The sequence below is a fragment of the Ochotona princeps genome, chromosome 25 (genome assembly GCF_030435755.1).
Source record: "Ochotona princeps isolate mOchPri1 chromosome 25, mOchPri1.hap1, whole genome shotgun sequence".
Taxonomy (NCBI): Eukaryota; Metazoa; Chordata; class Mammalia; order Lagomorpha; family Ochotonidae; genus Ochotona; species Ochotona princeps.
In genome coordinates this window covers 18,652,558-18,724,324 of record NC_080856.1, presented here as the reverse complement: position 1 = coordinate 18,724,324, position 71,767 = coordinate 18,652,558, and the positions used below count along the sequence as shown (strand labels likewise).

At 44.1% G+C, this 71,767-nt stretch overlaps 1 protein-coding gene and 5 gene segments (V, D, J or C); all 6 read left to right on the top strand.

Moving 5' to 3' along the window:
• Window positions 1-3,591: 3,591 nt before the first annotated feature.
• LOC131483330 (T cell receptor beta variable 6-6-like) lies at window positions 3,592-4,222 on the top strand. The segment is given in 2 exon segments: window positions 3,592-3,666; window positions 3,807-4,222. Coding segments are annotated over 2 exon segments (465 nt in total).
• A 9,909-nt stretch (window positions 4,223-14,131) lies between these two features.
• LOC131483329 (T cell receptor beta variable 27-like) lies at window positions 14,132-16,540 on the top strand. The segment is given in 3 exon segments: window positions 14,132-14,259; window positions 14,376-14,669; window positions 16,473-16,540. Coding segments are annotated over 3 exon segments (477 nt in total).
• A 1,566-nt stretch (window positions 16,541-18,106) lies between these two features.
• LOC131483381 (T cell receptor beta constant 2-like) lies at window positions 18,107-59,198 on the top strand. The segment is given in 8 exon segments: window positions 18,107-18,259; window positions 18,379-18,666; window positions 34,089-34,098; window positions 53,826-53,881; window positions 57,565-57,951; window positions 58,362-58,379; window positions 58,521-58,627; window positions 58,936-59,198. Coding segments are annotated over 8 exon segments (1,026 nt in total).
• On the top strand, window positions 27,467-28,615 carry LOC131483373 (T cell receptor beta variable 29-1-like). The segment is given in 2 exon segments: window positions 27,467-27,604; window positions 27,919-28,615. Coding segments are annotated over 2 exon segments (414 nt in total).
• On the top strand, window positions 42,651-47,034 carry LOC101523712 (anionic trypsin). 2 transcript variants are annotated; one of them, XM_012929590.2, is made up of 6 exons: window positions 42,651-42,690; window positions 43,973-44,129; window positions 44,507-44,551; window positions 45,186-45,439; window positions 46,134-46,270; window positions 46,885-47,034. In XM_012929590.2, the coding sequence occupies exons 1-6, from the start codon at window positions 42,651-42,653 to the stop codon at window positions 47,032-47,034; spliced, it is 783 nt and encodes a 260-aa protein (XP_012785044.2). The 2 variants fall into 2 exon arrangements, with proteins under 2 accessions (XP_012785044.2, XP_004594399.2); XM_004594342.2 differs by lacking the exon at window positions 44,507-44,551 and having other exon boundaries at window positions 43,973-44,132.
• A 2,437-nt stretch (window positions 59,199-61,635) lies between the features above and the next one.
• LOC101529227 (T cell receptor beta constant 2-like) lies at window positions 61,636-68,277 on the top strand. The segment is given in 6 exon segments: window positions 61,636-61,644; window positions 62,603-62,705; window positions 66,251-66,637; window positions 67,502-67,519; window positions 67,668-67,774; window positions 68,074-68,277. Coding segments are annotated over 6 exon segments (645 nt in total).
• Window positions 68,278-71,767: the final 3,490 nt, after the last annotated feature.

The window sequence follows — 71,767 nt, the reverse complement described above, 5'->3', positions numbered from 1 at the left end:
TCATTGCCAGACTCCGCATTCCTGAAAGAACAGGTCAGCTTTGAGAAACAGTCTGAATCAAAACTGTGGCTCAGTCTCCACAAAGCTTGGCAGGTGCCCAGCTCCACAGACGAGGCTAACTCCTCCGTGACTCCAGCTGCCACTAAATCGGGTTACTATTTGACAATTGCCTCCAGCTTGCCTATGGAACAGTCTTTGTCTACTGAGAAGCAGAGAAAAGTTGCTGTGACAGTCCACACAGGCTGTCTTTTGTTCTGGTTCTTAATTCCTTCTGCAGGTTAAATGAATGATCTTCCATGCAGCCTCTCAAAGTCACTGCCCATTTCCAACAGCAATCTCTTTTCCCACTAGATGATTTTTTCATCATTGTTTTAATCCTTTGGCCATGTACATTTCTTAAAAATGAATTAACTTGGGATGGTGGCACAGCATAGTAGGCCAAGCCACCTCCTGCAGCTCTGATATCCCACAGGAGTGTTTTTGTCATATCCTAGCTATTCCACTTCAGATCCAGTTTCCTGCATAAGGCCTGGGAAAGCCTCAGTCCTCACCTTGTGTGCTGGGATCCTATATGGGGACCGGTTCCTGTCCCAGCTGTTCCACTTCCCATCCAGCTCCTTGTTTGTGGCCTGGGAAAGCAGTTGAGGATGGCTCAAAGCCTTGGGACCCTACACACACTTGGGAGACCCAGAAGAAGCTCCTGGCTCCTGGCTTCAGATTGGCTCAACTCCAGCTGTTGCAGCCACTTGGGGAGTGAACCAGTGAACAGATCTTTCTGTCTCTATCTCTCCTTCTCTCTGTATAGCTGCCTTTCCAATAAAAATAAATAAATCTTTTTTTAAAAAATGGATTAACTTTAAATGGGTGAGTATCTTTGGACTTCGATTCCCTGAATCCACAAGTACCTGTTATATTAATACCATGCTCTCTTAATTACGCTGACTTTTCACCATTATAACAACATATCTGAAACAAATTACTTTTGAAGAATGGGTTTATCTTGGCTCATGGTGTTGGAGGCTCATGGCCCAAGTTCAGGCAAACCACAGTGGTTCTGCTGCTGGTGCAGGCTGTCGTACAGTGCTCAAGGCAGGGGCGAACATATGTGTCTGCCTGTGTCTCTTTTTATGAAGCCACCATGATTCCATCAGGGGAACTCCAGCCTAACCACTTCACTCTTATCTTCCTCCAAGGATGGTATATTTTGATATATTTTAAATATCAAAATGTATTTTAAATATATTTTAAATAACATGACTGAATTAAGCTTTAAATATCATGACTGGATTAAGCTTCTACCCTGTTAATGCATATTCCTTCAAGTATTTAAATCATGGTTAATACAATGAGAAAAGAAAATCTTTATAACAAATGTCATATGAATAGACTTATGCAAAACTAAGACTTGCATCATCTACCAATGAAGTCAATTGGTCCTGAGAATTCCCTGTGATACATCTTGTCAATGTATGGCCATACGCAAAGCCTAGCCCATGATCTGTAACTGTGTGTGCCAAAAGCTAAGAATGGAGCTTATATTTGTTCATTAGGAGCATGAGAGAAGACAGTAGTCCACCAAGAATAAACTATTTAGTGTCTAATCACTGATATAAAGTTTGCTGGTGTCTATATTTTAACAAAGTAATACTACTAATTTGTTTATGTGCTTGTTATAAATCTATCCAGGCATTTTGTCTTTTAAAAAAATCATTTAATTTGTATCTTTCTAGAAATATTTCTATTTTATCTAGATTAAAGCTCAGTTGCATAGCTTTACCCTTTTTATTCCAAGTCTTACACACACACACCACACACACACAAACATATACACACATTTGAAAGTGTTTATAGAACTAGTTCTAATAGTCTCTCCTTTCATTCTTGCTTTTAGTAATTTCTGTCTTCTCTATTTTTATATTGGTCAGTATAACTAAAATTTTATGAAAGCTATAGTCTTTTCAAATAATCAACTTTCAGTTTCTTTAATTTTATCTGTTTTCTATTATCTATTAAAGAAGCAATCTATTATCTATTAGGGAAGCAATTGCTGCTCCGCACCTGAGTTGGAAAGCACAGTACCATGTTTATAGGTGCTCTGTGTAAGAAGATTGTCTCTACATGCTCTGGGAAGACAGCGACACCACAGGTAAACTCCCTGCAAGCAGACAAGACCTGGAAAGAGACCACTCCTTTCTCCAACCACCTCTGAGGGCTCCTCTTGGGAAAAGCATTTTTGTTCTAAAGTCCTGAAGCTAAAGGAAAAAAAAAAAACCTATAGATCCTTGATTTCTAGATTCCAGCACAGGTTTTTCCATAACTCCTTCCCCACGAGCAAACATTGCAAACTAGCACTGGTTTGTAACTTCAATACCCTCTGCAGGCCACCTGCATGTCAGAAGAAAACATAAACAACGCTTGCGGGCCCAGCATGGTAGCCTAGCAGCTAAAGTCCTCATCCCACACTCGCCAGGATCTCATATAGGCACCAGTTCTAATCCAGACAGCTCCACTTCCCACCCAGCTCCCTGCTCGTCATCTGGGAGAACAGTTGAGGACAGCCCAAAGCTTTGGGACCCTGAACCCACATGGGAGACCCAGAAGAAGCTCTTGGCTCCTGGCTTTGGATCGGCATAGCTCCAGCTGTTGCGGCTGCTTAGGAAGCGAATCATCAGACAGAAGATCTTCCTCTCTGTCTCTCCTCCTCTCTGTATATCTGCCTTTCCAATGAAAATAACAATAAATCTAAAATTAAAAAAAACTTGCATGAAAGGTCAATAGAAGTTTACAAATGACAGACTAATCCTGCGGTACCCAAAGCTGTGTTTGGGTTGGGCTTCAATGAATCCAATACTCACTTATTACTGATAGAACAAAAACCGATGTCTCTAATGAAGATAGTATTTGCAGAACAGCATTTCTTCTTAGCTTCAGAGACATGTGTCCACCCTTTATTAAACCGCATCTACAGTAATTCACAGGCACATCTTCAATGGACTAGAACTTGAGAAAACAACCCTCCTAGAAACAATGTTATGTAGCAGTTATATTGATAGCAGTTTATCTCTGGTGAGTCTGTGAAGACTGGTGCCTTATAATTTCTCCAAAATGCCTTTTTCTCAGAATGGTTACTAGAACAACCAAAACAGACAGCTGCTACAAGTTCCTTCATCAGCAACTATCTATAACAAATATTTTCTGGTTGGAACCTCTGGTAAGGCAAGTTACTCCATAGTTGGACACATCCTAGCTTTTTGTTCCATTCCCCTACCAATACTGTATATTCCTTTAAGATCCGAAAAAGAGAGAGAGAGACTAAAAAGGAAACAGTGTTTCCATGGAGAGCATGCAAAGTTGACATGGAAGGTGCATCAGCTGGAATTAGGAGAACTGGAACTTGGACTCAGGCCTTCTCTACAAGAGATGTGGGTATTCCAAGCTATGTCTTCATCCTTAGGTCAGATATCATCATTCTCTGGGTCTAGGAGCCTGTTGACTCTTCTGAAGCACTGAGGGAAGTGGGTGTGGCTTTTGTGACCAGGAGGTAGTTGACAAGCATTAACATCAGAAACTAAATTAACTGCCATACTAGGCAGTATTCTGCCCCTGTTGCTAACACCATGAACAACAGGTTCCTGTGCTGTGTGGCCATTTGCCTCTTGAGAGCCGGTGAGTCCTGGAACCCGGAAAGCATTCTTGTCACTTCCGAGATTCCAACTATAACATGTTTATTTATGACCTGTGCTTCATTCCCCAGATCTGCAGGCCCAGGCTCTATCTCTATTTGATCTCCTTTTGTTCCCTCTTAGACCTCAAAGATGCTGTGGTCACACAGTCCCCAAGACACAGAGTCTTGGGGATAGGAAAGAAGTTAACTCTACAATGTTCCCAGGACATGAATCATGTTGGAATGTATTGGTATCTACAGAATCCAGGATTTGGACTGCAGCTGATCTATTACTCGCTTGGTGCTAAGAGCACTGAAAAAGGAGATGTCTCTGAGGGATTTAAGGTATCTCGTGATGAAATAGCACATTTTCCTCTGACCCTGGAGTTTACCAGTATCAAGCAAACATCTACATACATCTGTGCCAGCAGTCAAGCCACAGTACTAGACAGCCACATCCTGTTTGCACAAAAACAACTAAAGCAAGGAATAAGGAGGACCCCACACTCAAAATGCTTTACCCCAACCAACAGAAGTCTCCTCTCAAGTTTACACTAAAGTCTCACATTGAATTTGATGTTCCTCACTTCCTTTTCCCATTCTCATTCTTGAAGAGATCCTGTCTAATTGTAATCAAAGTTTTTGCCCCTCATCAGTATTCTTTCTGGACCATAGCGTATTGACATAATGTGAACACTTTTGCCTTAGTCTCTTTGTGCTGCCACAACAAAATACTTGACACTGGGTCATCACAGCAGAAATTTAGTTCTGACAGTGCTAGAGGCTGAGAAGTTCAGGATCAAGGCATCAGTTTGATCTCAGGTAAGAACCCCTTTCACTGCTTCTGATCTGACACTTGAACATTGTATCTTAATGAAGGAAAGGCAGGACTCAAGGGCCTACAATAATTCCATCCATTCATGAGTGCTCCACCTCATGATTTAATTACTGCTCTCAAAATCCCAACTCTTACTCTATCTCAATGCAGATTGAGTTTGAACATGAATTTCAGAAGGCACATATTCAAACCATAGAAACTTTCTAAGATTAGCTTCACTTAACAGATGAAGACACAAAAAAAATTTCATGAAACTCAATTCTGTCCAATCAAGATAAGTAACACTCAGATTTACAGAGACACTTCAAAGATCTTTAAAAGGCTCACTTGGTGTTCAATCATGCTAATGAGGGAATAAGAATAGCAGAACTTTTTCAATGTGCAATGGTCTAATAGCACAAGACGTTGAAGAGATGAGAGAACCACTTATAGGTCATATGTAAACTCAGGATTGCATTGAGAGGAAATGCTATATTGTGTGCCAATGTGTGTGTTTACGATAAATAAAAAGCGTTTGTTTACAGCAGTTATTGAGGAGCAGGGCCTCACTTGAGTAAAAACTGATACAATTTTTAAATAAAAACACTTGGCCCTGAATAGACCAGAAACGGAATGGCTTGCTGAGTAGTTCCCCCAATGGAAGCTGTTGAATGACAATGAACTATATGGGCTTTCGATGACCATGTAAATACATCACAAGGAGTTTACAGGTTAAAACACCAACACACTGTCTCACAGCTCTGTGTGATAGAAGATTGGGATAGTGTGGGTGAATTCCTCTCAGGTAACAGACTCAATGTGGTTTGTAGATACAGTTGTAAGAACATAGTGATATTCCCTTCCTCTTCCCTGTGTTGCCCCTGTGGTCCTTCCTTTTCCCTTTCTAATGTCTGTTTTTAGTTTTTGAGATAAAATATTTTTTATTTGCATTACAGTAATAAAGCTTAATACTTCACTGAGTAAGGAGTTTAGCAAGTAAAATTAAAAAAAAAAAACAAGCTTAGCAGGAGTATAGAAAATGGCTACAAACAACAATTGAATGGAAAATGGCCATTTTATCCCACATACAATAAACTTCACAGTAATCACAGTTCATTTAAACTATAGTAGTTAGCCATTGATTTAATGTTCTGGATGTTTTTTAGATGTTGAATGTTTCCCCCAAATGCCCATGTATTAAAGACATGGTCCTCAGAGTGGGATTGTGGGGCATGCTCTGGAAGGTAATTCTCACACAGGATGGAGGTTATGATAGTCCAGTGTAGGCCTACCGTCCCTCTCCGCTTCCTGTCTTACCCATGAACCTTTTCTCTATACATACTCCACCATCAGCCATGGGCCCTCACTCAGAGCTAAAGCATGGATGGTGTCCTTTGAGCTCTAAGTCTCCAAAATTATGAGCTAAATAAACCTTTCTCTTTTATAACTTAAGTTTCTTAAAGTATTTCAGTAGAGTAATGAAAAGCTAAATAATGTACTACTCAACTATAATCTTCCAAATTGCAAAAAAGTGCTTCCAGCACTCCCTACTGAAGCAATTTTCAATGGTTCTTCTTGGTTTATGACACATAAAATCTAAATTTATTAGAATAGAAGGATTTTATGACTACCCTCTCAAAATTTTGAAAGGGAGGAAAATTACAGTAGTTTATCAGAAAAATACCATTGTATTACAATGTGAAGTTCTCAGTAGAGTTTAAGATAGTATCAAAAAGCACCTAGTTGTTCCTCTTTAGCCACTGATACCCTTTCATATTAAAACCAACAGAATTGGACCCTGAGGAGAACATATTTACTGTGCCGGTCATTCCTTTTAGCTTTCATATTTTGTTGTTCGCTATGCTGACCCTTGCTGGTACTGGGGGCCCTCTTCCAATGTTAACTGGTTTCTAGAGATAGTGAATGTCTTTCTCCGAAGTGTGCTCTTAACCTTATCAAACCAATTGATCTGCCACGCAATGTTTTTCCTTGGCCTTACATTCTGATTCACTATTCTACCTAATCATCCCTGGACCAGGTACCAGACATCTTGGGACAATCTTGTTTTCCCAAAAACATGCAGACTCCTTCCTCAGTGCTCCTTCCACATCTTTAAAATCCTCCATTTTAGCTAGCACCAAACTATAGTATTTGTTGGCATGATGAGCTTCCCATTGGCCTGCAAAACATCTGCAGTCAGAAGACATCCCTTTATATTATTACTTGCCCAGAATCTTCCACTAAGCATAATATACATATTTACTGAGTGATCAAACATAAGCAACATGGAGGACTGACATTAATTTTGTGTTCACATACATATTTTCAAGGTCTAAAATGTACCTCTCACTTAGCAGGTATTAATCACATGTCTGTTTAATGAGTAAATTAAAATTTCAGAAAATTTACAGGGACCAACTGCTTGGCCTGCTTCTTGCTTGTCCTCTCCCTAAAATTGTATTTCTTAAATTTAACCAGTTTTCAACATTACCTTTATTTATATCTAAGTGATTCTGATGGGTAGAACAATAACTCCCAAACTTATGCATGTCCTAATCATCAGTGCCTGTGAATATATCACCTTACGTAACAAAGAAAGTTAGGTTTATAGATGCAATTAAGTATATTAATGAGTTGACCTTGAGGTAGGGAGAACATTTTGGATTATTCATGTTGGACTCTGTCTAAATATGTGAGTTATTTAAAAATGACCATGATCAAATGGAGCAGAATATAAAGCTAAAATTAAACCATGTATCTACAGCCAAACAAATTTTTGACAAAGTTATCATCACTGTATCATGGAGAAAGGACAAACTTTTGTAATAAATGTTGAAAAAGCTGGATATACACGTACCGAACAATGAAACTAAGTCCCAGTCTCTTACCATCTGCACAACTCAACTCAAGATGCATTGAAAACTTCAATGTAAGGGCTAAAATTATTTTTAAAAACCTTATAGGGGAAATACTTCAAAATATTGATACAGCAAAGACTAAAATAGGACTCCCAAAATTGCAGGCACAATTTAAAAAAAACCTGAGAAAATGTCAAATTAAAACCTCTTTCATGCCAAATAAAACAATCAACAGAGTGAAGAGATAATCTATAGTATGGAAGAAAATATTTGCATACTAACCAGTGGTTGGATTACTATCCGATATATGAAAGAACCTCAAAATCTCAATAACAAATAATAGTGATCTGCTTTTTAAATGGACAAATTATCTAAATAGATATTTCTCAAGATACGCAGTTTACAAATACATGAAAATTTTCTCAACATGACTAATCATCAAGGAAACATAACTCAAAACCACAATGAAATATGACCTAAACCCAATTATAATGGCTATAATTTTAAAAAAAAGTAACAAATGCTGGAGATCAGGTAGAGAAGGTAGAAGAAAGGGAATTTTTATATGCTGTTAGTAAATCTAAATGAGCACAGCTACTATGGAAATACCTTGAGATACTAAAAATACAACTACCATATGACCAAGCAATCCCACTACTAGGCAATATCCAAAGGAAATGAACATGTTATGTTAAAGAGATCCCTGCACTTCCATGGTCATTGCATGACAATACACAATAGCCAAGCAATGGAATCAGCCAAGGTATCCATCAAAGAATGAATAGATAAAGAAATGTAGCACATATGCACAATTAAACATTATTCAGTCATAAAAAACAATGAAATCCTGCCATTGGTGTCAGCATGGACAGACCTAAAAACATAATTTTGAAAGTTAAAACATATAGGTTTCAGAGAAGAAAAGAATGGAATCATGGACTAAATATAGTGGAGGAAGGAGACAACTGCTAGATAATGGTTACTAAAACACAATCCGACTAAGCAAATTAATTCTGCTATTGCATAGTGCAGAAACATAATTATAGTTGACAACTATTTATGGATACACCGAAAATAACTAGAAGAGACTGAAATTTCCCAACACATAGGAATTATACATGTTTGAGTAAGTAGAAATGCATCATACACGCTTTACACACTACTCAAAGGCACTGAAATGGCATACTGCATACACACGTGCACACACATACACAAATATTATCTATTAACTAACTTCTGAAAAATAAACTGCAAAAGGAGTGGCAATGGTCACAGTGATGTGATGTGAGAACTCAACCGGCTCAGACAAGCTCTGCAGATGGAGAAAGCAGGTCAAACAGTGATGATGGTCTCTAGGAGATGGGAATAAACTCTCCCCCAAAGCCTCTGGCAAGGAACACAACCCTGCTGCTCTTTGGCTTCAACACATATGACCTGTGTTTAACTTCTAATGCATAAAACAGTGTGATAGCATGCAGTGCTGATTTAAATCACTTGGTTTGTGGCAATTTGCTGACAGTGGCAAAGGAAATGGTTACAGTACTCTGTTTCCAAGCAGCTGAATATAGAAGGCTGATACTGAAAGTCGCTCAGGGAAATAGCCTAGAATGAGGCCAAGGGATATGTCCAGGAGTTTGGTTCAGATGCTGGCAATGACTGCTTTCAGCATGCTCCATTTTTGTAAATGCCTCATCTTCTTGGAGTGTCCCAGCAGAGAACTCCAAAGGCCTCTCCAGCTCCTGGAGGGACTGTGCCCCTAGGGGAAAGGTTAGTCAGGCTTGGCATCAGGGCCAACATAGCATACACCCACCTCTGCTAAGTAGGTTGGTGCCCTGAAGGTGCTGCTGCCAAGGCAGGCAAAGTGGTTGTGACGAAGGACACAGGAAAACAACCCTCTGAATAGCAGATGAGAGTCTGTCCTTGTTGCTGTGCACGGCAGAGAGGAAGCCCACGCACTCTCCAGCTTCCCACCCACCAAAGGAAGCACACTCATTGAAGGCGTCTGGCACAAGCCATGAACACAATGTCCTCAGGTGAATTGCCTCATGGCAGCTCTGTTTCTGCATAAAGCGTTTAGGAAAAGACACAGCTTAAACATGGGCAGTTCACAAAGCATATCCATTGAGGATGAAAGCTTAGAAAATGAGAATATGGAGAATAGTATTTGCTGTAGTTTAAGAAGCCAATCTGAGGGGCCCGGCGGCGTGGCCTAGCGGCTAAAGTCCTCGCCTTGAAAGCCCCGGGATCCCATATGGGCACCAGTTCTAATCCCGGCAGCTCCACTTCCCATCCAGCTCCCTGCTTGTGGCCTGGGAAAGCAGTCGAGGACGGCCCAATGCATTGGGACCCTGCACCCGTGTGGGAGACCTGGAAGAGGTTCCTGGTTCCCGGCATCGGATTGGCGCGCACCGGCCCGTTGTGGCTCACTTGGGGAGTGAATCATCGGATGGAAGATCTTCCTCTCTGTCTCTCCTCCTCTCTGTATATCCGGCTTTCCAATAATAATAAATCTTAAAAAAAAAGAAGCCAATCTGAGTACAAATATACATTCAGTTTGGCAGAAATTGCTGTAATCATGCATAAGCAACAGGAAAAAAAAGGATAAAACTCTGAAACACAGCAGAAAAAATTTGTAACAGCTCCTGCTGTTAACATCAGAGTCATACAACTAACCTACAAATACAGCCAGTCTTGCTGGGGAGATTCACCCACAGCACACGGGGGCAATAGGAGAAGAGGGTACTGGAGAATAACAGGGCAAAGAGGATGCAAAGTCTGCCCTAGGTATGGAAATTAGAGCCGTCAGGAAGAGAGTGTCTGTAAAAAAATGTCAAGATGTCAAATTGTGAAAACAGAAGATTCATCTTCATGTCTAACACCAGCATACAAAGCAATCTGAAGTGGTGTTTGAGCGTGCGGAATTCACAATGAGAGATGGAGAGTCACTTAATAGCTTTCAGGTTTCACATTTACAGACTGAAGTATTAAAAACAGCTCTTAGAACTGAGGTGAGGTTTTAATGAAATAATGTGTGAACAGTTCAACACACGGACTAGCCCTGAAATAACACTCCAAACAGATTGTAATTGAAGCAGTAGTAGAGACTTGCTACATGCCTAGAAATGGTTTAATTGCTTCAGTCTCATAATGGTCATAACAGATCTGCAAAGGTAAGTCCTTTCATTATTCCTGTTACACACTGAATTAGGGACAAACTCATACGATGAAGTCCTACACTGCTTTTGGCTATATTTAGATAACGTATTTGGAGATGGCATATTTAAACAGGAGATTGAGCTGAGATCATGGCAGTGGGCTCTATTCCAATAGAACTCATGTCCTTATGAGAAGAACAGACCGCAGACCAGCACAGAGGGAAGATCACATGAACTTGCTAGGAGCAATAACCATCTATAAGCCAAGGACAGAGTGAGACCTCAGAAGAAATTATCATTGTTGAATTTATCTTCCTAACAATTAAGAGTCGTCTCTTTAGGAAATCAAACTATATCAAAAACATGTCAAAATACAAAAGAACAAACTCTTTTTGCACCTTCTTCCAAATCCAAATCAGCATATAAAACTTGCTTTAACTAAACCTGAGACTTTAACCTGTTTGTGGCCACTGGCTTTTCAGGCAGATGTTTAGAGAACTCAGGGGAAACCAGTTTGCTGTTTCCTGGCTCAGGGAACAAGATCCTTGTGGCTTTCACAACAGCTTCCTGGTAGACTCTGTCATCAATTTCTGCATCCTGCTGGAAAGAACTAATCCAAGTCCCAGTAACATAGTGTCTGCTCAGGGAGACAGAGAGGAAGCTGTGCTGGGGTGTTTTCAAACTATTAATCTGATGGACCATTCTGGAATCTGTAAAATCTAGGGTTTGGGGCAGAGTTGACTGGTAATTCCCCTGAAATTGGCAGCTGTGAAGACAGGGTTCTAGATGGGTACAGTCTAACAATAAAATAGGAGATTGTCCCTGCCCACTCTTGGATTTTCCAGCATTAGCCAAATGTCTGAATCCCCTGTGTCTGCAATTTGAATGCAGCTACATCCTCTCTGAACAAATGAAAAAAATGTAAGATGTGCAGGGACCCTGCCCCCTGGGCCTTTTGAGCCACTCCAACTCTCCAACTGAAGGAAGACACACACACACACACACACACACACACACACACACACACACACACGATGCAAAAAGTGGCTGTGTTTTTCATTACTACCCCTACCTTTACAACTCTTAGCCCAGTAATTCTCTTGGCACATCTTGCCATGCACTTTTGCTCTTGGTCATTGTATTAATTTTCTTTAACTATCTTGCAAATTAGCACGTGTGTGTTGACTTGAAACTGACTTTTACATACTAAAAGCTCAACACAGGTCTCACCTGACTAAATTCAAGATATTGGCAGGATTATATTTCTTTCTGATGGTTCTACTAGAGAATTAATTTCCTTGTCCTGTGTCTTCCCTATCTTAAAAGTTTGGAATGTCCCATCTCTCTGATCCTTCTATATCCTTCTTCTCTACTCATATTCTTTAAAAACATATCTGGAAAGACTGATATTGTGGTACATCAGATTAGGCCATTGCTTGCAAAGCCACATCCCTTATTAGAGCACTGCTTTGAGTCTTGGCCGCTCTACTTCTAATCCAGCTTGCTGCTAATACTTGTTCCAAGGCAACAGAAGATGACTCAGGCATGTGGGACCCCGCTACCCAGGTGGGAGACCCAAATAAGAGTTTTAGCTTCCTAGCTAAGCCTGGACCAGCCCTGAACCCTTGAGGCTATGCAGGGAGTGAAATAATAAATGGAAGATCTCTTTCATTCTATCTATCTCTCTAATTGTCCCTGTCTTTCAAATGAATAAATAGTTCTTTTTTAACAAATATGGCTAAGAAAGTTTCACTTTTAAAGACCTATATGAACAGATCATCAGAACCCATAAGCCCCAGATAACCCAGGTTTCTCTGTCTCAAAGCCAGTTGATTAGCAGCCTCAAGGGTACCTGCGGCCTCAATTTTATTTACTATCTCATTAAACAGGCTCAGAAGGTAGGGCTTAGGGCTTGTACATCTCTAAGGGAATCACCATTCTGTCTGTCACTGTAATATTCCACTAGAGGGCAGTAACACATTCTTTAATAGAAACATCAACTTTCAGCTAACGATATGAGGGGGGAAATGATAAGATCAAATACTGTATTATCAACCAGAAAACTCAATATATAAACATCTATCATTTGAGTTCTTCTATGATTACGAATAGCACATAGGAAAACACATATGTGAATTCCTTTGAGCTGAGTGACCTAAACATAAAAAGTAATAAAAATTCTACAGTCTATACGTTGGGTCAAAACTAAAAAGAAACTAAGATTGCTGTATATTTAAATGACTTGAATGTGTACCATCCTACAGGCATTTTAAATAAATGTTTCCTAGTTATATGGATGAAGGCATAATTACTGTTGTCATTCCTGTTGCCTAAGATGTGGCTGAGATGTAGAAATTCTACTAAGCAGTATCTGAAGAGGAGAAGAGAGAAAAGGTCAAGAAGTGTAGAGAAAAAGAGGTAGGGATGGGCTAGGGACGCATAAATGAATTGTTTCACAACAATATGCCAAAGATCAAAGGAGATACAGAGGGGTAAAAAGGGGCCAAAGAAACCTCACAGGCAAAGAGGCGGGGCAAGAGCAAGTCACTTGCTTGAGTGTGAATTGACTCATGGGAATGTAGACCCAGTTACCTGTTAAATAACCCGCATCTTGAAGTAAGCTTCAGGAAAAAGATAATATTTTGAACTGTAACTATCAGTCTCCACAATGTTGGATGTGTTCTGGAACCATGTGTATAATGAAAAACCTATGCATGATTTCAATATAAATTTACCTTTTAATCCAACCTTCTGAAGTACCGAGTAATATTCATATTTTAAATTCTGCCACTATAATTTAAAATGTTTTAAATTAAGAATTAAAGAATTTGCAATTTTAATTTTAAAAATAAAATTAATTAGATATTCTGTTTCATAAAACTCAGGAACTGATGCTATGGCACAGTAGTTAATCTGCTACTTGAGACGCCAGCATGACAAGTCAGAGTGCCAATTGAAGATTCTATGATATGGAGCCAGAATACAGAAAACGCTTCCTAGCGGCAACAGAATCCAGGCTGAAACCATCTATGCACATTAACCTGCGAGGACAGCAGGCAAGCAAAGTGTTTGACAAAAGCAGGTGAAGATGCTGAAACAGCTGAGAGCAGCGTGACACTGTTGTCTCTGCTTTTCCCCAGCTTCTTCTGGAGGAGAACGAGAAGACATACCCAGTGGCATCCTTAGGAACATCTGGCTCTCAGATCGTCTGCCACAGAGCAGAGAGACTGTGTGCCAGGGACTTTTAAGCAGAAATCAGAAGAGGAAATTAATCCAAGATGTGAATTTGACTGATGTTTTATACATCAGACTCTTAAAAAGGTGGCAACTAAAAAGGGAGAAAGAGGAAGAGAAGGGGATAGCAGAGAAGCAGGAGGAGGAGAAGACAACATACCCTATGTCAGGAAGACACTATCCAATCTGTTATACTAACTTACATCATGGAAATTCAAAACACATGAATATTTGACAATGTTTACAAGAGTGCATTTGCAGGAAAATATGGTGTATGAATCAACAGTAGCAGTTTCTAAAAGCCTAAGGAGCAGACACTGAACCCAAATGTCGTTGCAGAGTTGGGCCATCCCTGCCTGTGCACACATCAGCTTTCTGAGAATAGGGGTGTGACTACCTGGAGGTGTCCCAGTTCTATGAAGTTATTACAGAAACTAACCAGAGCCTCCAGGGCTGACAGGCACGTGCCCACTGCTGCCATGGGCCCCCAACTCTTCAGTTTTGGGGTCTTTTGTCTCCTCGGAGTATTAGGTGAGTCTCAGAGCACATGGGCATTCCTGGGTCTGGCTTCAGTGCTCTCCCCAAGGAGTGCCATTTCAGGTGCAGCATCAGCACTGCCTTTAGCTCTCTGTTTCTTTCCCTCACAGGTTCCATGGAGGCTAAAGTGACACAGACCCCAAAATACATCATCACGGGCACCGGAAAGAAGTTGACAATGACCTGCTCTCAGAGCATGGACCATGATGCTATGTTTTGGTATCGACAAGACCCAAGGTCGAGTCTAAAGCTGATCTACTATTCGATTAATGTGAATATTATAAATGATGGAGATGTCCCTGATGGGTACACAGTCTCTAGAAAAGAGAAAGCTAATTTCCCCCTGACCCTGGAGTCAACTAACATCAACCAGACCTCCTTGTATTTCTGTGCTAGCAGTTATGGCACAGCACTTCACAGCCAGCTGCTCTCTACACAAAAAAAAGCAACCACTAAGACAAAGAGATGTCTCCCTCAGGAAGCCCCACCCCAAGCCATAGGAAAATCTCAACTCTTCCTGCCCACAGAAGCACATCTTCAGTCTCATGCTTTGGGTACTTATATACAATGCAGCCCCTTTGTTGTGGGTAACTCCCACGGGCTAGCCCTGATCCCACATGCACATCTAGGAATTTTTCAAAGTTTGGGTAAGACAAAGCTAACTGTATTAAGTCTAGCACTGGGGAGAGCACCATTCAACTTCAACTATGCTGTTGCCCAGACAAAACATTCCAATCATTCTCAAAAGAATATGCTTCCATATTCTATGTGCTATTCCTGGATGTTTCGTCACATAGGGAGAAACCATGCTCTGCGTTATTCTCTTGGTCGCCTAGCTCCTTTCTTCCTCTTTGCAATGGATGGTATGCCATCCACCCAAATACTCAAACTGAGTAAGCACTAAATTTCCTGCAAATTTTGCTAACTTTTCTAGTCTCCATGATAACACTGTGTTCCAGCAAATATTATCTCATGTCTGGATTCCTCAAAAAGTTAGTCTGTCTGCCAGCTCTCTACCCACAAACATACCCACAAAACTTTACTCAAAAAATCACCCTCTGCAGCTGAATACCCTTCAGTGTCCCTTCATTATTAAGATAATGTATCCAGTGTACACTGACCCACATATCTCTCTACTCCCTCTGCTATGTAGGATACATGCCTTCTTCCTGCTACCAAGGCTACCTCCATCCTATCCAGAAATTTCACACTTCTCTCAGGTCCGTAGAAGTGGCCTGTGCTGAGTCGAGTCTAAAGCTGTGATGTACATCCCATAAGGAACTAATGGTTCCTCTGTAAATCATGTTAGAAGTCATGTCCACCAAGGTTTCTGTGGGTTGCTGTTTGGATCAGTTCTCGTATCCTATAGTCTTGTAACAGCACTAACACTAACACAGAGCTAACACGAACATCCAGAGATCACTATGAATTCTGCCTTCAGATGAATAAGGCTTCTTTGTTGTGTCATCCTTTCTCTCCTTGTAATGAGTGCATTGTGGGCACAGATAGGATCCCCTTGAACTCGATTTGCCCGTCCCTAGTGTTTTTATACACTTAAACCATTCCTCGGTTCTCTCCATTTAACTTCAAAAGTATCCATAGATAATATTACTAGGACCCCGGTTCTTCAGGTTTTAGGGTTAGAAAAGAAAAGCTTTGGCAGTGCAATTGGAAAACAGACTACAAACTAGATGCGTGGATCCAGACAAGTGTCCGGAAGTCCCTGGGAGACTGGTGTTTCTCGAAATACAATGAGCATTTCTCCCCACCTTCAGATGCCCAGCTACTCATACCCTGCTGGCAGTTAAGCCACAACACTGCCCAGCCACTTCCTCTCTGTACAAAAAGACTTGCCACAGATAGGCAGCTCTGTCTTCTAGATCCCAGCTATGACAACAGAAGAACTAAGCACTCTTCTCCTTTCCTGCGCTGTAGTTGGCATCCAACCCTGGGTAGTGGGGAACGGCAGCACCTGCAACAGAGCCGTCACCATCCTTGTTCTCGTACTTGCCTTTGCAGTCTCAATGGAGCTTTCCCAGCCTTGGCCCTTGCACAGACTAAACTGATGTTAATGCAGCCTCCCATATACCACCTTCCTTCTGTGCCAAGGGCTACAGAGACTCCCTCCTCAACCCTGGAAGCCCTTCCTTTTATTTACCTTTATATGCCAAAAGCAATTTAAATCTCAGTTGATTATCTCATTTTAGGATGTAAGACTATCACATACATTTATACAACTCAGATTTCATCAACAATAGTAGCTTTTAGTATCTAAAGGTCTTGTGAAAAAACATTGAAAAGAAAACCCATTCTAATAGTGACATAAATGACTGGTTTGAAATCCCTGTTTAAGCAAATCATCCAGTGAAACTGAAATGCACAGAGCTTTTGCATTGAGTAGCTGCGTCAATATTACTTGATTTATGGTAAGCTTGAGTATACTGGATTAGATATTTGCATTTACAGTTATGTCAAAAGTAAGTAATGTAATCAAAACCAAAATGACCGTTGTATACTATTGAAGAACATGCCAACTGTTGTGACTATAATTGATTTTTTGTTGGATATAGTAAAATTTTCAAAAATGCACATACCATTAGGAAATTTTAATTGATGATTTAAGTTCAAAAACTACAAGTGAACTTTAATTTCAAAATGTAAGCATCATGGGAACCTGATCATTTTGTTGTGATCAATGGTCCTGAACTGGCACCCAAATAACCCTGATGAGATATTTTGATATGAACACTTAACATGAGATTTGTCCTTTCAACAGTTTTCTAGGTGTACAATACACAATGGTAAACTACAGGTACAACACTGTGTGGCATACTTCTGGAAGTTAATCACCTTGCAAAACTGGAATTTCATAGAGCTTAACAACAACTACCCTTTTCTCCTCTCTGTCTCACTCAGTACAACTTTTAGTTTCTATGCATTTTACCTTACACCAAATGAAATAAATGAGCATTTATCATGTGATTTGTTCAGAAACTGGCACATAATGATAACAAAAGCAGAATCACTGTAACAAAGTTTTTTTTTAATGTTTATTTTATTTTTATTGCAAAGTCAGATATACAGAGAGAAGAAGAGACAGAGAAGAATATCTTCCATCCAATAATTCAGTCCCCAAGCAACCACAACAGCTGGAGCTGAGCCAATCTGAAGCCAGGAGCCAGCAGCTTCCGCTGGTTCTCCCACATGGGTGCAGGGTTTCAAGACTTTGGGCCATCCTCGACAGCCTTCCCAGGCTACATGCAGGAGCTGGATGTGAAGTGCGACTGTCAGGATTAGAACCGACGCCCAAATAGGATCCTGGCACATCCAAGGAGAGGACTTTAGCCATTAGGCTACTGCGCTGGGCCCTGTAACAAAGCCTCATTATGTTTAAATTCCTTGCATATAATGCACCTTTTACAGTTAATATCTGCAGCTAACCATATCCACACCCTCATGGTTCATGTACTTTTTCATCCCATCAACCAGGTAAATCTGAGTGTGGGCATTTTCGCATCACCATCAACAATACAGTAACATGAAAAAGAAATTTCTTTGTTAAAAAAAAGAGAGAGACTATTATCCTCTGGGAAAACTAATCACTCCATCTCTCTCTCTCTCTCTCTCTCTCTCTCTCTCTCTCTCTCTCTCTCTCTCTCTCCCTGTTTCTCTTTCTCTCTCTGTTTCTCTCTCTCTGTTCCCCCCTTTCTCTGTGTGTTTCTCTCTCCCTGTTTCTGTGTGTGTGTGTGTTCCTCTCTCTCTCTCTCTCACACACACACACACACTGATACCCCCTTTCCTGTATAGCACACTCATACGCTCAGGCTCTGTATGCTAGATAATAGCTGATGTATCATGACCGTGGGCAGAGATGATGACATCACGGGCAGTCAACCAGCAGCGTGGGGCTGGAAGAAGACTCCGCTTTCTTTCCTCATTACTGCCATGACAATCCGATTCCTCTGTGGCATAGCCCTTTGTTTCCTGGCAGTAGGTGAGTACAAAGAGTTGTTGGTCAATTCTTTCCTTTTATTACTAAGTTTTGGACACCAGCTTCTTCTCTCAGCAGGCTCCCTCATCTCTTCATTTATCTCCTCTACCTTTCTCCGACAGATCTTATGAATGCAGAAGTAATTCAGATCGCACGATACATGGTCAAGCGGAGGGGAGAAAAGGTTTTGCTGGAATGTTTCCAGGACATGAACCATGAACGGATGTACTGGTATCGACAAGACCCAGGTTTGGGGTTACAGCTGATTTATTTCTCCTACGATGTTGATAATAATGAGGAAGGAGAGGTCTCTGAGGGGTACAGTGTCTCCAGAAAGAAGAGAGAGAATTTCTTCCTGACCCTGGAGTCTGCAAGCACCAACCAGACATCTGTGTACCACTGTGCCAGCAGTTCAGCCACAGCATTGCACAGCCACATCCTCTCTGCACAAAAAGAGCAGATTTGAGAGGAAACTGACCCTAACTCAGAGCTGATGCTGGCTCCTATGGCACATGTGTGCCTATGGGGGAAATGGCCACTATGGAGTAAGCACCTCCATAAGCATGCATCTCAACAGGAGGCTAAGAGGTGACCTCCTCTTTCCAAGTCAGGGACCATCGTAAGCTCACGCCACCTCCTTTGTTGTCTGCAGCTAAATTTCTTTTTTTTTTTTTTTTTTTTTTTTAATTATTTATTATTTAACTTCAGTAATTACATTGTATTATGTGACACAGTTACATAGATACTTGGGTTCTCCCCACCCCTCCCCAAACCCTCCCACCATGGTGGATTCCTCCACCTTATTGCATAACCACAGCTCAAGTTCAGTTGAGATTTCCCCATTGCAAGCATATACCAAACATAGAGTCCAGCATCTTATTGTCCCGTCAAGTTCAACGGCTTCTTAGGTATACCCTCTCTGGTCTGATGACAGAGCCAGCAGAGTATAATCCCAGTCAATTGAAAGCTCCAACATACCATCAGCAAAAATTTACATCATTATGGAATTAATTGACATAGTAATGAGTAACCAATATGTTAAAAGTAAATGCGGGTTCCCAGCCACCTTCTGTGACCACCTCACCTATACTTCAATTTAGTTTATACACAACATGTAACATTCAAAACATAACATGTAAATGAGGATGAAAAAAAAAAAAAAAAAAAGAAAGCTATGGTTCATCTACTCCATGGAATACTACTCAGCTATTAAAAAAAACAAAATGCAGTTCTTTGTGGCCAAATGGGCCAAACTGGAAACCATAATGCTAAGGGAAATGAGCCAATCCCAAAAGGTTAAATACCACATGTTTGCCTTAATTTAAGATGATATGATGTTATGCAGCTAAATTTCTAACACCTTGTCCCAACAGGAAGCAGAAACCCTCTCGTATCTTCACAATGAAGCCCTGCTCTGCCATTCACGATGAATGTTTGCTTTTCTGGGTCCTACTCTATTTCCATTCTCTACTTAACCTTTTTTTGCTTTGTGATACAACACTAGAGGGCGTTAATGCATTCTAAACCCTGGATAAACCATGTCCATGTGCTGATTCAAGACAATGGACCTTTTCACATTTTTTATTCATTTTAAAAAAGGAAAAAAAATTAATTAAAAACAAGCATTTCTCTAGGACCTCTGTTTATCACGCATTGTTGTAAAAATTCTGAGCAGAGGAGGAATAATGTATGACTCAGCAGGTGGTAAACATTAGGCTACGCTTGTAACTTAGAAAACATTTGGAAGAAATGTCTGTCTTTTTAAAGACTGAAACATATTGGGGCTGGCATTGTGTCATAATGAGTAAAGCAGCCACCTGAGATGTTGCCTATGCGAGCACCCGTTCAGGTCCTAGCTGTTCAATTTCTGATGCAGCTCCCTGCTAATATCCTGGTGGAAGCTACAGAAGATGATCCAAGTGCTTGGGCTGCTGCCACCCACATGGGAGACCTGGATGAAACTCGCCTTATCAGCCCTGTCTAGGCAGCCGTCTGAGGACTAAACCAGCAGGTGGAAGATCTCTGCGTGCTTGTGTGTGCATGCTTCTCTCTCTGTAAATCTTTCAAATGAATGTCTTTAAACAAAAAGCAGCAGCAGAAGAAATGAAGCATACTACCCTGCCAATAAATATGAACAATCTTTTATTTTGGAAGTGAAAAGGAAATATGAGGGTTGTAAAAATACCAAGCTGCATAGAATTTGCAAACAGGTTAACAAGATGAAATCGGTATATGAAAATACATTGTTCCCAGCTATAGGTAACTGCCTAAGTTGCATTGTACCTAGGCGAGTGTTAAGCATTGCTGGGAGAAAAGCACTTATTAGCTGGCAGGCATCCTGGGCCTGATTAATGCCAAATTTGTGTTAACTATACCAGTGTGCTAGCATAATTGCCTATTTTTTTTTAGATAGGCAGGGGGCAGACACTGGCACACTGCAACAAAATCTGGGGACCTATGTGCAAGCATTTGTGGGTTCTGGGAAGGCCAGGCTGGCATGGCACACCACAAGAGGAACCGGCTTGGGGATCTGCATACTTGTAGGCATGGGGGACTATGGATTGCTCAGGGAAATGGGCCTAGAGGTGTTCTGGTGATGAGGAAGCACATGACAGGTGAGGAGTGACTTCTCAGGGACTTCCACCAACCTGGCTATTACACTTGCAGGTAAAACTATGGAGCTGAGACAAGGGCTTATAGGAAGGAAACTGGAGGGCCTTTCAGCTCCAAACAGATACACCTGCCACGTGGGAAAGTTAAGCTGGGTTTTTAGCATCAACTGCCACTCGCCAGCACACATGAAAGCCATGGATGGAGGCAGGCCGGGGAGCACTAGGCTGCAGCACTCACCAGCAAGAGTTGGGACTTGGAGGGGGCCAAGTCAGGCAAGGTCGCAGCTTCTAATGGCAACGGTCAAACAGGGAGATGGATTCAGAGCAACCACTGGCACATAGAAGATCTATGACTGAGAATTGGCCTGGTTGGGAAGCTAAGGGAACACCTCGACTGGTCTGAGGTTCCCACTGGTAATGGTGACGACTGGGATGGGAGTAATGATGTGGGCTGGACATGGTTGCAGTATCCTTTGGCCTGGGTGTGGAGTGATCTGGGGCGTGCCAGATTGGGCTAGGCTCCAGCAGCAACTGGTGCTCACAAGATCCGGAGTGGGTATAGGATAGGCTGGGCTAGGTCTCAGTACCTGCTGAATCATGTGAGAGGTGGGTCTTGGGGTTGGCCAGGCAGGGCTGGGCTGGGCTGCAGCACCCAATGATAAGAGCTGGAATAGATGTGGGTTGATTGTGTATTACAATATTCAAGAGTAAACTCCTATGAGACATCAGATTTGCATTGATTTCAGAAAAAAGGTTAACAAGAAAAAAAAAAGAGCTATGAAAAGAAATACCCTGCAAACACTTCATGAGAGATTCTTCCCAAAATGAATGAAAAGGCAGATTCATTCTCTGAGAAAAAGCAAAAATCACAGACCTCCTGGCTAAGATCAACCTCCACAGTGGAAAAAAATACATCTTCACAGAGTAGTGTTAAATAACAGAATGATGAACCTCAAACTTTCATGTTCAGCATGTCCTCAATGAGCCTGGGGATCTAACAATAACTCCTAAGTTATTTCCCCCACCAAGCATTGCCCAGACTCAGAGTATCAGTTGAAAGAGCAGGCAACAGGCACCTGGATGTTGTGTTCATTCCCAGTGTCATCTGAAACTGCTCCCATTGTAACTATTGCCACCAGAACTTTGTTGCTGGTAGAAACGGAGCTATACTGGATTCAGCACCTCTCCCAGGATTGCCACCTGCCCCCTCCAACACACCCTCACCTTGCAACGCAGGAGACAGTGAGAATTGATAGATTAACTGGAAAGAATGCAGGGATGGGTTATATCAAAACAAATAACAAGACATCAAAAGAAGTGGAAAGGCTTTAACTTGGGAGAAGAGGGTTGAGCTGAACAAAAAAACTGAGAAAGCGTTCTAAGAGGAGCTCCCAAACTGACACTTGAAAGCACATAAAATATCTTTAGTACTTACCATAAAGTAGAGATGGGTAGTACACAAACTATTTGCTATTATTTGAATTAGATATACCACATTAGGTGATTGAGATATTACATGACCAAAGAATTGCTCTCCAAGTATCCAAGAAAGCAATTGCTTTTAAACACATGATTTGAGTTAATATCAAAAATCTTTTAATGTTAAATAGGCATATGACTGGAGTTCTACTCTAGGTTAGGGTGGAAAGAGTTTAAGAATTCTTATTTTGGGTAAAAAGGACAGCATAGTAAAAAAAAAGACTTTTTTTTCTCTCTAAAAATCCCATGTTGTTTATTTTAGTCTGACATACTAGCAATATTCTCTACTAATTACAATATTCTCTACTATCCTACATTTAGTAACTTCTTTCTATATAACAACTGCAAATATAGTAGAAGAAACGGTGCTTCTATGTTACTTTTTAAATGATCAGGTAGTTGAATCCAAGGTAGGTAAACTTCCATCCTAGGTTGAATGGATCTCAAACCCAGTGAATAAAGTGAAGCTCTAAGTCACACAGCCAAAAACTGGGCTTCTGCTACTGTACCAGCAACAGAACCAAAGTGTCAAAGACAAATTTTCCACACCCACATTCTGAAGTAGAGTTATGAAGGACTGTGAACAGAATGTGAATCTTGCCAATGATGAGCAAGAGGACATAGCCGCATTAGTTATGGGAGTTTTGCAGCATTCTTTAATCATCATGACTAATTCCGCTATAGATGCATTGCAACTTCATTTATCTCTCATGTTATCATCTTAGTCATGTCATTAATGCAGAAAATGTGTTGCTGAAATAAAATGAACTCTGTCTTTCAGCATCCTCCTAATTTGATCCAGCTAGACTTTTTTTTTTTTTAAGAATTTTGAAATGTCTTCTTGCCTGGGCAAGACATTATTCAATTCATTTCAGCAGAAATAGTGATGTAGGTATTGCCGCACAGTGAGTCAGGCCACCATATGAGATACTTGCATGTCACGTTGGAGTGCCAACTGAAATCCTGGATACTCCATTTCTGGTCTAGCTTCTTGGAGACGATGGCCTGAGAAATCCAGGCGACGTTCCTGGCTCTTGGTTTTACCTGACCATTGTAAATCTTTAGGGGGTAAATAAACAGATGGAAGATTCTCTCTCTCTCAAATAAAAAATAAGTGACCATTCTGAAAAAATAAAAACAAATTATAGAAAATCAAATCACAGGATTTATTAATTTAATTATCCCCTACAAATAGCAGTGACAAACACCCAACTACAACCCAGGTTTCACTTGTCCTCTGTTGAGTCCTCAGTGCTGGCTCAATTGAATCAGACTTAGGTGAAAGCTGGTAGAGAAGAGATCTCATCACTTATACACCAACTTTATTGTAGAACACACAAGTACCTGTCCTATGCAATTTACACTAAGTTGTATCATCAAAGGCATAGCATTCAATAATGAAAACATTAAAAATAAAACCATAAAAATGAAAGTAACCTTATTGCAAAAGGCACAAGTTTTCATATATGATTTTGTGAAAATGTCTAGTCAACCTTGGGTGGCATACACACCACCATGCAATAACTCACCTAAGGAAAGACAACAGTCACAGTCCACTAGGAGGGCAGCAGAAGGAGAGAAGGATTCACAATCCCGTACAAGAATGTTCACTGCTCATGTAACACTTCCTTGTCTAACAAAGATAGCAGATGCTCATAAATCCATGCCCGTCATGAAAACATGATTCTCCCTAGCAATAGTAAGTCTACCCTGCTCTATGATCACTGAGAATTCAGTTACAGATCCTGCTTTCTGAGTCTGCGTTGTGGTAGATAAGAAGATGAGTTGATGTTAAACTCACAAATTTCTGATTCTTACAGCTGGAATTATTGCCTGGCCACAGTTGAAAATGGAAATATATGGTTCCTTTGAATTTCAGTATATGCTCTCTGCCATTTGTTTATTTTAAAATACTACCAGAGAGAACTTGTGAAGAAACTTGGGTTACAGCAGTATAATTTATAAACTAGACAAAAATCTCTTATTCTTTTCACAAATCATCCAGACCATGCATAAAACATTAGCAGCCAGACACTCTCCTCTCTGAAAGGAGATGAAAAATGACTTCTAAGACACTAAATGAGAAGACCTTGAGCCTTGGAATTACATGACACATTAAGAATCAAGATGAGACCTAGGCTGAAAGCAAAAAGAATACCTGATTTAGATAATCTGATTCAGGCAATTATTCAATTCCTCCTGTTAAGACCTGTGAACATTATAAAACGCTACCATGTTCACTAGAAAGATAGCCTACTGCCATTTCACATATGCTAGTAAAAGGCAGGAGACTAATGAGTCAGAGACAAAGTACTTTGGTTCTCTCAACACAGCAGGTAGCAGGAGGCTCAGGTTTCCGTAAATTCTCTTTGCCCGTCATCTCAGGTTTCACAACAGTGATGCTACTCAGTTCCTGCAAGAGACACTGGTGGTCACAACCAGAGACATGAGAGTCACTACTGAATCAAGAGCTTCAGAAATTCCAGTCTCCTAAAGGGACAGCTGCCAAATCTGATTGAATTTTCCAGATGTGGGGAAAGTTCTTTGAAGCATGTTGCTATCGAAGATCTCCATTCTAATTTCTTGTTGTTCTACAGATTAACATTTCATGCTCAGACCCTTCATTTTATCTCTTTGTCTGAAGATTTTAATGGAAGTCTACTTCCGGTACCTCTTCCAAGGCATCCTGCTAGTGGAAGGCAGGGGAGGCTTGAAGGTACTTACCTCCACTCTAACCAGCACTCAGGGTGCTTTTACTCCTACTGCTTGCCCCTCCCTGGGCTCCTCAACAGCAAAACCATGCAATGTCTACTATGGGGCATCTGGACCTCAATCTGTGTGCCTGTTTCACAGAGGAAAATTGCACAAAGAGAATTGATATTTTCTCATTCTTTATGCTTTTGCCTATACTGTCAAAGAATGTGATTAAAGTTTACCTCTCCTCTATAATATTTATTCATTCATTCATTCTGACTTCCTTATTTGAACAGAGAATCATTAGGAAAGGCAAAAAGACAGAAAGGAGGAAAAAGAGATTCCATATACTGATTCGATTCCCAACAATGTCCGTTGTATTCAGACCAGGGCAAACCAAAGCTAGGAGCTGGGTCTCCCAGGTGAGTGGTGGTAACTTACACTATCACCTGCTGCCTCTCAGGCACAAGGTGATAGACCTGGAACAGGTGGGTTATGTGGGAATCAAGCTGGAACTCCAATACAGGATGTGGAAGCCCAGAGTGGCAGCTTAATGTGCTGTGTTACTGCGCTAACCCCAGGCTCTAAAATACCCCAAATTATATTTTAAACGAATATAGTTGGAGCACTTTAGCTACCCAGCTTCAAGATTTAGAACACAGCTAAATAATTAACACAGTATGGAGCTGACATAATAGTAGACATGTTGAACTAGGGAATGGAATAAGAATCCTAGAAATGAGAGTGTTTTGAGGCCATGGTTTAGTTACAATTTGCAAGGCCCTCATCCAAATCAGAGAAAATGGCTCTCATTCTGCTTCCTTCACTTTCAATCTATCTGGCTAATGTACCTAGGAGGCTGCAGACTGTGCCCCTACCACTTCAATACCAGTATCCACCTGGGAGCCCAGATGAAATTCTGATCTCCTGGCTTCAGCCTGGCCCATCTCTGGCTATTACAAACATTAGAGGAGTGAATCAACAAAAGATAGATTCTCCATTTCCCTCTAAAATATAACTAAAATAAGTAAATAATCTTTAAAAATAATACAAGAGGGGCCTGCACTGTGCTGTAATAGGCTAGCCCTCTGCCTGTGGTGTTGGCATGCTATATGGGTGCCAGTTCCTGTCTGGCTGCTACACTTCAGCTCTAGCTCTCTGCTTAGGGTCTCAGAAAGCAGTGGAAGATGGTTCAAGTCCTTGGGCCCCTGCACTCATGTGGGAGACCTGGAGGAAGCTCCTGGCTCCTAGCTCTAGTTTTGTCCAGTTCCAGACACTGTGGCCATTTGGGGAGTGAACCAGCAGATAGGAGAGATACCTATTTCTGTATCTCTCCTTCTCTTTCTGCCTTTCATGTATAAATAAATAAACCTTAAAAAAAATAGAATCTAAGAAACTGACCCACATTTATATCATCATTTTTGGGCACAAGTTTCATAGTCATACAATGAGAAAATAATGTCATTTGTAAGCAGATGGTACTGGAATAACTTGGTATCTATAAAATAAAAACAAAATAAATATGAACAGGCCTAAGAACCCTGAGTCATCCACATACAAAATTAATATGAGAAGGAGAAAAGACCTAAACATAAAAGACCTAATCATATTAAAAAAATCAACATTCTGTTACTTATTTTTTGTTCATACCAATTTGAACATATATTGAAATCAGGCCTTACCTATTAATTTTAATCTTTCTTTCAGATTTATTGACAATAACAATCTGCACAGTCTAACAAGCAGACTGGAATAATGTAGGAAAATGATAGAATAAGTGCTCAAAATGTAGATCTTATGCAAGTATACACTATTTCAGGTAATTACATGATAAATTGCTTGGATAACAGAGAAAGCTCACAGCATTGTGATCAAATTCTATTTATAGATTATATCATGCTCAATTAGAGCAGAGGGAATCAAAATAGTTATTATCGTGATGACTGAAATATGGAAATAAATATGAGAGATAATACATGTACCCAATGCATTTAGTTTGTGAACTGGTAAATGAGGTAGGGGAGGAGAAACATTAACTTCTGGTCCTAAAGGGAAAAGAAGAGTAGAGATAAAAATTCACTCTTGAAGTTGTGTGTGTGTGTGTGTGTGTGTGTAATAACAAGTTCAGTTTGAACAACCTTGATCAAGACCCAACAAACAGCTAAAATTCAGCTATAAAAGTCCCTCACCCTCTGAAATTCTTTCAAAATTGGTCCTCCAAAGTTAATAATGTATACTGGTCCTGCTTGTATACCCAAAGAGTAGCAAATATGTGGAGCTCAACAATGGGGATGGGGTGGAAAGTGGTAGATAGATGGGTCGGGGGAGGTGGTAATGCATGCTGGGTCACATTGGAAACCACTGTAATTGAAAGCTCCACTAGGGTACAGACTAAAACGCTTCGTACTCTGCACCTCATAGGCAGGACCCTGCTAGAGGAGAACAGAGCAGGCAGGGCCAAGAGGAGGAAAGACAAACCCAAGCTTGACTTCTCAGCGACTTCACACAGGGTGAAGGGCATCACGTAAGATGCTGGCTTTCATGCTGCTTCTGCAGGGAGGAGGTAGGAATCTTGTCCCATGGGAAGCATGCGATTCCATTAATGCTTAGTAGAGAAATGGAAACCTTCTCTACAGAGGGTCTGAATTTACTGAGCAGAAGATGATGGGGGCAATCTCAGATGACAGAGTCCTAATAGAATATCCGTTGGCAAAACAAACGAAAACCCAACATTGCTGTGAGGTCATCTCAGAGCCCAGGGGACATTAAGACATCCCCCTAGCCCAGGGAGCTACTTAACTCCATGCTTGTCAATCCTGATGGCCTTTTCTTCTTCTCTCCCTCTCTTTCTCTCCTATTCTGTGTCTCTGCAACCAGGCTTTGTGTTTAGTGTTCTTGTCTCTCAGAAGCCAATCAGAGCCATTTGTCAGCATGGAAGCTCCATGATGGTCCAGTGTCAGGCTGACAGCCCAGCCTCCGTGATGTTCTGGTACCGTCAGCTCCCAGGACAAAGCTTGATACTGATTGCAGCTGCAAATGAGGGCTCTGAGGCCACGTATGAGAGTGGATTCACCAAAGACAAGTTTCCCATCAGTCGTCCCAACCTGACATTTTCAACCCTCGTTGTGAACACCTTGAGACCTGAAGACAGCAGCTTCTACTTCTGCAGCTTTGAAGACACAGTGCTGGACACAGATCAAAGATCTGAGCAAGAACCCCAGCTCTCTCCTATCTGGCTCCCACCCACATGCAACTGAGGACCCTGCCAGAGTGGCACAGAGGGAGAAAACCACGGTTCCTGGGCAGAGACAGCTGTTGGGACTCTGTGGATGGCATGGGTAGGAATGAGTGAGGGAATCTGTAGGTCTTACCCATCCATGGACAGGAAGAGTGGCTCCTGGGAAACTAATGAGTTTCTTCCATGAGAGTGCCTGGAAATATTAAGTAGTGATAACTAGACATATTTTGTCTTCAGTTAGCAAAATTACAAATACCCTTTAACTGTCTTATCACAGGATTGTATTTAGCCAGTTTTCTATCATTTTACCTATATAATAACCATTCTCATAATGTATTTTGAAGACTGGTCTATTGTATTAATGACATACTGATTGTCCTTAGTAAATAAGGAATTATGAAGCATTCTAGATACCTCAATAGGCCAGATGCATGTTAGAACCATGTAAAAGCTACAGAAGCTTAGGAACCCGCCACACAAATAGATCTTGGAATGGTCCAGAGGTCTGGGGACTATTGGAATATTTCCTGTAATATGAGAAGTAAGCTCCTACACTTTATTCCTTTTATCATCCACCAGGGAAGAGGTGCACTGCTCAGTAAGGGCCACTGCTTCATCCTCACTAACATCTGCACTGAAGTCTGGGTATGCTGTGTATTGTTGTCTAGTCTGGCCTATTGACTGTGCTAAGGCCAGTGAAAGAAAAGATTCTATAGTAGAACACACCTATTCTGGCTGCTTGGGCCATAGGTTGAGCAGGTCCAAGTGTTCTTAAAGAGCTTGTGACATATTTGTGCACTCTGTGGGCTCACTGGAATCACAACGAAATGTAAGGTAAGTTCACCGTGTCCTAGTGCGCTAGTTACCACTTCAGTCCACTGCATCTTTGACAGGACTCTCACTACTTGTGTCCTGTGGGACAGAACACACACACACACACACACACACACACACACAGAGTATTACTCATTAGGAAGACGAGTCATTGCTCCTATAGACAGATAGGACAACACAGGTAGATCTGATAACTAAGGTTGGGGGTAAACATTCAGGGTGGAAGGAATCTGTGTGTGCCCCATTGTCGCTGTCCCGCAGCGATGGACTTGGTGCACGGAGCCGATAATAACACGCGTGGACCCCTGACTGATGGTCAAAAGCCGAGGTTTATTAGTAGCATCAGACTTTATACTCTGAGGGTCATATAGGATAAGGGAGGAAGTGCTGAGCTTATCAACAAAACCATTAATGCTTGTTTGGAACTCCTTTTGTCTTGTATATTCCACCAGGTGTTCTCATATACATATGCAGATGATATCCAATAAGGTATACAAAAGGTAGCCATTTGGTTATTCTCCTCCAAATATTATCCAACCAACTGTAGTCCTGTGCTCACTGACCTTTTCGGGTCACAATGTCCTCCTACAAATCCCCCTTCTGTGTTTTGTAAAATTAGGCCTGAATGATGTATGTAGGGGAAACATGCTCTTGGGAGAGCAGAAAAATGGGGAGAAACAATATTATTTAACCGAAAGCAGAGTGGCACAGGAACAGTGTAAAGACCAACATTGACATACATAGCAGCTGAGTTCAAACATAACATCAAAGTTCTTTACAGTTACATCTTGTTTAGCATTAACAGTTTTAAATTAATAAAAGCTTTTCAGGGAGATTCTTAACCCAATTTAAATTTTGCAGTTTATAGAGGTTAAGCACAGTTTTGCATTTAACAATTGAAGAATAGAAAAGTTTTAGGTAGGTGAGCAGGGAAATCCCCAACAACTTAGTGAGTGAGGAAGAATTTAACTCTACATGGGACTCACAAGCAACCCTGATGGTTGGTGTAAGAGAGGGCTGAGAGCCAAGGCTGGAACTAGTTAAGAACTAGAGGAAGCTCCTCCTACAATCCTTTTCTCTCTGAGTGCCTCCCGGGGCTCCTGGCTTAAGTTCCCAGGTCACCAGACCCTATGAGCAGGGTACTGGGCTGCTTCAATCCCTTGTGAGAAATCCAATAGGAAAGGACTGACCTCAGAGTTCTCGGCCTCCAAGGGCACTCATCTTCCTTGTGATCTCCTTGGCAGTCGGGATACGGTTCTCGATGTCCTTGATGAGGCAGATATCCACTGCTTCTGCAGCGAAAGCACATGGGAGGCCTCCGGGAGTCTCCGGGACTAGGATAGAGGGCTCCTCTTATCCTCCTGCTCCACCCTGTGACCCCCCTTGCTCTATACACACAACCTCCTTTAAGAGGGTGTCAGAGTCGTCCTTGGATGCCACCACAAATTTCTATGGCTTTTCTAATGTCTAAGGTCATTAAAATCTATAAATAACAAGTTACACTTAAAGTCTTCCTCAAACATTCTAAGAAGGTGGAGAATTTCTCTGCACTCCTGACCTGTAGTAGAACCAGAGGAATATTAAACAAATTTAGCTTTTCAGTTCTTAGAGGCAGCTCCACTGGGGGTTCCATCTTCTCCAGGGGCAGCGTTGAGTTCAAGGGAGTTGCAGCACTTTCGAGGTCAGATGAGCCAGTTTTGAGGATCCATCAGGAAATTCTAGGGACAAGAGCATAACCTTTCCCACGGATTATTAGTGTTTATCAAATGCATCATAATGTCAAGGACAGTTGCGCTTGATGCACCAATCTCTTAGGATCCCTCACGTCACCCGGTGTTGGGAGGGGTCTGGCCTCCTTCTCCTCCTCCAATGTCTCCTTGATGGAGATGGATCTTTCAGAATGAAGTCGCGAATTTGTCTTACTGCAGGCGCTTCCTCCGGTGAATGGAGTCCAGGGCTTTACATTACCAGCTGGCACCCACACAGGCTGCAGCTCAGTTTCTAGAAAAACACAAACAAACCCTCTTCCCACAGTTAGCAAGGGGTCAGGACCTCTCCACTTGTGAGTGGCTGGGTTCCTCCATCAAACCGAAGGCATCTGTGTTGGGCCTGCAAGCAGCCTCTAGTGACGCAGAGCTGGTGCTCACCAGGAGACAAAATCTGAACAAAATTTAAGGTGAGTAAGACCAAATTAATGCATTTACAGGGGTAGCATATTCCCCCCTCTGCTTTTAAAGCATAACTTTAACATCTTTGTGATTTTACAATCCTATCAGAAAGCTCTGGGCGTGGCTGCAGGTTGCCACAGCCCCAAGGCAACCTGCTCTTGATAAACAAACAGCAACACATGATAACAATTTGAAACAACTTTTTACAAAGGACAAAATGTTAAGACACACATGTATGCGCGCACACACACAGACACACACACACACTTTTGGAGACTTGAAAATATTATTCTCAACCAAGCTTAGTAGTAGTGTTCACCAAAAACCAGTAAGTGAAACCATTAAGTCAATAGTTTTGAACTGAGAAACTCAGACAAAAACATTGATCATGCTATGAAATCCCTCCATCAATCTAAAATTGCAAATTTCAGTCTTCCCAGCAATACAGCCATGCTAAGAATACATAATTAGCAACGCAAACTAAAATTAAACCTTCACAACTCCATGGATGTATACAACGTTTTGACACAATAAAATTTTACTCCATTTGTTATTTGGCAATAATCTTAGTATAATCCAATAGCCTGGTCAACTGTCTCCACAAAACGGGAGATAGATCCGTTGGCATTCTTGAGGCCTCGTAAGAATACCAAGGGAATCCCTAGGATTTGAAACCTTTGAATTCTTAAATGCTTTTTTAAGGATAGCTAAAAATATCTGAAACAAGATTTGTTGTTGACATTAGCATAACATATGATAGATTACAATTGGTTATTGATGCGAGATCATCACTCAAATATCTTTAAAACAAATACAAAACCTTGACACATTAAAGGCAGTGAGAGATTTGATAACCAGCCAAAAACACAAGAATTACATTAATACATGCAATTAATACATGCAAACACTTTGTAGACAATGAATATCACATTAACTTATACCTTGAAATAATCAAATAGTGTTCGAGTTCAATTTTATACCAAATTATTTATGGTAAAATTTCACATTTTTATTAAATGTCCCCCCAAAAAACCCTCAGGATTTACAAAAGCCTAGTATCTTCTTTGAATTCCAAGCTCCCAAAAGTTGCAATGGATATACAGATGAAGTCAGTTTGCTAAACATCTACCACAACAAAAGACCTTGAAATTGGTGATTATTGTGAAAGCTAGCCACTAAACTGAAGGCCAGCTTCCTCAGCATTATAAAATATTCCAAAAGACATGCGGTTACAACTCGGGTACATTAACAAACAAAACAGGAAACATTCACTTTATAATGATATAATGACATCACCCAAACACTCCTTAAAGGAAGAACATCGCTTTTGTTAATTTTAAACAATGAGAATGTAATGAGGCAGTGAACATAAAAATTAACTTAATATAAAGACTTGTACTTAAAAATTAGTATACATGATTAAGCAATGCTGTATATGAATAACATGCATACACCACAACTGATTGGAATTTCAGCCTCCAGGATTTATACTTGCAGGGTGAGGAGCACAGGTGGGGCAATGAGACAGTGGCAGTTTTAAGTTTGTAGCTTCTCTGAAGATTCCCATTTTGTAAACCTGTGAATGTTTGGGACCTGGGGCTGACCCCTCCCAGAGTCTTCTGGCCACAGGCATCTGCCATCATGGTCAAATTTGGATTTACATTCTTTTTTCCAGTGTTGGCCTCTTCGGCACTTAGGACATATTCCAGGGGAGTGACTGTTAAAAGCATCCGCAGGGTATTTTTGAGTTGAAGGAAGCATTGGGCAATCTTTTCTAAGGTGTCCTGGCTTGCCACAATTAAAACATTTAGCCTTCATTTGTTTTTGAATAGCAAAAGTTTCAAGTGCTGCTAGGCGGGCACGGTGCTTAAATGTCCCTATGTTGAGACAGGCTTTCAGGTAACCCAGAAGATCCTCTCTTTCTTTTATAGGACGAATAACAGCCTGGCAGTCCTCATTCGCATTATCAAAGGCCAGTTGCTTTAACAACAATTTCCTAGTGCCTTCTCCCTTAACTTGTTTTTCTATAGAGTCTGTCAAACGTCTTACAAAATCAGCATAAGATTCTTTGGCTCCTTGAATGACTTTTGTATAACTGCCTGCAAATTCAGACCCAGTCTCAATTTTCTCCCATGCCCACAATGCTACGTCTCGTATATGCATGAGCGCAGCTTGAGGTAGCTGTATCTGTTGCTCTGTAGTAACCCACTGTCCGTCCCCGACCAACATATCATAAGTCAGTTGTCCTCCACCAGGGAGTTGCCGACCTGATGCTCCTAAGGTTCGCAGTTTTTCTTTAGCCATATCGCTTCTCCACATTTTCCATTGTAAATATTGAGAAGGAGAAAACCCTATTTTTGCTATTACTTCAAAATCATAAGGAATCCAGTTTGCTCCCTGGCTCCAGCCATTTAAATATTCCCACACATAAGAAGAAGTAGGTCCGTAGGACACACAAGCCTTTTTAAAAGCTATGATGGCATTAACATCTAGGCTTTCATAGGTAGGTTGGTTATTTTCTTGACTAAGTATGATTGGAAAAAGCAATCGGAGTTCATGAGGTCTCCGGGGAACATCAGTCATTTGGAAACATTTTTGATCAGATTTAAGAGCAAGACGGCATGGGCTGATATTTAACTGTTGCTTTATCCCAGCCTCATTTACCTCACTAGAGAAATCCTGTGGTTTAACACTGAAAATTTTCTTTTTCTTAGTTCTGATTTCATTTTCAGTCACATTATGGTAACATCTTCCAAGTTTTCTTTTCCTAATTTCCACATCTGTAGTATAAGGCCTTTCTCTTTTAGCTGCATTACAGTGGCATCTCCTCGTGGGAGGGCCTCTCACACATTCTTTCTCATCTTCATCTGTAGTATAAGCCATTTCTTTCCTAGCCACATTACGGTGGCGTCTCCCATTAGGGAAATCTCTCACGGGCTCCTCTTTGCTGTCCTCCTCATCTGTACTATGAGGCGTTTCTTTTTTAGCCATATTACAGCGTCCTTTCCTGTTAGGTGGGCCTCTTAAGGATTCCCTTTCTCTTTCTTCCTTGTTCTTACTATGAAACACTTCTTTTTTAGCTACATTTTGGGGGTGTCTCCCCTTAGAGGAATTTCTTGCAGATTCCCCTTCTAAAATTATAATAATAGCTCTAATTAAAGCCGATATAATCCAAAAACTAACTTGAATATCTTCTATCCTTCCGGCCTTTTCACCATTTTTCTGAGTAAAATTCTTAAGTCCAGTTTCTAGTGTCCATTCATCTGGAGACCAAGGATTATATTCACTAACAAGCTCTAAATAAGAATGCAATTGCTGCCTAGTTATCTTCGTTCCACTTTTCACTAAAAAATTCTGCATAAGAGAGATAAAAGACTGTGCCCTACACTGGTTCTGGCCCATTGTCCCACTCACCACTTTCTGTGGGGGTCTCCGCTGCACTTTCTCTTCTTCTTTCAAGTCCCCGTTCAGGCGCCAGTTGTCGCTGTCCCGCAGCGATGGACTTGGTGCACGGAGCCGATAATAACACGCGTGGACCCCTGACTGATGGTCAAAAGCCGAGGTTTATTAGTAGCATCAGACTTTATACTCTGAGGGTCATATAGGATAAGGGAGGAAGTGCTGAGCTTATCAACAAAACCATTAATGCTTGTTTGGAACTCCTTTTGTCTTGTATATTCCACCAGGTGTTCTCATATACATATGCAGATGATATCCAATAAGGTATACAAAAGGTAGCCATTTGGTTATTCTCCTCCAAATATTATCCAACCAACTGTAGTCCTGTGCTCACTGACCTTTTCGGGTCACAATGTCCTCCTACACCCCATCTATACCATAAAAAGCATGGTTAATGTTGAGTTTTGTATCTCAGGGAAAACATGACATGCTGAGTTAAAGTGTTGAAAAGCACTGTGTTTTCACAGGAGCCAGGAACAGAATCCAAGCTGTTCTGGCCAGCTCTCTTTATCTCAAGATGTTGCATTCTCAGTACATTCTACAGTCACCCTGGATAACTATTAACTTGAAGTGGGGGAGACCATGTTAGTCCAAGGCCCCATGGAGAACTGTCCTTCAGAAAGTGTAGTGTTCAGGTGTAAAACCACACCCATCTATACCTGCCAACAACTATGCTGCCTTTGAGAAGCTGCTCCTGGCTCTTTCCTGGGTGCCTCCTCATGACATTCAAAACAGAAAAACAGCACTGACAGACATGCACATCGTTCTTCATTATTAACTAGAAAATGTGTAATCAAGGCTAGACTCCAGCATGGCTGGGAGAATGCACAGTTCGGTTTCACAGCACATCGCGGAGTCTCGTGGTACCTGCTTCTGCTTCTCCCAGCTTACCCTCAACTCACAGCCTCACTGCCTTGTTTGAACCTACTTTCTGGATGTGTCTTCATGTTATTCTGGAGTAATAAATGCAGTCTAACTCATGTGGTCCTGAGAGGGGAGTCTTCTGTGGGTTTATCTCAGTCCATGGCTCCGGTCATTTTTTTTCTGTGGCAGGAGAACTGGCCTGCTGGACGTGTCTGGGCTACATCTGACTTCCCGCCACGTGATTCCCTAGTTTCTACCTATTCAATCTTAGTTTTGCTTCTCCGCTGCACATTCTGGGTAATTTCACTAGAACTGCAGAGCTGCCCAGTTGACTAACTCATATCCCAGCTCTAGTAAGCCATTTAAATTTCAACTGACTTTATTTAAATTATACTAGTTTAGTTTTAGAAAGTCTACTTTTTTTAACCAGTCATAAGTGACCATTTGTAAGGCATTTTCTCCTTGGGAAATTTTGTTATTTTAGTTCTCTAAGGACATTAAACATTTATTTGGAATTTTTATATGATAATGCCAACACTAGATGCCCCTTCCCATCTTTTTCCTTATTTGTGGTTTCTGACGATTCTCATTGTGGGTGGTTTGTTGCCTCATGCATCATGTAAAAATACAGCAAATTAATCCTTGGCAATCCTTTAAATTCTGGACTGAAAAGCAGGTTTTCCATAAAATACTTATGCTTGCCTCTGTCAAGCTTGACACTATTTTATTTCATAGCTCTCAGTGTTTTTCATGACCCCATGAAGCTTCTACCCCAAATCCCACTCATCGTACTGACTACTAAGTGACCATGAATATTCAGAAAATAATTTTAATCTTTGAATGCCAATATTAATAAATAATATTACTCATTGACTGCTATTGGGGTTATTTCTCTAGTTTATCCTATCAGTAGATGGTAGCTCATCCCATCTCTTGGCCATAAAAAGCATGACTCCTTGCCAGCTCCTGGTTGTGTACTAGCTCCAGAGACCTTTTTAAACTTCCACAAAGTTGATTTCCTGGACCACAGGGATCCCTAGGAATGTCTATGCTATATTATGGATCAAGTGATAGTTTACCTTCCCACCCCAAACTCCAATTTCCCTGAGAGGTCAACAAATTCCCTAAAGTACAGAGTACCTTTGTACATTACAGACAGCAGTCTCCTTTAAGCAGTAAAGCACTGTGGTTAGTTAGACATTTGAGCTTAAAATTTGGTTCTACAGCTTTAGCATATGATTACACAATTTCTGTCGGTCTTTGTTTATACTGTATAAAATTATACAATAATGAAGTGTTTTGAATGGATGTTCAATATAAGAGATATAAGTAACTTGATTCAGCATGTGACACCATGTTGAGTAAACATGTATGTATAACATTTTAATGTATAATTGAGATACTATTGAAACTTACTTTTTCCTTAACATGTACCATTTTTGCATTAGCAACCCCTTTCTCAGGATAAGGTATAACTGTGTCTTATAAAATTTTACTATAATTGTTTGTCTGTCTTGTTATTTTAATTATGTTAAAATGCATGTCCTATTATAAAGTATATATAGATTCTAAAGTGAGGAAAACCAAAATCACCCATTTTATTTAAATTCAATCATGTAACAAATGCTTTAGTATTTATTCTCTTGAAAATGTCTTATAAACATCATCTCAAAGATTTTTTTACGTTAATTTTTATAAGAATATTTCAATGTGTTGATGACCTTATTTCAAATCATTGGCCTTTACCAATAAAATCAGTGGCAAAATAGATACCCATCACTACACAACAGCTTTATTTCGTTTTACAAAGTAACTGGTCATGTACATTAATATATTTTTGTTAAAGACTCAGGAGAAAATATTGAAAGACCTCCTCTCTCCACCTCCCATAGTTGGCTCCTTCTCACTCATCTTCCTCCCAAGTGGTTATTCTTTAACTCAAATGCAATCCTGCCAAAGAAAATTCCTGTAAAGCTCCCTTGCACTTGAGCAGTCAGAGCACGTCATAGTCCCAATTTACCTTATTTTAATAGCATCTCATCATCCTTGTCTTCATAAAGCATTTACGTAGACAGGTATAGTTACTTCTTTTCTGTTTTTCATCTTTATACATACTCACAGGTGTGCAGACATACACACATTAATATCGTGAAAGCAAGGGCCTTCTTTGCCTTCCTCATTGCCTTTTCTTTTAGGCTAGATGAACTTCTGGAACGTCATTAAAGTTCAGTACACAGTTCCTGAGTATATGAACAACATGGAGGAGAAAGGATAAAAATTCTCAAGTAGCAGTAAATGTTTCTGGGAAAAACTACAAAAGCTGTGTGTGTGTGTGTGTGTGTGTGTGTGTGTGTGTGTGTGTTTAGGCTGTCTAAGCTCATGAAGAGATTAACTAGACTGTTCTAACAGGGAGGGTTCAGACATGCAGAATTTTATGTTAGAATAAATGTTTATATTCGAACAGAAAAGCACATAGAATTGAGTGCCAAGTCCTCTCTGCTACCTTCCTCAAGACCAGACAACACACTAGACATAATGGGCTCTAATAAAGTTCAGAATTTGGAAAAGACGGCAGTCCTTGGTTGAGAAAAGCATCAGTGTCTGTGTGGCTAGAACACTCCAAGCCTTAGGAATTGTTTGAAGATGCTCTGGGCTGCCTTCCAAATGGATGGCACTGCCTAGACATTTTATAAATCAAATGTGTGGAGGAAACCAAATCAACTGATTAGATTATTTCTGAACTTGACTTGTGAGAGTCAGTCTGGATTTAATATGACTTAGAAAAATTAGTAAGTACATTGATCATGCTCTCTGTATTATGGACAGGTGTTTCCGTAGCAATCGCCTTCTGGAGTTCTTCCTCTAGGACTTCTGCTCACCTTTGCCAATTTAAGATATTGAAACAATTCTAGCAGACCCAGCAAGGGACTGGACAGAAAGTGGTTGACAGGTGAACAGAAAGACCAGCACCTTACAAAAATGCATCTATCTTTAAATAACCTTGGAACCCTAGTTACTAGAGACATCCCCATTCAACCTCTCTAGAAGCCTACAAACTAAATGCAATGTGTGTGTTCTGTGGATTCGTTAGAAAGTGGGAGTGAATACGCACAGCCAGATGAGGCATCTAGGCTTTGCCCCACTCTTCAGGTGAGCTGGATTACACAGAACATCTCTTCGGTGCACAGATGGCAGTGCTTTCCAAGATGCAATATTCAAGGTAGCATTCTTATCGGATAAAGAGAAATAGTGTCATCCTCAGAAAACAAAAATTAGCATGGGCATTTAGGCTGGAGTTAAAATTTAGCTCCCCATTTCAGAGTTCCTGGGTTAAATTCCCAGTTCTGCTCCCTGACTCCTGCTTTCTGCTGTTACACACAGTCAGGGGTAGTGCTGATGACTCAAGAAATGGATTGAGTTCCTGGCTCTTGGCTCTGTCTCAGGCCCAGTCACAGCTGTTGCAAGCACTTGGGCAATGAACCACTGAGTGGGAGTGTTCACACTCTCTCTTTCTCCCTTCCTCTCACATTATATATATATTGGTACATCTTGATATATACATACATTAAGACAGAAAGAGAGAGAGAAAGGAAGGAAAAAGTAGAATGAGGAAATGACAGCTCAGAAACTGACTATCTGGATAGTGGGTGATAAAAGTACTAGGATCAAAGAGAAGTTGACAGGAAACTGAGGAGACATGCTTGATGGGGTGAGGAGGGAGGAAGCTCAAGTGGAAAGTGTGAAGAGAAAGGAAAGTAGCAATATGGAACCTGACATACATCTGTTTTTCCAACTATTGAGAGATCTGAAACACTCTACTGTGTAGCAACACAAAGGAAACGAGCTTTGTTTTAACACGGAAAGGTTCTGTGATCATCCCTGCATTCCTTGGCCCAGTGACTTGGAGAATTCACTTCGAATGTCCGTTGCTTGTAGACATGCAGGTTTTAAAAGGAAACTGATGCTTAATCCATCCTTACAGCTGAGTACTGGCTGTGTGACCTGGAGTTGCTGTGTCTTCGTAGAGCTCATGTGATTCCATACAAAATAGACCACCCTGACAGGAGGCTGTGATGGTGAAATACATGAGAGTTGTACTCAATGCTTGAGGTATAACAACCACATACAAGTGATTCTGTTATTGTGGTTAAAAGACGGTAATTTAATATGCTAAATGATCAATACAAGCAAGGAGAATGCCTTTGAGTAGACAGAGGCATCCATAGTTAGGTGTAAACAATAATGAGAGCCAGACATACATTCAGACTGCATTTGGGCAGATGGGTCTAAACCCACCCTCTTTGTTGGAGCCTGGAGAACAAGGTGCTGTTTCCCACCCACGGTTCTCTCCCAGCTTGTGTGGGGAGTCCTGCTCCTTTGAAGGAAACTAACCTTATGCCATGTGGTGGATACGATCCTATTTTGAGGAGGAACATAAAACACCCAAAAGCTAATCCTATAAGCTTCTCTTTGAGAAAATCCTGTTTTTAGGTATTCCCTTTTAGACAGAAAGACAAAGCCACAAACACCATTCCAAAACTCTCTATTCTTATTTTCTACCAAAGATCATCTCCCCATAGGACTCATTCATACATGCAGATGTACCCCCTTATCCCATAAAGCAGGGGTCCACAAAGACCTCACTAGAAGGGGGCCTAACCAAGCAGCATGTTCAATGGGACAACAGGAAAGGCCCCACAACCTTTCAGCCACCTGAAAGCACAGAGAACTATATCATCTGCATGTTAGACATGGTGCAGACAGGTCCAAGGTCATGGCAAGGTTCCAGGGAAAAGATTAATTCAGTATGTTTCTGCCAGGGAGATAGTACCACAAGGAAACAGGATGTATGATTTGCCTTTCAGAGACTTCTGTATGGGTCCCTAAGAAACCTTGTGGACACCACCTGCAGCAAATCCCATACTCCACAACCCTTTCCATGTGACCCTGCCACTTGGGGCCAGTCCTGCCATTCTGAGATCTGTGTTCACAGGCAAGGCATAATCCACTGGAGTGTGATTGCCTTCCTCCATGCACTGAAAAATTTTACTCTCCACATCTCACAATCTGAGCACTTTTTGAAAAGCTAAACGGTGGGATTCAACGCAAAGGAAAGCATGCAGCATGATGGTTTGGCTGAAAGCTCTTGAAAAATATGTCACAGGGCTGGCATTATGCCTCAATGGGCTAATCTTCCACCTTCAAACATCAACATCCCATACAGGTACCAGTTTATGTCCCAGCTGTTCCAGTTCCCATCCAGCTCTCTGCTCATGGCCTGGGAAATGAGCAGAGGATAGCCAAAATCCTTGCCTCCTGCACCAACATGGGAGACCCGAAAGAGGCTCTGGGCTTCAGATCTGCTCAGCTCCAGCAGTTGTAGCCACTTGGGGAGTAAACCAGTGGATGGAAGATCTTTCCATCTCTGTCTCCTCTCTATATATAAATCTACCCTTTCAAATAAAAATAAATAGATCTTTAAAAGAGAAAGAAAACACATCTAACATCAAATGCATTAATGTCCCCATTCTGCTTGGTCACAGGAAGGGTGCAATGTGGAGAGGTGGGAGCTACAAGCAGGGGTTCTCCTGGTGGGGAGGAACTGGCCTGGCAGTTGGGGCAGAAATGGGGCCAGGGGGCGATCTGTGCTCCCTTCCAATCCCATGAGCTGCACCTGGCCTTTCCCTTGGCTTACTCTCGGGTCTTTGACTCAGTCCCTCCAGCCTACATGCCATTTCTAGTTTCACCCAAAGAGTCTGAGTTTTTCTCACTTTGTTCAGCATCTCCTCACTCCTTTTTCAACCTTTCAGAGAACTTGGACATGACTAGGCCGACCACTGTCCCTCACGAGCCCTGAGCATAGAGGATCTCAGAAGAAGCAGCCCATTGGGAAGGTTCCTCTGATGGCCTCATGTAATCAGATTCTAGCACACATACCATCTCCATGTTACACCCCTCAGGCTCAGCTATGTGTCAGTAAGTGACAGTGGCAGTGGATACTCTCAAATAGGATCTTCTCTGGGAAACTTCACTGTGTATACACTGCTCCTAAGCTGAAAAATTTCAAGTCCCCTCACGTTGTATTCCATTTCTTTGTTACTGAACTCATTGGCCCATTCACCATGCGCTAATCTTCTCTATCTCCGGGGGACTCTGATCAGAAAATAGACTACCCTTGTCCAGATTCTTTCTAATATGTGACCTCAACCTAGTGCTGTAATTCCAGTTCAGGCTCAGCTCCTGGCACGTAGGACTCGTTTCCATTACCTTTTGTGCAGATTCCAGGGTAACCACTAAAACACTTAGAGACAAAGGCACTGCTGCCAAGGAGGGCTGCAGTACTACTGTCTTCTTGTAATTCATTTGGTGAGAGCCTATCAACCAAGCTCCTCTTTTAAAATACTCATAATCTGTGGCCTTGGTGGAAAGGAGAACTGAGCTGAAAGGTCATGTCCTAAGAACCCTGCATCTCTCTTCTTATTCGACATTGGGATTCTAGTTTGTCAAAGCCTTGAGATTGACTGTCCTGCCAAGGGCTGTAGATTGGAGAGAAAGATCTTTGTGCTCATGAGCGTGAGCCATGGAGAAGACTTTTATCCCTATGAGGGCCCTGGGCTTGTAAACAAGCTCTTCCACAATACCAGCTCTTCCACAAAGGAAACTACATCCCTGTGAGATCAGAGAATTGCAAGGATCCAGGCCCTTACGTGTTCTATCTTCTTTTGCAATCTGCAAAAGCCCCCCTTTTGCAGGGTGGGGGAGGGTGGTGGAAACAGGTGCTTGGCTTCCCTCCCACCCCAGCATCTTACCAGGAATTGCCTGTGCCCCCTCTCCATCCCTAGAAATTGACTTTCCTTATCACCTGTAAGTCACCACTCCACAGAGTGGCCAAACACGGCAGATCTAAGGTGAGACCTTGGGAAGGGAAAAGCTCCAGGTGTGTTTATGCAGGGAGGAGTGGTCCTGAACTGCATGTACCCCTCTCCCCACCTGGAGAGGTATAAAGATGGCCCCAAAAGCATCTGCTGTATTGTACTTCTTCCATCATGAATCCACTCCTGATCCTTGCCCTTGTGGGAGCAGCTGGTGAGTCTCATGTCTTGCTTCAAGTCCTATCTGAACCTTTTTCCAACAAACACATGCACCATCCGTCTCATTGCCTCTTCTGTGTTACCTGCACACTAATATTCTATTTCTCCGGCTAGTACCTCTCTCTTCCAACTTTAGGTCTTTTCCATCTTGAAGCCTCACCTTCTCTAAGATTCCAACCCCACCACTGCCACTGCTCCAAACAGGGATTGGGGTTGAAAAGCTGAAAAGGGAAGGCCCGGGGAATTGGGTCCAAGACTAGGGTTAGCTCTGCTGTTGATTTTCTCTAACTTGGATTCACTGGAGGGAGATAGGGGAGGACTGTTGAAAAAAAATAATTATGCCAGTGACTTAGCCCTAAAAAATCTGATCTCATTTATGTCTGAGGTGCAGTGTGTGAATTGGGATTCTAAGTTGACTGAAGGTGCCAAGGTGTGCAGCCATAGTTAAGAATCACAGTTCTTTCAACTCATATATTAGTTCAGTAGTTGCTTCCCTAGCTGCAAAGGCTATCTCATTTAGCTGAGTAGCACCTGCAAGCAGCTTTGCATTAGAGATGGGTGTGCTTTGTGCCATGTAAGAGTGATGTGTGGGACTGTTCAACACAACTGTAATAATGCATTTTTATGAATGAGAGCTGGCATATCAAATGCATCCTCTAGAAAAAACCTAGTGTAATAGTCTTAATATCTGTTTTTTAAAGTTAATATTGTAGGCTATTTTGATGAACAGCTTGATGTTAGGACTTTATTTTTTTCTCAAAATAGACAAGTCCTTATTAAACTAGGAATTTGGAGGTGAAAAAAAAAGAGAAGAAGAATCACTGTTCTGTTGTGCAATAACAATGCCTCCCTTGTCCGGGGTGTGCCGGGGGCTGCCCTCCAATCTGGCCTTCCTGGGCACACGGGAGCCATGAGCAGTGGATACAGCCAGGAGATTCTCCTAGGCAGGCCACACTGCTTGACAACCAGGACTTAAACAGCCTTGGGAACAGATCAGAGATAACTGAGATAGGCTCTCTGTGGCTGAAATGACTGAGGCGTGCTGGAGGCACTTCTGGTGTCTTCACCCCAATGCCTCTATGGTGTTTAGTTGTGGTACCTGCTGACACAGGGAAGGGAGGACAGCTGAGTCCTGGGGTTCTCCTGGAAACAGAATGCTCCCCACTTGCCTGTCATCACCATGCTCATTAAGGAACTCTGTTTAGCAAGCAGCAGCCACATGGCGGAGGCTCTGCCGGCAGCTGCAGCAGCATCTCCCTTCTCTCTCTCCACTCCAGTCGCTTTCCCCGTTGATGACGATGACAAGATCGTCGGGGGTTTCACCTGTGCGGAGAACTCTGTTCCCTACCAGGTGTCACTGAACGCTGGTTACCACTTCTGCGGGGGCTCCCTCATCAATGAACAATGGGTGGTATCTGCGGCTCACTGCTACATGTAGTAAGTACTGGGTCCCTGACTGCTTGCCCACAGCCCAGGCCTGTTCAGAGAGCCTGGAGTCCACTCAGCGGAGTGTTCAGACTGCGGAATGTAGGCGGCAGTCAGGATGGAGAAGAGACAGTGCTAATAGTAACTGATTTGTAATAGTTGAGAGGGAAAAGAGAAGCACACACCAGGGAGGCCCCTCACACTGTAAATAAATCCAGAATGCAGTAGGGTCCACAGGCCATACAGGCAAGGAAGGGATTCTTTGGGCATATAAGGGCCAGGGTAAAACCAGACAAAGATACTAAGGCCGAAGTACATTTTGTCGGTGGACAACCAAGAAAACCAGCCAAGAAACAGGTTAAAATGCTGATGAATAGGTCCTTTAGCAAGCCAATTAGCTCAGAATTTTCAGAAAGAGGAGTTAAATCTTAGTGAATTCTTAAAGCTTTCTACCCTGGAGAGTCTGGAGACAGAGCCGAGTGCCATGACCTCCAGTGGGGCTTCTCAGACCTGAGAGTGTGTCAGAACCGCTTGGAGGATTCATTAAAGCTGACTGCTTGGTTCCATCCCCAAAGCTACAGTTTGGTAGGTCTGGGGTGAGACCCAAGAATTTGCTGGAACGTTCCCAAGGGAGGCTGAGGCTACAGGTCCTGAAGCCACACTTGGTAAGCAACCCGTATGGATCATACAGAATGAAGGTGCTTTGCAGACACAGCATGCAGAGTGTGGGTCACTGCAAGCCTAGCAAAGACAGAGGGTAATGGGTGCTTTGGGGATCTTATACAGTCCCTCTGAGCCCAAGATGCCACATGCACGAGGGACTATCCGACAACAGGCAGAAGGTAACCCCCAGCTGCAGTCCCTTACCTCATGCCCCTTTTACCACCACCTACCTCTGAAGCAAAAGGCACTGTGTCCTCCCACCTGTGTCCCCTCCCATCCATGCACCAGCACTGTGACATTGCCTGCCAGGTCACCCCATGCCTCCAGAGCCACCATGAGCAGGGAACATGAGAACCCTGAAGTGCTCTGGCCTAGAAAACTCATCACACTTCTTCCTCACAGCCGCATCCAGGTAAGACTGGGAGAGCATGACATTGAGGTCACCGAGGGAAATGAGCAGTTCATCAATGCGGCCAAGATCATCCGCCACCCCAAGTACAGCAGCTGGACCCTGGACAACGACATCTTGCTGATCAAACTGTCCTCACCTGCCGTCATCAATAGCCGGGTGTCCTCCATCTCTCTGCCAAGCTCCTGTGCACCTGCTGGCACAGAGTGCCTCATCAGTGGATGGGGCAACACCCTGAGCTCTGGTTGTGAGTGGCACTCTTTATCTTGTTACTTCCCCTGGTCCCCATATTTCCCAGAACAAAGAATGCTCCAGAGTTCAACCACTATGCTTCCAGCTTGCAAACAATGGCCAATGTCCAGGAGTCTCAAGGCTTGGGGATACAAAGCCCCAAGGAACTAACTGTGAGTTAAGAGGACAAAAGCAGGGAAAACTGTCCACAGAGTTCCCTGCAGGAACTGAAAGCCTTTGTTGCTTTCCAAAGCTTACCTTTTTTTTTTTAAGATTTACTTTTTATTGGAAAGGCAGCTTTAGAAAAAGTAGGAGACAGAGAGAAAGATCTTCTATCTACTGGTTCATTCCCCAAGTGGCTGCAGTAGCCACACCTGAGCTTATCTGAAGCCAGGAGCCAGGGGCTTCCTCCAGGTTTCCTACATGGGTACAGGGGCCCCAACACTGCCACCATCCTCTGATGCCTTCCCAGGCTATAAGCAGGCTGGATGGGAAGTGGAATAGCCAGGACACAAACCAGCACCATGTGGGATCCTGGTGCTTGAAGGTGGAGGATTAGCCAGTTGAGCCCACACACCAGCCCTAGGACTTACATTCTGGAGGTCCTCTCTGGTAACTGCTCTCAACGCTCAGCCTTGGGTTATTGTCCTGCCACCTGGCCTTTCTGACCCACTTCTCTTCTTTCCTCGGTCTCTCCTTGCTCCTCCAAGCTAACTACCCGGACCAGCTGCAGTGCCTGTACGCACCCCTGCTGAGTGAAGAAGACTGTGAAGCCTCTTACCCTGGCGAGATCACCAGCAACATGGTCTGCGCTGGCTTCCTTGAGGGCGGCAAGGACTCCTGCCAGGTATCTGAGCTCCTTCACATGAGCAGACCTGTGCTCACACCCAGACCCCAGTGGGATGCAGGCTAGGAATGCCTATGGTCGTGGGGTAGGGAGAGCAAGGCTGAGTGTGGAGCCCCGAGGAGAAGCCAGGATGACTGCCTTGTACCACCTGTCATCTCAGAAAAGGAGATGTGGAGTCATACAGCTGGCCCGAGTCAGAGCAGGATCCTGAGTGTTATATTCCTCACATGCTCTCCCAGTCTTACCATATATATATATATATATGACAGCTAAAGTTATAGAGAGGGAAAGCGAGAGAACAAGAGAGACCTTCCATCCACTGAAAGAGAGACCACTCCCCAGAGGGCCCCAATGGCTGGTGCTGGGCCAAGTCAAAGCCAGAAACCAGGAGCTGCGTCCAGATCTCTCACATGGGTGGCAGGAACCCAAGTACCTGGGCCACCTTGTGCTACTCTGCACAGGCCAGTATCGTGGATCTGGATAGGAAGTGAAACATCTAGAACAGGAACTGCACTGTATGGGATGCTGGCATTGCAGGTGGCAGCTTAATCTGCCACACCACCATGCCAGCCCTGTCTCCCTCTTTATACAATTCCACCCCGCCCCCTTCCCAGGGTGACTCTGGTGGCCCCGTGGTCTGTAACGGAGAACTCCAAGGCATTGTCTCCTGGGGCTATGGCTGTGCCCAGAAGAACAAGCCTGGCGTCTACACCAAGGTGTGCAACTACGTGAGCTGGATTGAGGAAACCATCGCTGCCAATTGAAGACTCCTGGACCCCAAGCTTGCAGTGCTAATAAACAGACTGCTTGTACTGCTGTGTTTGGGCCTCTTCCTCCTTTCACTCTGGGGAGAACCTTCCAGTAGGGGGTCAGCCATGGACACCTTCCCTGAGGGAAGAACAGGGCCCCGTCCTCATGCCGGTGCCCAACATACAAGCTTAGCAGGATGTGAGGAGAAGGAATCTAAATGTATCCACAGGGAGGCAGGAGGCTCTGTTTTCCGGAGAAAAACATTTCCAGCAGGTGATGTTGCACAGGTTTCTTTTCTATCTTTCTTCTTTTCCTGCCATTTCCCCTGCCCCTTGCTTTTTGTTATTGTTGTTGTTGTGCAAGAAGACATTGCAAATAATTTTAATAAATTTGGGGAAAGCTTCCCTATGATACCAAACTCAGAATTCATAAAGGAAAATACTGGGGAATTCAGTTACTTAAAACAAAATCATAACAAGTTTTGCATGGTGAAAACAGCCTCATTTTTCAATAAAAAGTAATAAGTTGCACAAAATCATTTGTAACTTACATCATAAAAGATTAATCTCTATAACATAAAGAGCTACTAAAATAAAGGAGAATGGATTGAAGATTCTATTGAAAAGGTGAGGAGAAATGTGGGCAATTCATAGAAACATTCTAAGAAACCAACTAGTTAGATCTGATCTGGGAGGAACAAAAATTGAGTACTTCTTTGTAAAGCGGCTCCTTGACCTTGGAACGTGTGTGCACCTGCTGGCATGGTGACCAAGACCTCCCAAACTCCTCCATCTGCAGCAGGATCCCAGGTATACCCAGGGCACGCACATGCGGGAACGCCCCAGCACTGCCCTCAGGGTGAATCCCCTTTCTCACACTCCCTTGGTCACCCTGCTTGAACACCCTCTGAGCAGTAGATGTCCTACTTGGAGGAGTCCCCGCTGGCCTTGCTTCCCATCCACCTGCTCATGTGTCTGGAGGAGCAAAGAAGACACTTTGCTCTCATCTCTAAGGTTCGTGGGAAATCTAACTTGATGCACCCCACATAATAAAATACCACAGCCTTCCAAGAGCTTTACCAGCACTCCACATTCGTGGTCAAGATGGAAAACAGAGGTTCCAAGGTTCTGGCTACTAACACACCCAGCAGGGGACAGACCTGGGCGTGATGCTTCAGAGCCCAGACTTCCCTCTCTGGTCTCACATTGTCTCCTGCTAGCACTGTGACCCACAAGGGCAACAGGTCCAGCAACTCTGCTCTTCAAAGTCTCCCCAGCACAAGTCCCCCAGCTCGTCCTGAGGAATTCTGCTCAGTCCCCCTTTGCATGCATCCTGGAAACTGAGTTCCTAATCCTGGAAGCCAGTTCATCCTTCCTCGCCCCTGCCGTGTTCCCAGCCTCAGTCCTGCCTCCCCTGCTGTCTCCTGCTGCTTAGAGATCACTAGTGGTCCATCCAGAGGCCATGCACCTGCAGCTCCATCTGCCTGATGCCCACCACCCTCTCCTGCTGTCTTTGCTGACTTTCAGCCCCTGTGCTGGCCCCACTGACCCTGGGCTCTGAGTGGGGACTCCTTCCCCCACCCCATTTTCACTCCCCACATACTAGTCCTCATGCAGCACTAACAGTAGATGTGTCTGTCTTGGCATTCCACTAGAAGCTTCTAAAAGGAAGGACTCTTTCCTTAGTTATTCCAGTATCTCTAGTGATTAAACAAAGCCTAAGAGATAATAAGTAACCAGGGAATGGAAGAATAAAGTATAAATAGGAATGGAAGGAAATGTTCTCAAAAGGAACCTTCCAGAAGGATGGTTCTCAAATAATGATGCCTGAACCAGCTGCCCTGGAATCTCCTGGGAGCTTAGGAGACAGGTGAATGCCCGCCTGAGAGCCTCTGACTCAGTGTCCTGGGATGGAGTCCAGCAACTTGCAGTGTATCCACCAGCCTGGGAAGCAATGCGGTCACCACGCCTCCAAGACAGCACTCGTCCCAACAGCAATAACTGGCCTTATTCCCCAGCACAGCCAGCACCATGATGAGCCTTAGGGCACCAACTCCGTCAGTTCTCAAAACAACTCACAAAAGGGAGGGAGTGTTACATTACTATTTTCTTAAGCATTGATTTATTCATTTGAAAAGCAGAGTTACAGAAAGAGAGAGAGAAAGGGAGAGACTAAGAGAGAGAAACATCTCCCATCTGCTGGCTCACACCCCAGAGGGCCAGAAGCCAGGAGCTCCTTCCAGATCTCCCAGAAGGATGCAGGGGCCCAAACTCCCACACGCATTAGCAGGCAGCAGAATCCAAAGTGGAGGAGCCAGGATGCCAAGTGGCACCCGTATAGGATGCTGGAGCTGCCTTTATTATTCCTCATTCTCGTTTTACAAGTAAGGAGATAAAGTTAAGGCGATTTGGTAATTTGCCTGAGATCATAAGCAGGGGGTCTCCTGCTATCCAGGAGGCCTCCTCCACTGCAAGGTAGGACCTGAGGCCCAAGGTGAGAGGTCCAGAACGAAAGTGAGGATCTGCCTCTGTCGCTATCAACTCAAAGTGGTCTGGTCACATGCCAGTTCCGCAATGCAGCAAACCGCCTAGGGAGAAAAAATAATAATAAATAAATACATGGCAAACGCGCAGGTAAGGCTCCAAGCATTCCCCGTTCCCCCACGCTGAGAAAGGGAGGTAGGTCAGGCTGCTTCTCCTCGGGTCTCCAGCTGAGCCCCCTGCACATACTCCTCTCGCTCTCGCCCTCAAGTGGCCTTAGCTCAGAGTGCAACGACATAGACCTCAAAACGTAAGGAAAGGCTGCCCCCTGCTGCCTAAAATGTGAACGACCCCACCCTGCCCTCAGCCTAACTAGTTTATGATGCCTTCCCAGGCTGGGAGAACAGTAAAACTGGGACTGACTCTAGGGTGTTGAACAGAAAGAAACTGACTCAAAGACAAAGTGAAATCATTATTTGTGAGGCCAGGTGGGATTCGGGTGTTCTGTTAGATGATGAAAAGGAAATTTTTACTTAGCAGGCAAACGATTGGTAGACAAAGAGGATGTTAGTCAGGAAAATGCACAGAAATAGATCAAAAGCAACTGCATGCCTTGGCAAGGAGAGGTGATAAAAGAAAATTGTGTGTGGGGGGGGCAGCTTTCCATGTACCAGCTGATGAAAGCACTGCCTTTTTATTGGGGCTTGGGGCAAGGTACTCTGACATGTGCTGCTGATAAGGAGGTAAGTTCTAACAGCCTTGATATTACAGCAGCCTGCAGCCCCACTATAGAGCTCCCTGATATCCTCTGGTGACTTGAACCTGCCCAACTCCTGTTAGAGTCCAAGGTCTCCTGCCTAGAGCTATAGCAGAAACACCAGGTAATGCCCCACTCACTGATATGTTTAAAAATAAGCATGAGTACCCAATTCTAGAGGCTGTGACTCAGAGGATCCTGGATATGTCACAGACACCTTCACTGCCCAGAAGCTCATGAAGGCATCAGGCCCCACTGGGCTAATTCAGGACCATGAAACAGTTCCTTGCATAAATTGATATCATTTTCTTTTTCGTTTATTTAGATCCATTTTATTTAAAAGGCCAAGACACACAGAGAAAATTAAAGACAGAGAGAAAGACAGAGATCTTGGTCTGCTGGTTGACCGCCTAAAAGTTTGCAAAAGCCAGGACTGGACCAGGCCAAAGGCAGGTGATGGGAACTCCATCACTGGGGTCTGACGTGGGCAGCAGGGTCATGATCAGCCTCCTCCCAGGTGCTCGTTAGCAGGAAGATTGAATAAGGAACAGAGTGAGAAGTCAAACCCAAGCACTTCCGGGTGGGATTCAGTGACCCAGATGTCTCAGCGGCTACACCAAATGCCCACCCACCCCTGTAAATACTAATGTAAAACAAAATTATCATACCAAAATGGTATTCTGAAGCTCGTTTTTATTCTCTTAAAAATGTATCTCAGAAAGCTTTCCATAGCAGCATAAAAATATTTCCATTCTTTAATATTGGTCAATCTTCATGCTTTATTTACCCAGCTCCTTACTAATAAGCACTTGAGATTTTCCTGTTATGCCTGTACAGTTCTAAGCAATGCAAATGTTCCACAAATATTTCATTTGTATTTAAGAGTATTTGTAAGAAATGTTCCCACAGGTTGGGTCTCTGGGGTGGAAGGAAGTGAATTTGTAGTCTTTAGAGACATTCACAATTTGTATCTTATAAAGCTGGCATCATTTTTCATTCCTACAGGCAATCAACGCATAACAGTGCTATTTCACTACAGACAAGTTGGTAGAATGATCTGCCATAATCCAGTTTTGTCAAACTGATGAAAAGTCCTATTTCAGTGTAGTTTTGTTTTGGATTATCATTTTGAGGGAATTTTCCCATGGTGAAGCATATTTTGGATTTATTTTTATTGAGCCACATATTTTTATTGATCCATATTTATTAGACTACTGGATAATTTTCTAATGGATTTGGAGGATTGCATCACATATGGGGGAGATTAGCACTACCAGTGAGAACTGCAAGTATTTTTTCCCATGTTAACATTTGTCTTCTGTTCTCTTTTATGTTTTCCAGGCAGACGTGGTCTACTTTCTCTTCAGGATTATAATTCATAGGTTGAAAGAGAATGAAAGAGAACCCTTCCAGGGAGATGATACTGAGGTCATTCTAGTGTAGTTTGAATTTAAGGGTCATCTTGTGTAAGGAAAAATATCTGCCAACAACTCAAAAGATTTCTATTTTTCAGATGAGAAAGATAGAGAGGTGTCATAGGATGTCATCTGAGTGTTTCCAAGACTTAGTTCTTCATCAAGCCTCACATTCATTTTCTTAACTCCGTCCATCTGGCTGTGATGTCTGAGGCCAACAGGAAGAGGTCCTCCTGCTCACACCTGCTGCTACAGACACAGCAAACTCCCAGCTATCATTCTATCTGCTCATGATCCCATCAGAGACTCCCAGAGCCCAAATGACGACTCTGGAGCTTCAGAATTTGCCCAGGAGCAAGAGTCTGGGTACTAAGGAGTCTTCTTCTCAAACGCAAGGTGGGGTCCTTGGGTGATGTACAGCCTTGGGGTAGGACGAAAGTGCATAGGATACTGCTGCTTTTTGATAGGGCAGGTCCCCAGTGTGACGACAGCTGGTGGAGGGCAGATACAGAGGAGAACGCTGTCCCATCAGCAGTGTTATAGCAAGGCACAGTCTGAGAAGCTCGGGCATCCTGATGAAGGACTTAGGGGTAAGGAGGGAGTCATGGGCCTGTGCCACACCCTATCACCACACACATGATGGGTGTGGTATCACCTGCTCTCCTCTCCATTCCCCTCAATGGAGCAGCTGCCCCAGTGGTTTCTTCTAGGCTCCAAGGGGTGGGCCCATGGGAGGAGCTGTTTTTGTACAAAGCTGTAGCATTGTGGGGACAGGGGGGCCACGGTGATGCAAGTCAACGGTGTTCCTTTACAAAAACCTATTTGCCTGTCCCAAAGGCATCAGTGCCTGCACTTGACTCCAAGAGCTTGAGCTCAGATGTGGTTTCATTCAGAATGCTTCTGCTTCACCCCATGATCACACGGCCATGGACAAACAGAAGCCCAGATTGGAACTGGAACTTCCCATGTAGAGAGACTCCAAAGGGAAGAGAATGCCTCAGTGGTCTCACAGGCAAAGGACTCAGAGAGACCGCTTCATGAGAACTGACCCAAGCTCAGTGGGAAGATACAGCAGAGGTGTTCTTTTCTACAGAGACTTGGGAAGAAGCCAGGGATACCCTGGTCCTAATAGGTGTAGAAATAGGTTCAGGGACCCACTTCCCCCTACAGGCAGACACCCTTTAAAAAGAACCTCAGAGAGGTAGCATTTGTCAGCTGCGAACAGCAGCATAGGACTCTCTCAATGAACTCTGTCCTGCTCTGTAGCCTTAAGGGTCAAAAGTTGGAAGTGTTCTGCACAGTATCTATGCAGCACAAGGCAATTCCTTAGCCAGACTCCCCCAACACTAGGCAAGGCTTTCCTTTCTCCACACTTTGAATTCACTTTCCACTTTGCCTCAAGTCACTGTGCCAACACTGAAGCTTTGTTTGGAGAAGGAACCAGACTCACGGTTGTAGGTAAGACTTTTGGGCACCTTTCCGAATGCATTTGTAGGGGAGAGTGGGCCCAAAAGGTCCATTTTGGAGTGGCCATGCTCTGATGTGCTAACTATGACTACACCTTCGGCTCGGGGACCAGGCTAACAGTTGTAGGTAAGGCTGGGGGTCTCTGGGCAGGGTGCAGTGGAGGGGTGTTCTTTTCTGGGAAACGCAAGAGGAAAGGGAGAGTCCAATGCTTGGGATCTGGCTGAGGGAGACAGCATTTCCTGCATGAAATCATGTTCAGAGAAGGCACCCTGGGTAAGTAAATCTACCTGGAAAACCCAGGAGGTCTCAGCAGAGTCAGAGCTGATCCTTGGGGGACAGGGCAGGGGAGGGACAGGAGATGATGCTGCCCTTGCGAGAAGATCCCTGAGACATGGGAGCCAGAGAAAGCCCAGAGGGCAATGGATGAGCTGTGACATCTGTCCCTCCAGTTTTCTAACAGAAGCTCCGTGCAAGGCCTTCATATCTCCCCTGGCTCTGGATTTCACAGGAGGCCAGTTTCTCTTCTTTTCTCAACTGGGTCCTGGGCAAGCTCTTGGTGTGTTTGTGGAGTGAGTGAAGCAGGGCTGCTGAACTCCTGAAAGTGAGCAAAGCCATAGATGCCCCGCCTGTCCCGATTCCCAGCTCTGCTCAGCAGACCATGGGAGGTTTTGAAGTGGACCTGGGAGGCTGTGTTCTGGAAACACCATCTATTTTGGGAAGGGGAGTCGGCTCACTGTTGTAGGTAAGTGTAAGTCTGGGCTGGAGGGCTGGGAACAAGGAGGAGCCAGGATCCAGGAGCAGCAGTGGCTGTCTTGGGTGTGTAGGTTAAGTTGTATTTTTACCAGAAAGATCTAAATTCTCACCTTGATGTAGCATGGTGTGTGGGGCGGGTAACCTCCAACTCCAATACCTTGTGGACTGACTTGTAAGCGTGGGCCCCCCTTTGAGTGGCAGGTGGGCTCAGCTAGGAAAGGGTCACCTTGACGCTCCTGAATGCTGGCTGTGGCAGATGGAAGAGACCCTCAGCTTTATTCAGACATGGCCCTGACTGCTCTCTCCTTCATGCAGAAAGCAGATAGACACAGAGAGGTGTGAGGGTCCTATGCAGCCGTTCGATCCTCTGACCCCAGCATTCTCAGGTGGCAAAGCTGTCCATCGCTGTCCCACCTCCCAAAGTTAAAATTATCTAAGGAGGGGGAGAGAGGGCTAGCTGGTAGGCTGGGGAGGAATGAAGGGAAGGCAGCTGGTGGCAGATTTCCTGCTGGGCTTTAATGGTGTGCAGATAATGAAAAACTATATTTTGGTAGCGGAACCAAGCTCTCTGTCTTGGGTAAGTAAAATGCTGCTTTTGGGGTGGTGTATAACCAGCTTGGAGTTGCAGGAGGACACATGAAGAAGGGAAGTGTGGAGAACACAGCAGAGGATGGCTGCAAATGGAAGGGCAGATGGAGGATGGATAGAGCTCCAGGGTCCAGTGAGGAGCTCAGTTCTCAGCAGGTTCCCCAGAGCACCTCCAGGATTTGCCACGCTCGTGCTGTAGCATGAATCACAGTATTTTGTCCTCAGGACCCTGCTGTATGTCCTAGGTCTGATACAGTGGTGGGGTCACTGTCCTTGGGAGCAGAGTCTCTCCTCTCGGCACTGGTGGAAGGGGGCAAAGTAAACCCTCTTACCTCGTAGGAGTCCATGGGGCTGGATCTGCTGTCCTTCTGGGTGCAGCTTGGTTGACTCCTCCATTTCTCCCTCCAAGTCTCCAGACTGTGATCTTCCTCCCCCTGTTGCTTGATTTCATCTTTCTTCCTGTGTGCAAGGAGCCAGCCCTCTTAGGCCTCTAGCCCCTGCCTTTCTTGTCCCGGGGTGTGCTTCAGCCTTGTCCCTAGAGGAATTCCCAGAATGCAGAGCTCTGGTCCAGGCTCCCACTTGGAGTACACTAAGCTTTGCCCTCTGGCTGCTGAGCTCCGGGTGGGTTTTACTCAGACCACCTGCAGCTGTGCGCCTCTAATTCACCCCTCTACTTTGGACTCGGCACCAAGCTCACCGTGACAGGTATGAGGGCTTGGGGGCTGTTTAGCTTGGGCAGCTGGGAAGGGACTTGGTGGGAAGGATGAAGGTCCAAATAGCTGCTCCCTCCCTGGAATCCTGTCCCTTCTCTGGCCTCCCTGGAGCTTGCCTGTCTTGTTCTGCTGTGTTGGCTGCAGGTCCTCATTCACAGACTCCTCCGTCAGTCGTCAGAGCTTTGTGTTCTGTTCTTTTCCTTGTCCTCCAGGACTTTTCTCATCTCTCCTCTCTGTCTGCTGTTGGACCTGCTCCATACACCTTTCTATCAGATCTCCTTTGTTCTCTTTCCCCTCTTTAATCCACTCTGCCTTGTTGACCTCATCTTCACTAAAGACCCTGTCTTCTCTGCCAAAATCTGTCCCAACATCTACCTCCAGAACAGAAGGCTTCCTGTCCATCTCCCCCTCCCTCGGTCTCACCTAACGTCTGGCCAGCTGTGTCCATCTTTGCCCCCCTCGGTCTCGGCTAGCCTCTGAACAGCTGTGTTCATCTCCCCCTCCCTTGGTCTCAGCTAGCTTCTGGCCAGCTATGTCCATCTTCCTGACAGAGTCCAGAGGATTATTGGGCAGTGGAGACCATGGGAGTCAAGAACAGGGTGGTTTAAGTGCTGCTCCTGAGGTCTGGATGAAGTCCCAGTCTCAGCATTGCAGGAACTGCTGGGGAGTGTCTGGGGGACACTGTGCTTGACAGGTATTGGAGATAATTCTGAAGAAGCTGTTATCTTAGCAGCAGAAAAGTTATAAAGAAAATAGGTTGGAGACTCATTATCTTGAACCTATGGTTGGATCTATACTGGGATAATAGGATGAGGGGCCCATCATGAAACCCGAGCATATCATGAACCCTGCCACACTTGGAGGAGGTTGACAGATGAAAAGATCGCTGTTGGATGGCATGGGGTCCTGGCTGGAGGAAGGGGACTCGGGCCCTAACAGCACTGAAGGGTTTGAGCAAACACTGCTCTGCGAGTGGAGATACCTGGAAAGGAGTTCCAAGGAAAGTAGTGATCACAGGATCCAGAAGTTTCCTGAGAGTTGGAAGGCATGGGACAAGGGAGTGAAGAGGTTAGGATTCACGCAACTTGAAAAATGACTTAAATTCTCTCAGGTTCTCTAACACAAAATAGAAGGAACTAACTTACAAAATTCTTTCATAAATTTATATATGACTCAATTTTCTGCGATTCTTCCTTTAACTCCTCTTGTTCCTCCTCACCATCTCACAAGTTTACTTTTTTTTCCAATTCTGTGTTTCCATTTTCCCATTAGAAATTATTCCCAAATACGCACGAAAGGGAGGCATCTAGGCTTGACACTTTTCTGTGTCAAAAGTTCACTCCCGTGCTCAGAACAGAACACACAGTAACTTCTGGTAACAGGAAGGTGGCTGAAGGATGAATGTACTTCTTCCATCCTGCCTAGGATTTTGAATGAGGTCATTCCTTCCAATTATCCCAGAAATTGTTTCCCTCTGCCCACCATGCCTGTGAGAGGCTCCAGGGCCTCACAATGCAAACCCCCTGCTGAGATGACCCCCTGGACTTGGTGGTTTCTTTGCATCTAGCCAGCAGGCTTTCACTGCTTTTAAGGATGCAAGCCTTGACTGCCAACTAGGATTTCAAACCGTGCCAGGAAAATATGCCTGACAGACACACCACCAAGTAGAAAGGGCTCAGCTGGTGAGCAGGAACTTTTACAGGATTGCAGCCACCTGGGCAAGCCACCACAGCCCCCTGGGGCCACAGTGGAGCAGTGAAGATGGACCATCAGATAAGATATTATCCAGAGGCAACTTGGCTCCTCAAAGCAAGTCACATACATTGAAAAAAAAAAAAATGTGAGTTGGCTGTGTGTAACATATACAAAGCATTACAGTCAGATGTGATGAGAAATGCCTCTTCTGCCTCTTCCAGGCAGGAAAAGTTAATTCTAATACAAGTACCAGCCAAAAGAAAAAAAAAAATAAGAGAAAGTCCATTCTGTCCTTGTTATTACACTGCTAATGAGAGTGTTACCCCCTCAAAAATCCAAGTTCGTTCTACTCAGTCAGATACCTTCTAAGTCTGGGGTTTGAACAAGGAAGACTGATCAAACAAGTTCCCAAAGAGATGTCATTGCACAGAAAGTCAAGAAAATTAAGATACCTTAGGGTAACAAGCAGGTGGTGTGTGTCTGAATGAAGGGGCTGATAGTGACCCGCCATAGCATACAAGACTCACTACAGCATTGTTGTGCTCAATCATGAATCGTTTCTGACCATCTCACACACGTAGGCACACACATACACACCACACACACACACACACACACACACTGGCCCAGACAGATCTCACAGCAGCCCTGCTCCCCACCCCTCTTCACTTTCCAGAGGACCTGAAACAGGTGACCATACCCAAGGTCACTCTGTTTGAGCCATCAGAAGCAGAGATCGCCAACACCCAGAAGGCCACGCTCGTGTGCCTGGCCACAGGCTTCTACCCCGACCACGTGGAGCTGAGCTGGTGGGTGAACGGGAAGGAGGTGCACAGCGGGGTCAGCACGGACCCTCAGCCCTTCAAGGAGCAGCCTGGCGTCAATGGCTCCAAATACTGCCTGAGCAGTCGCCTGCGGGTGTCGGCTGCCTTCTGGCACAACCCCCGCAACTACTTCCACTGCCAAGTCCAGTTCTACGGGCTCACAGAGGAGGACGAGTGGAAATACAATGGAGACAAACCCATTACCCAGAACATCAGTGCCGGGGTCTGGGGCAAAGCAGGTAAGCCGGTCTGGGAAGACAGAAGAAGAGGTTGAGTTAAATCATGTAGACTATGAAAATGGAAAAGCTTAAATAGACAATCAAAGAGACTAAGTTCAGAGGGAAATGCTGGAACAGGGGCTAAAGCCCACTGTGAAGGCAAGGTGACACCCCTGACAATGACTCCCGAGCTCTTCAGCGTAGCAGAGCTTTGTGCCTGGAGCCCCCGGCTCCTTGGCCCATACAGTTCAGCATCTGAGGGCTGCCTCCATCCTTTCAATACTGCATGTTGCATATATGTCAAGGATGATGTGACTGATGTTGGCATGATGGAAGACCCAGGGTGGTCAGTGCAGGATGCTTGGGCCTGAGGGTCTGTGTGTCTGCTGTAGATGAAGCTTCTCATCTACGTCGCTCTCTTTCTCTTTCAGACTGTGGCTTCACCTCAGGTAGGTGACCCTCCTTGTTTCTTCCCTTGCTCACGGTCCTACGCCCTTGAGTCACGCTGCAAGACTGGATAGAGAGCTGGAAGGGGGATGTCACACATATATGCTCACAGGTAACCACTTGTTCTCCCTTCCTGGTAACAGCGTCCTATCAGCAAGGCGTCCTCTCTGCTACCGTCCTCTATGAAATCCTGCTGGGGAAGGCCACCGTCTACGCTGTGCTGGTCAGCATCCTTGTGCTGATGGCCATGGTAAGGAGGAAGCCAAGATACGTGGGAAGGTTTGAAAGAGACACATGGCACAGAGGAACTCAGAGCCAAGAGTAAGGTCTTGCCAGCACATGCAAGGGGTAGTAGAGCTTTCACATGTACCAAGAGAAAATAGGTGCTTCAATAGGACTGCAGTGAAGGGATCCTTATCAGCAAGTGGAATTTGTCCCTGGAAAACCTAAGGGATATTACTGCATGGAGTCCTACTTTTTCCTGTCAATCCTCTCCCCCACTTATTGTCATTATGCACCATTCCTGGATATAAGTAACCCTGTCAATGTCCTCTACAGGTCAAGAGAAAAGACTGCTGAAGCTCTCAGCACGTGAAACCAGCAGCTTCCAACCTGTGCCAGAGGCAGTATGGATGCTTCCTATATCAACGCTTTTGGAGAGGTGTTCTCATCTCTCTACACAGCCCAGTATCTTCCCCCTGTGTGTGTGCGTGTGTGTGCACACTTAGGCCATCGTGGCAGAAATTTCCCTGGCCCAGAGCAACCTTAGCATGCCTGAATGAATTAATGAATAAAAGCACCCTGGTCAGGGTTGCCTCTGACACATGTGTGTCTGTGTCTCTCTGAACTCCCTGTGATGCTCCCTGCTCAGTCAGGAGAGAAAGAAATAATATTCAGGGAAAGTGCATCTCTAACAGGTGGGAGAGGTGAGGGACTCACTCTGTGGTTGACAGAGAACTCAATTGTGAAAGATGTGTAGGAGCTGAAGCAGTTACTACTAGAACAGACTAGAAAGAGATGTCACTTACAGGATTTTTGTTTCCTACTTCCTGCTTTGAAAAATAGTTCCCAAGGATCAACAGCTCAACAAATTGTTCCCACCACCCAACCAGTCATGTCCCTTGGCTAGCAAAGCCAGCTCATGGAGTACACAGCTTGCTTTCTTTTGTTCATCAGGTTGGTTTTCCAGATGACAAGAACAAAGTGGTTTCTGATGGAAGATGTCCAACTTACATTACAAACTGCTTATAAATTTCTCTTTGGAAAATTAAATGGTTGGTAAAATGTCTCCGATCAACTTCTGGAAGGATAAAAAACAGAATTGCCTAAGCTAGAATCAGTCCTATTCCAACATCTAGACAATCTTCGAATAGTTCCCATGGTCTCAAACTCACCAAGGTGATGCAATGCTAGTCCTTCAGACAACTCCAAAGAGCCATTGACAGCCCTATGTCCCCTTTGTTTGCAGTCGTCTCATTCTTTCCCCTGTACATGACTTCTCTGTCTGAAATTACATAGAACCCCTCTTTCCTTGGTAACTCATACTGAACCTTAAATAATTGACTCTACAGTTCTAGTCCTTTATTGCCTTTGCCTACCTCTATCTCTGCTGAGTTGTCTTGAGTGTATCTTCTTTTTGCTATTATATCACCTAGTGTTTACCACCATAGTAATAACTTATACTTAATGGAAACTGTCTCTTTACTTTTGTAGAACCCTTTTGACTGCAAATTCTTTGATAAGCAGCATGTGATTTATGATAGTATCTCTAGGATATGACACTGACATCTTGATTTGATGTAAATACTGGGTAGTATCTTTGAATAAATGGTTGAACCCAGAGTACACCTGTCATCCTCACAAGGTCTAACTGAAATAACCATGTATCCTAACACAGGATTGTTAGGATTGTGTTAGGATTGCAACATGTATAGGCATCCAAAGCTATGTGTGCATATGTACAAATGTATGTGTGTATACAACATATATACATATACATTTAAAGATTTGCTTTATTTTTAGTGGAAAGTCAGATTTACACAGAGAAGGAAAGATAAAGGGAAAGATCTTCCATTTGCTGGTTCACTCCCCAAGTGGCCACAGTGGCCAGAGCTGAGCTAATCCAAAGTCAGGAGCCTCCTCTGGGTCTCCCCCATGGGTGCAGGGTCCCAAGGCTTTGGGCCATCCTCTACTGCTTTCCCAGGCCACAGGCAGGGAGCTGGATAGGAATTGTAGCAGCCAGGACATGAATTGGCATCCATATGGGATCCAGGCATGTGCAAAGTGAGGATTTAGCCGTCAGGCTGGCACGCCAGGTCCACAAACTATATATTTACAAACCCAAAAATCACACACTCACCCATTCATGAATGTGTATCATCTCACTGTTTCTATCAAGCTCCAAATATATAAAGATATCAAATTACAATCTCTGAGGAACTTATCAATCACTTTTTAAAAAGTGTAAGTCTTGAAGAGCTGGAATACATAAGGCTTTGAAATGAGAGTGTAACTATCTCCTAAAATACAGTCAAAGGCCAATGCTCAGGGTCTGGTGGGCATGATCAGCTTGAGGTAGCCAATTCTTAGGAAGAACTTATCTCAGAGAGTGGTTAGACACTTTCAGAAGTATGATACAGTGGCCTGGGGCTAAGGAACGAGACAGGAGTACTCAAACAGAAGGCTGGCAAGGAAGTTGGGAGATTCCGTTCTGAAAATGGACTCTTGTCCTTAAAATCAGCATGCGGTCTGTCATGTAATCACTGTTCATACACACTTGTGGCATCCATGACCGATAAACACTTTGGGCTTTGTTCAGAAAGCAGTAGAGGATTGTAGTTTTCTATGCAATTGGTCCTTGTGCTGTAAGTTGCCGAAGGAGCTCTATAGATTTCGCTGTTAGAGAAGTCTTTCCGCTCCTTGCTCCTCCCACCCATCTCATTATAAATGCCAATCTGAGCAGGTGGGCACAGTGAGCCACAGAGGGGAGACCCAATGACATAGATGTCTCCCTAGGGTGGTGCATGTTCTAGAAGGGGCCTCTGAGTGCCTGTCACCACCACCACCACTCCCAAACCCACCACTACCCAAGCCACTTTAAATTTATCCTGAGTTTGTCTTTTCCCAGCCACACTCAGTCAGACCAATCTCTGCCACCTGCACTTCCTGCACCTGCCTGGTGGTTGGCAGTGGGGTAGAGCACAAGGAAACATTTTTGTATCATGATGTAACATTGTGGGGACTGGGGGGGGGGGCACAATGATTCAGGTAGAGGAGGTGCTTTTACAAAAAGCCCTGCCCTAATAAAGTAGCCACTACCAAAGGGAGAGAGATCTCTGGAGCTGGTGTTTGCTGCAGTCTTCAGGAGCCGAGAACAGCAAATGCCGGGGGCAGCTTCCCAGGAGTGTGAAAGCCAAGGCAGCAGAGTGGGATCACCCCTTACCACTTGTCATGAAACCTGCCCTTGACAAAGCCAATGTGCATGCATTTATTATGAGGAACCCACAAGGACACTGTGGGAGACATATCCCATTTTTCAGAGAAAAAAAAAACTGAAGTCAGAGAGGCTAGAGATCATACATACCTAGTAAGAGGCAGGATATAGCCCAAAATACTTCCCAACTCCAGCCCGCCCTCACAGGCATCCCATTCAGATATCAAGTCCACTTTATTGTCTGCAAGCCAGCCTGGTTCTCCTGTGCAAATTGGGGGAGCACTTCATAAAGTGACCAGGTAAAAATCCAGGAAGGAGATGGAGGGAACACTCCCAGACGTTGGTAAGGGAGATGGCCGATGAGCAGGAATTCGTGGCAGCCCTTTCCCACTGTGCTCCTACAATGAGCAGTACTTCGGACAAGGAACCCGGCTCACCGTGCTAGGTAAGACCACCGGTTCCACGTAGAAGAGAGGATGAGTCACTCAGCCTGGACCACTCCCTTGAAATGGGGCTTTAGGGGAAGTGGACTCTGGGTTGTCCATGGTCTCAAGGAGGTGGGTCCTGGGTGATGCCGAACTTTGTCTGATGGGAGGTGAGGTTTGCACCAAGCTTCCCAGGGCTGTGTGAACACCGGGCAGCTGTCCTTCGGGGATGGCACCAAGCTGACTGTGCTAGGTAAGGAGTGCAGTGGGGCAGGGTTGGGGGAGTTCTGGAGCTCTCGGTGGGTTAGGATAGGACCAGGTGGACAAGTGCCCAGATGCCCAACTGTTTGGGCCCAAGCACTGAAAGTTGTGGGTGCTTGAAAGGGAAGAACCAGTTTTTGTCCCGTGCCTGGAGACTGTGAGTGCAGAAACTCAGTACTTCGGCTCAGGTACCCGGCTGACCGTGCTTGGTAAGCAGGGAGGGGCTGGTTGGGCTCTGGGGCGCCGGTGGGAAGTGGTGGTAGCAATGGCAGGGTTTGTTTTTGTGCTGTCCTTGCGGGCTGTGAGCCCAAGATACCCAATACTTCGGCGCCGGCACCCGGCTCTCCGTATTAGGTAAGCAGGGCACGAGCCTGGGGCCTCCAGGGGAAGGGGTCGGACCGCATGACTGAGTGAACCTGGAGACCCTGCTCCTGGTGCTAGGGGGAGCGCGGGCCGGGACCGCAGCTGGCCGGATATTTGTTGCGGGCCTCCTGGCTGTGCTCTACAGGAGCAGAGCAAATTTTCGGCGCCGGCAGTTGGCTGACCGTACTGGGTGAGTCCCTGCGGGACGAAAGGCCAGGGCGGCTGGGGCGGGGTGGAAGGCGGCATCCGTGCGCTGGAAGTCTGGGCGCTTATCCCTGGCTTTGCACTGTCGCCTGCGGAGGGTAAGAAGTACGCTGCAAGCACAGAGGGGGCGTTTGCGAGCGTGGCTGTGCCTCCGTGTTCCTATGAGCAGCAGCTTGGTCCAGGAACCAGGCTCACGGTCGTAGGTGAGTTGAAAATCCACACCTTCCAACCTTCCAGCTAGAGACATCCCGGGTCACGGAGGGGTGTGGGGTGCGACAGGGACTGGACTCTGCCGGGATTGGGCAATCTGGGCTGGTCTGTGCAACTTCTCTTTCGCGCTTCCCTTGCTTCATTCAGGACTGGGTGGGCTGAGGGGTAGGTGAACCTTGAGCATAGGACCAGATTGTATTTTGTTTTTGTTTGTTTTAATTTTCCCGAGGATGAGGGATGGGGAAGGGGAGGATACATTGGGACTCTGGGAATTGCCAGGTAGAATTCGGTGTGAGGGTGGGGAGCTAGGACGCCAGTGTAGCTGCCCCTTGGAAAAAGGAACTGCACAGGCAGGGACGGGACTGGACGGGCACCTGCAAGGTGCAGCCCTGGCAGGTGTCATGGGGCAGAAGTGACTCTGGCTTTGTGCGCAGTTGGATAGAAAAGAAAAGGATTGACAAGGCACAACGGAGAGGTCAAGTTGCAAAGACCACCACAAGTCAGTAAAGAAGTGTCCAAACCAGTCAGGCATTGCTGACTTACTGTGTAGCCAAGTGGATTTAAAATGAATTTTAGAATCCCTCCCTGCTTCCCTCTGCTCCTCAAGCGTGGAGTCCCTGAGCAGGATGGGTACACAGCATCCACACTGGCGGCCAGTGGCTGGTCAGCAAAGAGCCGCTGGCCTCTGGGCCTGGGCTGCATGCCCTGCTGGGTGAATCCCCTGCCCTGTGAGCCCAGAACCTCGGTCTCCACATAAGTACTCTGCGTTAGACAGCCCAGAGTATGCCAGGAGTTCATTTGTGACAAACGTCTTCAAATGCAGATGTTTGTTTTGTGCAAAGGGGGGAAATTCCCTGCAAGATGTTATGCTCCTAGAGCTGGAAGGTGCGTTAAACATTACCTAGCAATGAGTGCTCTGAGGCCAGGAAGCAGCTCACCAGCCCTGACTGTTCCTCTGGGTTATTTGCTAACAGTGACCGGGCCCAGTGTCATGAAGGTTTGTTTGCATTTGACCTGCCTGCTGCATGGACAAATGTCCTGGAGAATGGCACATGTGGTTCAATGCACATTTTCAATGTTTACAACAGACTGATGTGTACTTAACAGAGGGAATAATAGGAATACCTTCGTGGAGCCAGCATCCCAGGGCCAGGGTGTTTGAGACGACAGTGAACATAAACAAACTGACTGCAGAAAGACTAATGGAGTAGTACTGCAGATGGAATTTTGGGTGTCAGGAGCATCACAGTCATTTAAACCCTACAAGTGTAATGACAACACCAACGTGAAGGGAGGCAAGACTAGCTAAGAAAAAAATTGCAGGCCTAGCTCAAAATAAAAATGAAGGCCTAACTCTAACTGCAAAATGAAGTTCAGAATTTCAAAACAGTAGAAGGCTACCACTAAACCAACCCTGGGATTCCTCTAAGCATGTGAGTGTGTGCAGCTGCACAGCTCACAAACCCAGAAGCTGGGCCTTCAAGGTAGCCACTTTTTGCTGAGAAATAGAAATTCCATGGAAAGCAAATAATGCAGTAAAATGGATGTACATCAGGCCCAGAGGAAGGGAGTTTACAACAGGAGAAGGCTATTGTGGGACTAAAATAGGGAATGAGATGCTGAGGGCAGCAATGCTATCAGGAAGACTGTTAGTGGCATCAGCTGCTTGGCTGATCTCAGATGCTTGTTTAGGAAACTTGCTGGCAAGGAGAAGTGTAACACTTGGTTGCCAAGGCACAAGAAAGTTTGGGAAAATCTCTGAATTTAAAATCATGGGAGATTACTGTTGGTCTGGGTCGGAGAGACTCAGGCATACCTGGAGGCAGAGACATGAAGAGACTGACCTCAAGAAAGACAAAATGTCAGGAAATCTCATGTTCTCAGGAGCAAACACCAAAACACAAAGACCTTTTCTCCTGAGTAGATGAAAAATGGGCCAGCTGCCTTTTTTGAAGAAGGACGTTAGCCCCCAAAGTCTCCTCTATCCCCAATTGCCTTCTTCTGCAGCCCTGTTATTTCAGATGTGAATAACCTGTGTTTTAAGACGAGGTCTTCCGAACCCTTATTTCATTCTCACACCCTTTGTGAAAAGTCTATGCTTTAAAAAAATATTGATAATAACTGAACATATTTATGGCCTACAGTGTTAAACTTCAATAGAGTGTAATCATCCTTTCCCCCTTCTCAGACATTACTTTATGATTGCAGCCTGAAGCATCTCTCTTTGATCTGTTCATACAATATATATGAGGCTCCTGTGAGCTGTAGTCTCCCCCCACTGTGCTGTGCAACACGAGGAACTCATCCCTTTGATCTAATTCTGCTTTTGGTACCCATTATCCAAACTCCCTCTCTTCCACTGACACCTCCCAGCTTCTAGAATCCCCATGCTGTGTTCAGATGGAGTGTTTTTCTTAGCTTCCTCATGTGAGGAAGAGCATGTGGTATTTGCCAGAAACAGAAAGTCAGTGTTTTGACTCTCGTATCACAGCCAGAAATAAATAATGGAGCAGAGATATTAAAGAGACTCCCCCAAGTCATAGTGTTGGACTTGATAGTTCTAATTAAATCCTATTGTTCTGATTTCTACCTGGGGCTACATTTAAATATCTACTACGTAAAATGGTTAAGAAGTAGACAGGTAAACTTTTATAGATGAAGGGGAAAGAATAAAAATATAGCAATGAAGGGCATTGCTTAGAGTGCAGGATAGAGTCATTTATAACGCTATCACAGGGGCACACGGAGATGGCAGACAGTCCCTGTGCCTGGGGTGAACCCACAGGACAGCAGGGAGAGACAGTGCCAGCACAGAGGAAAGGGATGCGATCTACAGTAGCATTGTTGTGCTCAATCATGAATCGTTTCTGACCATCTCACACACATAGACACACGCATACACACCACACACACACACACACACTGGCCCAGACAGATCTCACAGCAGCCCTGCTCCCCACCCCTCTTCACTTTCCAGAGGACCTGAAACAGGTGACCATACCCAAGGTCACTCTGTTTGAGCCATCAGAAGCAGAGATCGCCAACACCCAGAAGGCCACGCTCGTGTGCCTGGCCACAGGCTTCTACCCCGACCACGTGGAGCTGAGCTGGTGGGTGAACGGGAAGGAGGTGCACAGCGGGGTCAGCACAGACCCTCAGCCCTTCAAGGAGCAGCCTGGCGTCAATGGCTCCAAATACTGCCTGAGCAGTCGCCTGCGGGTGTCGGCTGCCTTCTGGCACAACCCCCGCAACTACTTCCACTGCCAAGTCCAGTTCTACGGGCTCACAGAGGAGGACGAGTGGAAATACAATGGAGACAAACCCATTACCCAGAACATCAGTGCCGGGGTCTGGGGCAAAGCAGGTAAGCCGGCCTGGGGAGGCTAGAGAACAGCCAACCACCATTAGCAAATGGAAGTTTGCTGGTAGAGAAGAAAACAAGAGAGGAAGAAAACCAAAGTTGATGGAAAGAGACAAAGTCTGCAATTTCCAGAACTGTAGAGCACACTCCCCGTCCATGAATCACAGAAACTGAGCAGACCACATCAGGGTCACTCCTCCCCATGCTCCTCAGCATCTCTGACTTCACTAACAGCTCCCCTGGTGTCCTGCCCTAAAGATTGGCATCTATAGGGTGTGTCTCCTGCCCCTTTTTTACTGATCCTGTTGGATATAATTTAAATGATCAGGTTCCCAGCACTGTGGAAGCTTCAGGCATATAGTGCCAGGGTTATGAGAAGAGGTTCACTCTGCACCGTCTGATGTGTTTGTGGCCTGCGGGTCTGATTTTGAAGTCTATGAGTATGGGCGTGTGGTACAACAGTTACATCTCCTGCATGGAACTCCACATCCCATGTCACACTGCCTGGTTCAAGTCCAAACTGGCCTGTTTCTGAGCCACCTTCCTGTCCTTGCACATACAAGGAAGTAGAAAGTGATGCCTGGAGTGTTTGGGTCTTTCCTACCTACATGGGAAACCTAGACTGAGTTCCAAGCTCCTGACTTTGGCCTGACTAGCCCTGGCTCTTACAGGCATCTGAGGAGAGAAGCAGTGGATGGAGGAGCTCTCTTCCTCCATCTGTCTCTCCTTCTGTATCCCATCCTTTCAAATAAACAATGAAGATAAATAAATCTAAATAAGTAAATAAATAACCAAGTCTGATTTGAGACTCAGTGTCCTCAAGAATTGACATTCTCTCATCCAAATTTCTCTTCCTTTGTATTCCAGATTGTGGCTTCACCTCAGGTAAGAGAGCTCCTCCGTTTCCCCTCCCACAACCACAGACTTTGCTTGGAACCAGGACATGGAAAACCCAGGGATAATGAGTCGGGGGGAGGAGTAGAGGAGGCCACAGCCCCTGCTCACAGCTGTCCATGTGTTATCTTGCCAACAGCATCCTATCAACAGGGAGTCCTCTCTGCTACTGTCCTCTATGAAATCCTGCTGGGGAAGGCCACCGTCTACGCTGTGCTGGTCAGCGCCCTTGTGCTGATGGCCATGGTAAGGAGGAGGGCAGCATGATGAAACTGATATTGCAGGAAAAGAATGGCACTTCATGCTTGATATGAGAGGGAGACTCCGAGCTCAGTCCCAGCCCTGATGTGTCTTGTAACCTTGGCGAAACCATAGTGCACTGGTAAAGGAGAAAATGCAGAGGTCATTAAAGATAGGATGTATCTGTGGAGAATGAGAAGGACCAGCCAGGCCCACTCAAAGTCAGATTCCAAACCCTGTCTTCTCCACCCCATGTCTGCTGCTTCATGGGCTCCAGGATCCTGACAGTGGTCTCTCTTCCTCAGGTCAAGAAAAAGAATCCCTGACGCCAGCTGCAAGAGTGTTCCTGCGTCATCCTTCATCCTCATCCTCTCCTGCACCTGTTTCTAATATGTGTTCATGATGAGTTATTCCTCTGTGCCTCTCCCCTCCTATCTTTCCTTTTGGCTGCCTCACAGATTTAGCTCCCAACTCTGAATACGAAATGGAATAAATTAATACAAATGGTGTTCTGCGTGTGGTTGTGTCTATCAATTCCAGATGCAAATGTCATCTGCTACCTCTACACATACATTTTATCTCTGTTTATCTTAATACCTCCTACTTGTTTTGTTTTAGGACTTGGGCCTCAGTGTTACTCTGCATGTCTACAGTGCTACTTGAATATCTGGGTTGAAGTTCTAGAGAAGGTACACAGTTGAGAACAAATGAAACCTGGGGATAAGGGCAGATTATATGGGGTCAGGACTGAGGGCAGGAATGAAAAGGAACATGAAATATATTAGAGCTGAGAAGCTGCATGTGTAATAGCTATTTCAACATGCTTATTTGGAATGGATGGATACTAGCTACCATCAATATCACATGTTAACTGAAGGGCTTACTTTAAATCCAGAGTTATTTCCTTTAAAGATATTTGGCTATGATATTGACAAAGCTCTATTTCCACCAAGGGCATTTTCTAAAGCTCTGAGAGGGCATGAATTTAATGGGGGAGAAGGATCATCCCATGGCGTTAAGGGTCCAGGATGTGAAGACAGCAAGGTCCAGTTTTTTTAGAAGCAGGTTTTTTTTTTTTGCACAGACTAACAGGGAGTGAGGTGTATGGCAAAGATGGCTAAGGAAGTGACCACATTCCAGTAACTCCAGTCATAACTATTTCTAGATTTTTCAAACTGCCACACAATATCTTGCTGGTTGTTGATGTTGTTCTTCATTAGTTTGTTTTACTAATGATTAAAAAAATCTTTAAAACGAAGGGATAGGGCTTTTGCCCTAAAATAAAATTTTCAAAATAATGTCTTCTTTCTTTTATGCTGGTAAAGATGCGCAGACATACACCTGTGGCTCCTCACAGGGTAGGAGAGAAACTTGGGTGACTGAGGGGACACTTCCAAGGTTCAGGGAGAACAGGACAGCGAACTGGGATTTGGGCATTTGGGAAGCAAGAATTTACACAAACAGGTCTGGGAGGGGCTGAGCAGGTGCAGGATATGACCTGGCTGAAGGTGGAGAGAGGGTAAGTCCCTCATGAAAGAGAGTCGGTCAGATCTGCAGATTTGGTCATGGTCATTCCCGGGTACAGAAAGCAGATACATTAGCAGGTCGGATGGAGTGGGAGGAGTTACTGATTGGTACCTAGAACTTTTAATAGAGTCAAGGTGAGGGACAAATCAACATCCTCCAGAGGAAAAAGATCAGGTGCCTTTCAGCTATTAAGGAACTGTGTGGTCAGAATGGAGGGGTGGCTGCAGTAAACACGACAAATGACAATAAATCCAGACACAAAGTATATTTAGTGATGAAAGAGATGTGCAAACAAAGCATCTTGGGAAGAATGCCCAAGGATCCCCATGTTCTCACCATCTCAAGGAGCACAGCTGTACTCGCCACAGGTAGTACTCTGTAAGACTGTGATCTCCACATGGCAATAAGGAGGGAAAGGGGGCATGAGACTGGTTAGGTAATAAAGGGGACTTCCTGTGGGGAAGGACCGCTTGGGTCACTGTCATCTGCCTAGCAGAGGAATGTTCTACCAGCACCAGTATCCACAGGATCTTCCCACTATTCTGCCCCTGGCTGGGCTACATAACTGGAGCAGTGGCGATGGTCGGAGGCATTTGCAGACATCCAAGTGAAGTAATTAGAAAACATGGATGAAGATAAAGGAGGAGGATTTTAGAATAAGAGACTTATGTAAGGGCCATGGGATCCTAATATACACCAATATCTTCCTCTACTTCCATAAGCCACTTCCGCATTTTTCCTCTCTAATGATCCAAAGATAAAAGGAGGAGCCAGAAGGACACTACTTCCAAGGAATTGCATGTCACATACAATCCCAAATGTCCTAGATGGGAAGATCTTTGTGCATTGACTATGGTTATGGATGAAAGGAGGAATGAGGAGTTGGTACTGGGAGACCCTCGTCGAAGCTGCTTGTGAAAAACAAAAGTAGAGGCTCCTGGCTAAATGTGTTGTGGAGATTTGGGGAAATTCCAGGGGTCAGTTCTTGCCTTCGCTACAGCCGTGTGTGTGAATCTTTCTTCTGCTCTCCTGTTGGCCTCTGCTTGAATGTTCATCACCAAAGGAAATCACCCTAACTCATTGAAGAAGACTCACAGTAAAAGAAAGCCAAAAAGCTTGGCCAATGTTTGTAGTAATTGACTCTTGCATCTTGTGGCAGGGTGGTGTCAAGCCCTTGAGACTTAACTCCACCTGAGCCGCAGACACGAAGCAGTCTTTGTTCAGTTTGGTGTCAGATACTCTTCGCATCCGGAAGCCCTACTTCTCTTGTACTGTGTGTTTACTGGTCTGGAGTCTCAGGGTTCCTTAGCACCCTGCCTCTCTGCCCTGATTTATCTCCCAGAAGAAGTTTTGGGTTCCTGGCTCCAGATCAACTCAGCTCTGGCTGTTGCAGCCATTTGGGGAGCAAACCAGTGAATGGAAGCTCTTTCTCCCTATCTGTCCTTCTCTCTGTAGATCTGATCTGCCTTTCCAATTAAAAAAAAAAAAGTGCAGGAGAGAGAATATTTAGAATTTTGAAGAGCTTGAGTTGGTAGAATGAAAAAAAAATACACAGTAGCTGGACGAAAACATGGTGAGAACAAAGAATATGGACTTTGAAGGCAAACAACTGTGGATTTAAGACTTCGTCCTATCACTTACCTGCTATGCTATGGTCACTTCAAGCATGCAACCACTTCTATGACTCAACTTTCCTTTCTGTAAAATGGGCTCAACCACAATTCTAGCTGAACAGGGTGGTTTTATTTAATTCCCACAGCATGTAAAGCTTATAGCACATTATCAACAAGTATGAGTTGCTATCATTGTCACTGTTAACCTGAAGATGGCTTTCAAGCTACCCATTTCCAGGTCTTTCCATTTTGGCCTCATTTGGTAGTTATGAACACTGCTCTCCACAGTCCATTACCTCCCTTGTGAAAACCTCTGAGTTTGTGCTTACCCTTCCATCACTTTAAAAGCTACCTCTCCACTAACGAGTAAGGCACCAGGTGCATTCTAACCTACAGAGTAAGGAAGAAATATTTTGGGTGTCTTATTGTTGTTTCCTTTAGAGTGACTTTTCAGCTCAGTGTCCCCACATTACCCCCACTGACTCACAGACCTCACTTCGCTTGTAACTGAGCCCTGGGTCTTTTTTGTCTGCATGGCTGCTTGTTTGCCACATTTCCAATCCTGTATATTCTTTTCTTTGAAATGAAGGAAGGAAATAAGGAGAACATGTTTGAATTTCTTCAGCTCAGCTCTTCAACCTTTCTGGGGCTCCTCGTTCTGTGATTCCTGTGCCATTTCAGGATTATGTTGCCTTATTGCTGCTTACACAAGTGATAAATGACATTCATAGTAAGATCCCAGCTGCATATACCGGCCACATTCCCTACACTTTATCTGAAACCCAAGACTGGCTGAAACACGTGGAATTCATTTTTGATCTTCCTTTACCTACAGTTTCATGGTCTTGGGCAATTCACT

Bases quoted from the DNA above. Each gene is read 5' to 3' on its own strand.
- LOC101523712 (XM_012929590.2), top strand. From the start codon at position 42,651: ATGAATCCACTCCTGATCCTTGCCCTTGTGGGAGCAGCTG. The intron at 44,130-44,506 runs GTAGTAAGTACT...TAGGTCCTTTAG, and splicing joins TCTGCGGCTCACTGCTACAT to CAAGCCAATTAGCTCAGAAT. The intron at 44,552-45,185 runs GTGAATTCTTAA...TCTTCCTCACAG, and splicing joins GAAAGAGGAGTTAAATCTTA to CCGCATCCAGGTAAGACTGG.